General features: G+C 47.5%; 1 protein-coding gene and 2 pseudogenes across 1 annotated transcript; all 3 read right to left on the bottom strand.

Annotated features, from left to right (window-relative positions):
- Positions 1-26,870: 26,870 nt before the first annotated feature.
- Positions 26,871-28,647, bottom strand: LOC136481502 (protein FAF-like, chloroplastic). The gene is made up of 2 exons (XM_066478840.1): positions 28,010-28,647; positions 26,871-27,904 (listed from the first exon to the last, which is right to left on the bottom strand). The coding sequence occupies exon 2, from the start codon at positions 27,887-27,889 to the stop codon at positions 26,993-26,995; it is 897 nt and encodes a 298-aa protein (XP_066334937.1). The 5' UTR covers positions 27,890-27,904; positions 28,010-28,647; the 3' UTR covers positions 26,871-26,992.
- Positions 28,648-31,603: 2,956 nt separating this feature from the next.
- On the bottom strand, positions 31,604-42,887 carry LOC136483520 (rho GTPase-activating protein 4-like; annotated as a pseudogene).
- A 1,380-nt stretch (positions 42,888-44,267) lies between these two features.
- On the bottom strand, positions 44,268-45,092 carry LOC136479387 (zinc-finger homeodomain protein 8-like; annotated as a pseudogene).
- Positions 45,093-60,948: the final 15,856 nt, after the last annotated feature.

Below are 60,948 nucleotides of genomic sequence, written 5' to 3' on the forward strand. Positions count from 1 at the left end.
CTGCTCTCCGGGTTGGGAGGGGCCGGGGCCGGTGCGGCACCCCTCGTAGCGAGCGCGGCAGTGGCGCGGCCTCGGCGGGGGACGGGGTGACGGTCGGCAGCGCGGCCTGTGCGGCGGCTGGGACGGGAGCGGTGCTCGGCGGGGTGGCAGTGGCGGCCGTGGCGGAGGCGCGGCCAGGCCCGGGCCTGCTGGAAGAGGATGTCGGGGCGTCCCGCCGAGGTGGCGCTCGGCGGCGCGGCCTGGGACGGGGACGGCGCTCGACAGGGACGGGACCGGTGGTGGTGGCAGAAGCAGGAGCGCCAGCGTCGGCCCAGGTTCACGACGATTAGTGGGTGACCAGGTTTGCGGGTTGATGGGCGAGAGGCCCGATCAGACCTGCATCGGACGGTCAGTATTGCGTAACGGGTCGATCGAACGGCTCACAGGTTAACGGGTGACGTGGCCCTAGCGGATGCACGCGGTTTGGGTGCAGGATTCCTATAAGAAGATTCTTCCTTGCTCGGTTTGTTACAATGGCTCAGCTTATAAGCACGCTGGCTAACCCACCGACTCACACACACACGATGCCAGTGCCACATACGCGGCCCACTACTCCTACCGGCCCAAGGCCCAAGAGTCGTAACACTCCCCCTCGCTTGATCAACAGCTTGTCCTCAAGCTGTAGCAATTCTGACAAGATCACACTTGCATTGCTTCCAGATGATCCGATAACAGTGTGACATCTTCCCAGGTTGCCATCTCCGATGGTAAATCACTCCACTGAATGAGATACTGAGGAACCATCGAATCACCTCGCCTGATTGAATGCTTCTCCAGAATGAGTCGCGGCCACAGAATCTGCGTAGGATCAGAACTGACAGTGAATAGATCTGAACTCACCGACGCAGTAGCAGGAATATGTTGTTTGAGTTGAGATACGTGCACCACGGGATGTATCTTAGCATCAGAAGGTAGATCAAGTTTATACACCACCTGACCGATGCGTTGAATGATCTTGAACAGTCCATAGAATCGGAAGGAAAGTTTCTGATTGGACCTGGACGCAACCGTAGACTGAACATACGGCTGTAACTTCAGAAACACAGAATCACCAACAGCAAACTCCCGTTTAGTCCTGTGCTTGTCAGCTTGAGATTTCATGCGTTGCTGCGCCCTCTGAAGTTGCTGTTTTATCAGCTGAGATAAGAACTCGTGGTCAGTAAGCCACTGCTCCAGATCAGGGATGTTGCAAAGCTGAAGATTGGATATACCCAACTGACGAGGAGTATAGCCATAGAGCACTTCAAACGGCGGTTTGCCCAAAGCTGAGTGAATGGATGTATTATACCAGAATTCAGCAACAGATATCCATTTACTCCATTGACGAGGGCAAGAATGAACTGTACAGCGAAGAAAGCCTTCAACACACTAGTTCAGGCGCTCAGTCTGCCCGTCGGTTTGAGGGTGGTAGGATGAATTCATCATCAGCTTGGTATCTGTTAGCCTGAACAACTGTTGCCATACTGCACTGGTGAATACACGATCTCGATCTGAGATGATGGTCTTGGGAAGCTCATGAAGCTTATACACATGATTCATGAAGATCTGGGCAATTTGCAATGCAGTGAAGGGATGCTTAATCAGTATGAAGTGCCCATACTTTGTAAACTTGTCAATTACCACCAACAGTGCATTGTAATTATCAGAAGGAGGTAGCCCTTCAATGAAGTCTAAGCTGATGATGTCCCAAGCCTGATCAGGAATTGGCAGTGGTTGCAATAGCCCTGGAGACTTAATACGCTTAGTTTTAGCTTGTTGACAGACCTGGCATTGTTTCACAAAGGCCTGCACAGACTATTTTAGGTTAGGCCATGCAAAGAGGTGCTTAACCCTGGCATAGGTAGCACCGACACCAGAGTGTCCTCCCAAACCACTATCATGCAGGGCAACTAAGATGTGATTTTGAGCAGTCTCATTGTTACCAACCCACACCCTGCCTTTGAATCTGAGTACTCCATTTTGTAGAGTAAAATATGTGTTGCTACCAGGTGCCACGGTTAACTCTGTCAATAATTGCTTAGCTTGTTCATCATCCTCGTAACCTTCTTGCAACTTCTGAACCCAAGTAGGCACACACTTAGAGATAGCATGTACATCCTGTGTATGTCCACATCTGGACAGGGCATCAACAGCTGCATTGTGGGCTCCTTTCTTGTACTAAATAGTATACTGAAGATCCATAAGTTTGATCAGGGCCTTCTGCTATAATTTAGAAGTCACTCTTTGCTCAGTAAGGTGCTGTAAACTTCTATGATCAGTTCTGATAACAAATGGTTGATGCTGCAAATAAGATCTACATTTTTCTATGGCAAGCAGTATAGCCATGCATTCCTTCTCATACACAGATAGGCCTGATTCCTTGGTCCCAATGCTTTGCTCAAATAGGCTACTAGATGTTGATGTTGCATAAGAACAGCCCCAATGCCAAGGTCACTAGCATCTGTCTCAATCACAAACTACTGTGAGAAATCTGGAATAGCAAGGACTGGAGCTTGCATAAGCTGAGCTTTCAATGTTTCAAAGGCAGCATGGGCAGCAGGAGTCCACTGAAATGGCACATTCTTCTTCAATAAGTCAGTTAGTGGTTTACTGATCAACCCATAGTGTCTAATGAACTTTCTATAGTATCCTGTCAGGCCCAAAAAGCCTCTGAGTTGCTTAATTGATTTCGGTGTTAGCCACATACTAACAGCTTGAATCTTGGAACTATCAGTTGCAACTCCTGCTTCTGAGATTACATGGCCCAAATATTCTACTGAATTCTTAGCAAAGGAACACTTAGACTTCTTAATCAGGAATTTGTGCTTTTCCAGAATTTCAAACGCTTGCTGAAGTAAGGCAATATGCTCTTCTAAAGACTTGGAGTATATTAGAATATCATCCATGAACACTAATACTCCTCTTATCAATAAGTCAGCAAAGATGCATTCATAATGCTCTGGAAGGTAGCTGGAGCATTGGTCAGGCCAAAGGGCATCACAAGGAATTCAAACAACCCATTGTGAGTCCTGAATGTTGTTTTGTACTCTTCACCAGCAGCCATACATATTTGACGGTAACCAGATCTGATATCCAACTTTGTAAACCATTTTGAACTAGCTAACTCATCTAAAGCTCATCAACAACAGGCACTGAGTGTTTATGCTTGACAGTAATGGCATTCAGATGGCTATAATCAATGCAAAACGCCAAGTACCATCCTTCTTCCTCACCAGTAATACAGGTGAAGCAAATGAGCTTGTGCTAGGTCTGATGACTCCCTGAGCTAGCATCTGTTTCAATTATTTCTCAATTTCAGTTTTCTGAATTGGGGAGTATTTGTATGGACTCACCTTAACTGGTTGAGCCCCAGGCACTAAAGGAATTATGTGGTCAGCCACTCTAGTTGGAGGTAATCCAGTAGGTTCAGCAAAGAGATGATTGAACTGGAGCAACAACTCAGATACACCAACTGGCATAGCTTCAATAGTGTCAGACTAATCAACAGTATATTAGCCACAACAGACACCTCATCAACTGATGGCACCTTCATTTGGATACAATGAGAGATTGCTCAATGCTTGAGCAACCCTTTCAGCTTTTGAGCACTAACTGGAGTACACACATTAGGATTGTCCACCACTCCTTGCAACTTAATGACTTTGCCTTGATGTGTGAACCACATAGTCTTGAGCTTGTAGTCAATTGTCATTGGACTGAATTCTTCCAACTAATCTTCTCCAATAATCAGGTCATAACATTTCAGGGGTAAGACCTTGGCATCAGATACAAAGTGATGTCCCTGAATGAACCACTGTAACTAAGATACCTGATCACAAAGCATTATCCCTCCATCAGCAGCTCGAAATGTACTTGGCTCACAAGATGTGGTACTGAGCTTCAGATGTTGAACTAACTGCTGACTCACAAACGTGCCCACACTGCCAGAAAGACTTGATGCTTACCAATCTGGGCCAGCAACTTAAGTGTCTGCTTATGTGCTTTCTGGTGAACAGTGTTAGATTGATCTCTAATCCTAACTGGACCCAACGGCCCAGTTGGGCCTTTGATTCGCGCCCTGATCGGGGGCGCCCAGCCCACCATGGCTGGAGGGCCCCTGTCACCCTGCGCTATAAAAAGAGGTGGGGGCCGGCGGCTCTTATGACGAGGTTGACCTGAGCCGAGCTCCCCACCGACATCTAAACCCTAATCCGATCAGAGAGGGGCGCAGCCAGTGATGGGAAGCCACCAGCCGCGCCGCCCGCTCCATCAACATCGACGTCTTCACCGCCCTCTTCACCGACCGTCGCTGCCCGTGCGCAGACATCACCAATGAACCTGATGGCATCCGCTGAACCTTCCCCCTCTGCAGTGTCAGGTTCAGCACCCTCTCCCTTCCATCTCTGTCTCTCTAGTTCTACATGCATTAGGATGTACTACGTTCTTTATCCCGAATAGAACCACCGTACCCGGCTAGATTTATGGTCCTAGTGATTAAACAGTTTTGACATTGGTATCAAAGCAAGGTTTTTTCTAGGGTTTTTAGATCTAGAACGGGTAAACGGATTAGAAAAAAAAGAAGGTTAGATCTAGTGCGGGTCTAACAAGAACAGAGGGTTCGGTTGAACCCTAACCCTAACTGGGTTAAGGAAAGGATTAAAAGAAGAGGGTTTTGGCCTTAAGAACGTAAGAACCGAACCCTAAACCCGTAAAAGTCTTCAACGGGGAAGAGAAACAGTAAAACCCTAACCCTAACGTTGATCCCCATCCCAAATCGGTTCAATCCGAGCACCAAAAGAGAACCAAATCTGAAGGGGAAAGGGAGGCCTACCTCGCCGCTGCGCAGCGCTGCTGTCACGTCGACGCGCGGGGAAAAGAAGACCGAGCCGGGGGCGCTGCTCACCGGGCTCTGGCCAAAGGGGTGCCGCAGCCAGGCCGCTCGACGACGGGGCACTCACCCGCGTGGGGAGCGCGTGCTCCGGCGAGGGGGCCAGCAACGGCACCGAGTCATCTGCTCGCTTACGCACGCTCTCACTCGGTGGCTGTTGTTGCTGCGCTGAGGAAAGAAAGAAGAGAGCGGCGAAGAGAGAGAGCATTGAAGCGAATGACCGCTAGGGTTTCAAGGCGCCGCTGCGGTCGGCGTTTTGATCATGCGACGCGCGCGGACGGCCGAGATTGATCGGGCCGTTTCGCGGCCCAGGCGGGCACGCGCGGCCGCACGGCTTTGCCGGCCCAGGCCCAGGTTGCGGCCTAGGTGCGGGCAGCGCGCGGGCAAGGGAGGCAGGCCGGGCCGAATTCTTGCTCGGGCTGAATGAATAGTAAAGATTTGAATCATTTTTCTTTTTTCCAGTAAATGTTTATTTCCAGGAAATTGATTAATGGCTTAAAGAAAATAGAAAAGAGAATTTTCCTGTGGGTAAAATTCACTAAATTGAGATTATTTTCCGCTGCGTATTTAAAGATGTTATTTTCATTATTAAATTCGAACCAACGGGAGAATTTAATTTTGAAAATGGATATGTTTTAATTGATCATAATATTGTTATTATTCTGATCAACGTTGATTAATAGCAATATTATGATGTTTTGTCTTGCATTAATTCTATTTCTGCTCAACGGTGATGTAGAATTAGTGTAGAGAACAATTGTATGTTTTAATTTTGACCAATGTTGAAACTAAGGCATGCAATTGTTATTGTTATTATTTATGTTCTCACACTATTTGAATTGTGTTTTCAGGCGGATATAACTTGATGGGTTGTATCAAAGAGATCCCCACTCTCAAAGGTGATAACTACACTGAGTGGAAGAAAAAGATCAACCTAGCCTTCAACTTGGCTGAAGTGGACTGGGTAGTCACCACACCGTGTCCCACAGAGCCTGTGGCACCGGTGAGGGAGACAAACGAGGCTGATGCCGCTTGGGCAACAAGAGAGAAGGATTTTGCATCCCAAAGAATGTCCTATAACCTTGAGCATAGGAAGTGGATCACTACCAACAAGAAGTATTTGGCTGTGATAAAGAACACGATTGAGCCTGCAATTGTGGGCTCAATCATAGAGTGTGACACCATCACCAAGTACCTTGAAAGAATAAAGAGTCAGTTCACTGGCTCTTCAAAGACATATGCTACCCAGCTAATTAAGCAGCTGGTGACAGAGATGTACTCTGGTAATGGTGGCATAAGAGAGCACATACTAAGGATGAGCAATTTGGCCTCCAAGCTAAAACCAATGGATCTGGCTCTTAAGGATGAGTTCCTTATCCATCTGATTTTTGCTTCCTTGCTAAAAGAGTTTGATATTTTTGTTGTCAACTATAACATACAACCCGAGAAATGGGACATGGAGAGGCTCATGGCTATGTGTGTGTAAGATGAGAGAATGAAAGCTGCCAATGGCGGCACTATCAATTATCTAAAAGATAACAAGAAAAAGAATACTAATGCTAACTTTTCCTCAAAGTCAAAGGGAAAGGGTTTCATGATGCATCAGCCTCAGCAAAACAAGTTTACAGTAGAGAAAGACCAGTGTCTCTATTGTAAGAAAACGAAATATTATAAGAAAGATTGTCTCGATTACTTAAAGATGATCATGGCAAAAAAAGGTGACAACATTATTACGTTTATAAATGAATCCCTATATATACAGTATTCGAAATCTACTTGGTGGATTGACTTAGGTGCAACTGTTCATGTTCCTAATTCTTTACAGGGATTCTGTTCGATGAGGACTACGGAAAGAAGCGAAAGACACGTTAAAGTAGCAAATGGAGTCCGAGCAGAAGTTGAAGCCGTTGGCGATCTTTCTCTAGAGCTTGCTGATGATTTCAAACTTATACTTAGAGATGTTCTTTATGTTCCCTCGTTACAGAGAAACTTGATTAGTGTTTCATGTTTGGACAATGATGGATATGATTGTCATTTTGGAAATGGCAAATGTAAGATAATATTTAATAATGCATGTGTTGATCTTGCTATTTTACAAAATAAGCTTTATTTATTATCACTACGTGATGATGTGAATGTTGTATGCGATGATGAGAACGTTGCATGCGACTATGTGAATGTATCCTCGTCTGCGGAAGTAAATAGGAAACGAAAGAGAGCTCATGAAGCATTGTCGAAATTATGGCACTGTCATTTAGGCCATATTTCGAGGGGGAGAATAGAAAGACTAGTTAAGAATGATATTCTTCCTCCATTAGAGCTCTCAGATTTAGAACAATGCAGAGAATGCATTAAAGGAAAGTATGTAAAGAAAATTAAGAAAGATGCCAAACGAAGTGCAGGAATTCTACAGATTATTCACACAGACATCTGTGGTCCGTTTTCTGTAAAGAGTGTGGATGGTTATGATTCATTCATAACATTCAAAGATGATTACTCCCGTTATGGCTACATTTATCCAATCAAAGAAAGAACAGAAGCATTAGATAAATTTAAGATATTTAAGGCAGAAGTTGAAAACCAACACAATTTAAAGATTAAGATAGTCAGGTCCGACCGTGGAGGGGAGTACTACGGTCGGCATACCCCATATGGCTAAGTTCCTAGACCTTTTGCAAGGTTCTTACAAGAGAATGACATAGTAGCCTAGTATTCTACACTAGGCGAACCTCAGTAGAATGGAGTGGCTAAAAAGCGCAGTCGTACCCTGATGGATATAGTGCGCAGTACGATAAGTTACTCCACCTTACCAATGAGCCTATGGATGGAGGCATTAAAACCCGCCATTCATATTCTCAATAGAGTACCAAGTAAGTTGGTGCCCAAAACACCGTATGAGTTGTGGACAGGGAGAGTACCCTCACTAAACCACTTACGTGTGTGGGGGAGTCCTGCTGAGGCTAAAGTATTTAACCCAAACATTGGGAAGCTAGATCCCAAAACAGTGAGTTGCAATTTCATTGGTTACCCAAAAAAGTCAAAAGGTTTTTGTTTCTACTGTCCAGACAGACATACAAAGTGGAAACGAGACACGCAGTCTTCTTAGAGGATGAAATGATGAGGGGGAGCATGGTAGCTCAAGAAATTGACCTTGAAGAGAAGCGGGTGTATGCACCCACTCCGATGATTCATGAGCCATTTTTCTCGCTACCTGCTGTCGCTGCACCGACAATACAAGATATTGTGGTGCCAACACCTGTTGTTATTTCGCCTGTGGCAACAATAAATGATGATGAGGAACCTGTTCTTCAGGATCCTATAGAACCAATTGTCACACATGAGGGGGAGCAACAACATCCTTAAACAGTAGATGTGCCAAATGTGGAGGCCCCTAAAAGGTCTCAAAGAGTTAGAAAATCAGTTATTCCTGCTGATTATGAAGTATACAACACTAAGGAATTTCAAATGGAGGATGATCCCACCTCATTTGAAGAAGCCATGAGAAGTGATCATTCATCAAAGTGGCTTGAGGCCATGGAAGATGAAATGAAATCTATGAATGCCAATAAAGTTTGAGATTTGGAGATAATTCCTAAAGGGGTCAAAACAGTAGGCTGTAAATGGGTCTACAAAACAAAGCTTGACTCTCAAGGGAATATAGAGAGATATAAAGCACGACTTGTGGCAAAAGGCTTTACGCAAAGAGAAGAGATTGATTACAATGAGACTTTTTCTCCAGTCTCATGTAAGGATTCTTTCAGAATCATAATGGCATTAGTGCCACATTACGATTTAGAATTACATCAGATGGATGTAAAGACGGCATTTCTCAACGGGGACTTGGAGGAAAATATTTACATGGCACAACCAAAAGGTTTTGTCATGGAAGGAAAAGAACGAATAGGATGCCGCCTAAAGAAATCCATTTATGGATTAAAACAAGCTTCAAGACAGTGGTACTTGAAGTTTGATCAGACAATAAGGAATTTTGGGTTTAAAGAGAATGTAGAGGACAATTGTGTCTATACAAAGTTTAAGAATGAGAAGTTTATCTTCCTTATCCTGTATGTGGATGATATCTTACTTGCTAGTAGTGATGTCAGTCTACTACTGGAGACAAAGAAGTTTTTGTCCTCAAAATTTAATATGAAAGATCTTGGTGAAGCTTTGTTCGTTCTAGGGATCGAGATTTACCGAGATAGAAGTAAATGGGTATTAGGACTATCACAAAAGGCATACATAGAAAAGATCTTAAAGAAATTCAGTATGCACAAATGTAGTCCCTCACCTGCTCCTATAGTCAAGGGCGACAGATATGGGGATTTTCAATGCCCCAGGAACCAATATGAGATCGATCAAATGAAAGTGGTTCCATATGCTTCAGCTGTCGGAAGCTTACAATATGCTCAAGTATGCACGTACCCTGACTTGGCATTTGTTACTGGGTTACTTGGCAGATTCCAGAGCAATCCTGGAACAGAACACTGGAAATTGGTAAAGAAAGTCTTGTATTATTTGCAAGAAACAAAAGGCCTCATGATGACGTATAGAAGATCTGATTCACTCCATATAATGGGATATTCAGATTCTGATTATGCGGGAGATGATAGAAAATCCATGTCTGGATATGTATTCACTCTCGCAGGGGGAGCTATTTCATAGAAAAGCTCAAAGCAAACCGTCACTACATCGTCCACAATGTATGCCGAGTTTGTAGCGTGTTATGAGGCAACGGGGCAGGTGAACTGGCTAAAGAAGTTCATACCCGGTTTGAAGGTGGTTGACGACATCTATAGACCACTTAAGTTATACTACGATAATAATCCGGCGGTACAGTATGCTCACAACAATAAGTCAAGTGGTGCTGCCAAACACATTGACATAAAGTATTATGTTGTGAAAGATAAAGTCTGGGATCAAGTCATAAGTCTTGAGCATATAAGTACAGTAAAGATGCTCGCGGATCTGCTTACAAAAGGCTTACCACCCAACGTGTTCAGAGAACATGTGGCCGGTATGGGTTTAAGGGAAAGCCTATAATTCCTAAACAAAAGAAGGCCTAAACATAAGTATCTATTTCAGAACAGAGTAGTGTGTTGTAGCTGTTAAATCTATCGGCAATGGACCATGACAATGAGACATGCTCTATGCGCTAATCTGTAATGGAATGAACAAAAGTAAATGATATGAAAGTAAAAGATGGAAAGAGATCAAAGGGGAGATTGTTAGATTGATCTCTAATCCTAACTAGACCCAACGGTCCAGTTGGGCCTTTGATTCGCGCCCTGATCGGGGGCGTCCAGCCCACCATGGCTGCAGGGCCCCTGTCACCCTACGCTATAAAAAGAGGTGGGGGCCGGCGGCTCTTATGACGAGATTGACCTGAGCCGAGCTCCCTACCGACATCTAAACCCTAATCCGATCAGAGATGGGCACAGCCAGTGACAGGAAGCCACCAGCCGCGCCGCCCGCTCCATCAACGTCGACGTCTTCACCACCCTCTTCACCGACCGTCGCTGTCTGTGTGCAGACATCACCAATGAACCTGATGGCGTCCGCTGAACCTTCCCCCTCTGCGGTGTCAGCTTCAACACCCTCTCCCTTCCATCTCTGTCTCTCTAGTTCTACATGCATTAGGATGTACTACGTTCTTTGTCCCGAATAGAACCACTATACCCAGCTAGATCTATGGTCCTAGTGATTAAACAGTTTTGACAAACAGGAGTGGACTGAACTGCCAAAACCTCTTGTTCATCAGAGACTGCCTCCTCTTCACTGTCCAAATCTTCAGTACATTCCACAATATCCAAGGCATCTAATATCTCCTCGAGCACATGCAAAGAAACATGAGGGGGGCACTTGTGAGCTGGACTCCACTTTTTGCCGCACTTGAAACAGAGACCATTACGGTGCCTGAATGACTTTAAACTAGCAAGTTTGTCGTCGGCTTCAGCTTTCTACTCCTTGTACGCTGGCTTTGTCTGATCAGGAACTTTTGGTGCCTCTGGTGAATTCCCGTCCAGAGGACTTAGCATGAACTGACCCAATATCCTGTTCTTAAATCAAAGCCAGTGCACTGGCCGTATCAACATCAGGAGGATGGTGGAGTAATATCACAGACCTGATATCCTCCCGCAGACCACCAACAAATCTGGTAACGAAGAAGGTGTCGTCGATTGCAGGGTTGTACAGCAGCACGCCATGCGCCAGCTTCTCGAACTCAGCTTGATACTCCAGCACCGAGGCCGACTGCTTCAGCGAATCCAATTGGCGGAGCAAAATCTGGTACTGATCCTTGTCTGCAACCATGTCGCCGCGGCCCCCTTGAAACTGAGTGCGGCGAATCATGTCTTCATCGAAGCTTGGACCTCATACACCTCGAAATAGAGTTTGCATTGATCCCACCACCGACGGGGTTAGATCCATCGAATTTGGGAAACTCCATTTTAGGAAATGGTGGGTTATGATGCGAGGATTCATTTCGGACTGATGAACTGGAGGAATATGGGGGACGGGTTGGGGAACGGGGACATGCATCGTACCATTGCCCAGGCGAGGCAGAGGAGCTCCGAGGAGCCCGCCGCCAGCGTCCCGGTTCTGATGTTCATCGATGTGCCCCATGGGAGAATTAGCTCGAGGAGGAGTCGCACTTGACGAAGCTCCTGGAGCAGCGTTGAGGTCGAGACCCGCCGCAGCCGCGGGCGCTGGTTGGAGCATGCTCCAGTGGGACGGCGGAGGGGGCGGTTGGAGCTCGAGTTGGGTGACCCGGGAAGCCATTTCCTCGATCCGCGTCACCGCTGCAGACGACTGCTCAAGAAGTGTGCCTAGCGAGTAGCGACGCGTCAGCCGACGTCTGCCAAGTCTCCAGCGTGCTGATCTTGTCCAACGTCGTCGGCAACATGTCCTGGAAGCCGGAGAACTACGCGGCCATGGACTGCATCATCGTCTTCAACTCTTCCACGGACGCGGCCATCTCGATCTGATACTTGGGTGGATTCCACTTCTTCGGCGCCAAGATTTGGGGATTTTTTTTTTTTTTTGCCCAAATCATCCGGGCTCCGATACTAAATGTTATGATCACAGGTAGCTGAAGGGAGTATGAGGGGGAAACGTAGCTGGAAGTTAGGAAGAACAAGAAGGAACACGGCAGGATCCGTGGGAAAGGTAGTTGAGGACGGTTTAGAATTTTGTTCTTCCTTGCTCGTTTCGTTATAATGGCTCAGCTTATAAGCACGCTGGCCAACCCACCGACTCACACACACGATGCCGGTGCCACATACGCGGCCCACTACTCCTACCGGCCCAAGGCCCAAGAGTTGTAACAGTGTGCAACAGGTTTGGGCGTTGGCCCATTCCCTCCAAAACTGGAGATCATTTTCCAACACCAAGCACTCCCATGCACGCATGGCTGGCGCGTCGTTGTTTCGTTTCTGACATCTGAGTACTGACTGACATGCTCGCATGCATGCACGCATGAGATGTACACAATGTGCCATTAGCACACGAATCCCAAAGGGCACACGGTGCAAAGTAAAGCACACAACACACACGTCCTTGGAGATAAGCTACATCATCTAGGTCAGGTTGTTAAAGACCCTAGAGCATAGATCGATGTCCTCTTTAGTCAAACTTGTGCTAACTTGAGCGGTGCGCAGCCCATAATTGCATCCGGATGGAGGAAGTAGAATTGTGCCGAAAGAATTTTAGTCTCGGTGTGACAAAAGTAGTTCAGCAATAAGGTCTCGTTCGCTTCACTGGAAAATAAGTCGAAACACTATTTCGACTAATTTATTGTGGGAGAAAAATACTGTTCCGACTGAAAAACAAGCTGAAAAAGACATATTATAAAATAAACGAAGGGCTCATCCCGTGCAACCCATGATGAAAGAATCTTTTGGTCTCTCTCTCTCTCTCTCTCTCTCTCTCTCTATCTCTCTATATATATATATATATATATATATATATATATATATATATATATATATATATATATATATATATATATATATACACGACTAAAATATACGGATTGTCAACATCTACCCCGCAGGACCAAAACACTCATACGATCCATATCCGGTAGGCAAATAATCACCGCATAGAGACACTAGAAGGCTGAAAGCTCTAGTTTGGTTTTTATGAATTGATGAAACCCTAAGTGCTAACCTAGTTTATCAAAAGTGATTATGAGATATGTAGCACTAGTCCAAGTGGTGAAGGAAAATGATGATGGTGATGGCATGATAATGATCAAGTGCTTGGACTTGAAAAGAAGAAAGAGAAAAACAAAAGACTCAAGGCAAAGGTATAAATGGTAGGAGTCATTTTGTTTCGGTGATCAAGACACTTAGTGAGTGTGATCACATTTAGGTTCGATAGCCGTACTATTAAGAGGGGTGAAACTCGTATCGAAATGCCGTTATCAAAGTGCCATAGATACTCTAATTCATTGCATATGCATTTAGGATCTAGTGGAGTGCTAACACCCTTGAAAATGTTTGTGAAAATATGCTAACACACATGTGCACAAGGTGATACACTTGGTGGTTGGCACTTTTGAGCAATGGTTAGAAACTTCACCGGTGGAGTGTCCGCTCGTAGAGTGCGGACAGTCCGATGGTGCCACCAGCGCCCTATATAGAAAAGACGGAGGTCACTGTAAGTGACCAGGCGCTGGTCTCGGTTGGACCGACGCGTCCGGTCAGTGGCAGTCGAGGGCACGCTGTTTCGGTCTCATGACCGAACGCTGGCGTGAAAACTGACCGGTTGCTCAGGGCCTACGTCCGATCAGTCTGACGTATGATGACGTTGAGTGACCGGACGCGTCCAGTCGTGATTTCTCGCTTCTGGATGCTTACTAGAAACGACCGGACGCTGAGGTCCAATGTCCGGTCACTTCACAACAGCACATCCGGTCATTACTTAACTGTTGGGATCGGGCGCTCAGTATTTAAAGAGAAGGGACACATGGCGTGCATCGCACGACCGGACGCTGAGGTCCTATGTCCGGTCGCCCCGTGTTCAGTGGAGTGAGTAGCCCAACGGCTCTATTTCGTGGGGGCTTCTATTTAAGCCCTATGGCCGGCTCAATCTCACTGACTTGGGCATTTGCATTGATATAACAACCTTGTGAGTTTAGCAAAGCCCTCCCACTCATCTCCATCATTGATTCATCATCATTGTGAGATTGAGAGAGAATCTAAGTGCATTGTTTGAGTGATTGCATCTAGAGACACTTGGTATTCGTGTTTCGCTGCGGGATTCACTTGTTTCTCTTGGTGGTTGCTGCCACCTAGATGGCTTGGAGCAGCGAGGATCGTTGAGCGGAGGTTGGTGATTGTCTCTGGCTCTGATCATGGTGATTGTGAGGGGTCTTGTGCCTTCTCCGACGGAGCGCCGAAAGATAACTCTAATGGATTGCTCGTGTCATTGAGTTACCTCACTTGTGGGTAGGTTCTTGCGGTGTCTAATTTTGTGGACGAGGTTCGTGCAACACCTCTTAGCCGCCGAACCACCAAGTGTTGGTCGACACAACGGGGACTAGCGTGTCAGTAAGCATGTGAACCTCGAGAGAAAAATTGGTTGTCTCTTGCCCTTTGGTATTCTCCCGGTGATTGATTTAGTATTCATCTTGTGATTGGTTCACTCCTCTACACGGCGGTATAATCACCCTACTCACTCATTTATATTCTTGCAAACTAGTTATAGCAAGCGCTTTAGTGTAATTAGAATTGAGAACTTGCTTTATTGTTTTAAGTTCATCTAATGGAGCTCTTTAGTGTAGCAAGTGTGAGAGCTCTTAGTGAGTAGTGACATAGCAAATTGTGTGTCTAGAGATCATAACAACTAGAATTGTTGGATAGGTGGCTTGCAACTCTTAAAGAGCTAGAGCAAGTTTGCATTTCGCTATTTGTTATACTAATCAAATTGCTCTAGTTGATTTGTAGATTTTTTTAATAGGCTATTCATCCCCCCTCTAACCATATTAGGACCTTTCAAAGGCAAGTGAATAAAATGGAATAAAACTCACGGAATCACCAGTAGGCAAATAATCACCGCATGGAGATACTAGAAGACAAGTAAATAAAATGGAATAAAAACGGAAAGAGAATTATGGAAAGAGAAAGGAATTTATTGGAATATCACCACGCAATGATCATGATCGTGATCCAAATCTCGTTCGTCATCCTTCGCATTGCGTGTTGACAACAAATATTTTTTTTTTCCAAAAAATGAATTATTGCCATGCCTCATGTGGCCTAGGATATTGTAAGTCCGAGTATACATGTTTTGGCAAGGCAGAGCATGGATAAATTCAATTCGATGCCAAGCAATAAATTTTTAGTTTTTGAGGCAACTATGACAACAAGCTAGCCTAGCTTTTATTTCAGATTCATTACGATAATAAATGTATTTCTAGCATGGTATAATACGCGTGAAAAATTGAATTGATATATTCTTGATTTTGACTTGGCTAACAAACATATCATTCAATTTATGTTGCACCCGTTGCAACGCACGGGCACTCATCTAATATATATATATATATATATATATATATATATATATATATATATATATATATATATATATATATATATATATATATATATATATATATATATATATATAACTACTACCTATAGGTGGCTACAAAATAACTTATTTTGTAGCCACTTTGAGTTATGATAATTACTATGTTAATTTACGAGATTATAGTAACTCCTTACTAAGTGGTTTATAATAACGTTATGATAAATATCCCCATGTGTTATGGTAACCTAACTATAGGGAGAGTATATTCAGTAGCCAGCTACGATAATTTTATATACTAATTTACGATAATGTCAATACATATTTACGATAGTTGGGTTACTATAACACATAGATATATTTATCGTAATGTTATAGTAAACCACTTAGTAAGGAGTTACTATAATCTCGTAAATAAGTATATAAATATATATATATATATATATATATATATATATATATATATATATTTATGTGTGTGTGTGTGTTTGTGTGTGTGTGTGTTTGTGTGTGTGTGTGGGCCCTCTATCTGTCTTCATATACATCACCGTTCATTGCATTCATGTATATTCTTATTAAGAATAGCCAGGACACATTGAGGAACACCACTATTTTCACATAATAGTTGCGAAATCGGCCCAGACGCAGATGCAGGTAACGAAGACGCCACGGTTGGTCGGCAGCGCCGGGCGACACCTTTGACGCTGCTAGAGCATGGCCGGGCACGGTGAGCAATCTAGTGAGACGGGCCTTGTCGAGCTCAGCCCGCTGACATTGATGCCGTACTCGGGCGCCTCACTAGATCGTGACATCGCGGAGGACCCGATGCTGGTGGAGCTCGCGGCCTCACTCGCTAGCAGTTAGCTCGTCACGTGCTCTCCTCCTGGGCACCCAACTCAGGTGGTCACCCAGCTAGAGGACGAGGCCCCGACGGTGATCACCTGTGGGGCACAGCAAACGCCATCCCAGCAGGCACCACCACCAGTGACTACACCCCCGGTGACACAGGTCACCCCAAGGCGGCCGGTGTTCGACACCACCTTGGCCGTTGATGCGCCCACGGTGGGCGGAGCGGGCTGCCCACCAGGCTTCTATCCCATTGACCTCCCGGCGGATGCTGATCTTGACAGTACACCACCAGTGGATGGTCATCAGATCGTGGACAATGACGACTCCTTCAAGCGACGCCTCGACAACTTCACCAAGAAAGTGGTGCGCAAGAGGGAATCCCCGCTGATTCAGGAGCCGCCCAAGCAGCCGCCTACGAAGGCGGTGATGCCGTGGCGAAGCAGGCGGTTGGCGGCCTAAAGCCTCTCTCGCGTACCTGCTTTCAAGCGAGGCGATGTCCTAATCATGCAGCGTATGGGCTACACCAAAGGTCCATCATATCAGTGCCATCTGCGTCGGAACTGCAGGCCTTCGACAGGATCTTCAATGAGAACTTGACTGCATCCAACGCCGAAGCACTGGACGCGCTCTTCGCGGACGGCCGAAAGGGTTCGTCCAGGCAGCCGCAAAGACGCAAGGCCACCTCTTAGATTACACCGCTGAGTCGGTATTGGTTGTTTTTCATTTATGTAATATCGAAACGTGAGTCCTCTTGCTATGATGGTCCAGCTACAGCTGTTTGGTTGACCTCTTTCGGCGCTCGACAGATGCGCGTTGTTTGTAAGTTCAAACTCTTCTTCTTAATATAATGATACACAAATCTTTTGCGTATTCGAGAGAAAAAAAATCCGTGGCATGGACAGAAGCATAGCCATTAATTGCCCTGAATCACAAGCGACGAATAAGTATGGGCTGTATGGCATCCAAGGCCGGGACTCAATAGACATGACGGCATGATGACACATAAACTTCAAATGCTAGGAAGACATATAAGGTAGGAGGTGCTTCCCAATTCCCATTGATCGTCTCCTCGGTAGAGAGGGAGGAACTCGATCACCAGGCAGATCTGGAGATGTGTCGGCCTCGTTCCTATGCTGCTCTAGAGTATCGGTAGAGCATCGGTGGCCTCTCTACTCGACGAAATGAGGAGCATGGTTGACTAATAACAGTGACGGAACAATTACATAGACGAGCATGCATTTTTAGGGACAATTGCAATGGTTGTTAATAAAATATTTGAGACAAACAAACAAAATTTTAAATGTTCAATTTTTGTCAACCACTCGCAAACTCAAATTAACTTTCAAAATTTACATCTGAATTATGCACCTCTGCCATTTAGAGCTATAATTCAAAATAACCCATAAATTTGTGTCTAAATTACCCACATATGTCACTAACAGAGATAATATAAAGTAAAACTTTTGATTATCTAAATTATCCACCTGACTATTATAAAAAAGAAATAAAAATACCTCTAAATCTACGTGTATATACTAAAATTATTATTGCAAATAAATTAGTAATCATATTCATTTTAAATAAGTTTAGTACATGTTGACTAAAATATTATGCCATATAGTAATCTATTTTAAAAATAAATAAAAATAACTGTAAATCTACGTATAAATAATAATATAGTTATTACGATAAATAAATTAATAACCATTGTTATTTAAATAAGTGTATTATATATTGATGAAAAGATTGTGTCCTAAGAATAGTACAAAATATTTAATCGTTTTATACAATAAATTTAACATCTTGATTGTTGTTGTCCAAGCTGTAACGACTTTTTATGCCATTGTAGTAGCTAGAGTGTAGCCTAAAATCTATACTACTTTTTCAGAAAAACAGATATTATTCTAACACATTGAATCCTCGAGCCAATTGGATCTTAAAGAATCAACGTATTCATAGGGAGGACATGCAATTAATAAACATGAACCACCATCTCAAAAAAATCTTAAAAAACACTACCACGGCTAAGAAAAATACTCTCTATCCATTAATACAGTGTATTCTAGAGATTTTAAGATAACTTAAGATAGAATACAAAAGACGTATGTACTCTTACTTTTCTAATGACTTTGATCCGCATGATTTGAGGCACCTACTGATTTTATATTATTATTTTATAAATCCTTTATAGTATAATGCACTATATATATCACACGATGGAGGGAGTATGTCCAACCTATACCTACAACTAACTAATCCATGCTCTAAATTTGGTCAAAAAAATCGAGAAACAAATCTATCCAACGGTGGTTGAATTGAATCGCACTAATTAATAAATATGGATTACAAGCAACCACTGGCAATGCTTCTGTGGCACATTGGTGCACAACGCAGTCACATGGGAGACCTACAAAAGTTGAAACTACAACGTTTTTACCGAGATGAACAGGATAATCTACCAATGCTCCTCCTTTCTTCTACATGTAACTTTTTCATTAAATACTACTTTGACTAATATGAGGATCCAATTATTGTCATGATATCTATTGATCATATATATAGCAAAAGCTATATTGGAGAACATCATGCCAATCAAAGAAGTCATTTACATCACAAGATGGTTCTGAAAGAAGCTGCACAACATTTGACCGAGATGGAAATATAATAATGTTATCACATCCTTTTCTAGGACGCAAGAGATACATATCAAATAATTTCAAAGATGCAAGGAAAGTGCACCAAGGAGTTGAGAGCAATGGCTTAACTACATTGACAACGGCGATTCACAGAGCAAAAGATTAGAAGCCAACAAATGACAAGCCAAACATCAATGGTATGGACTTTTAGATTAACCTCAAAAATTTCATCAGACAAATTAAAGAAAGACTAGAATTTATGAAAACAATTTAAGGTACAAACCTAAATATCCAATACCCAATCATGGTATTAATTTTTAATTTGTAGGTGAACCAACATTTTAATATTGTTATCTACATAGTTCCATAACTAAAGAGGGACGTCCAATGCACCCATATACTACACAAAGTCAACAATAATAGGACACAAAACATTTTTCTTTCAAAGAAAAATCTCAATCTTATACAGATAGTATGTATAATTTTTCTAACGTGTCCTATAATCAAGATTATACCATTCGACCTTACCCCTGCGCAATTGTATATAACAAATACTCCCTAAATCCAAAAAAATGCAATTCTATTTCTCAATAGTCAAACAATATGAAGTTCGACCAAAATTATTTAAAAACTACTCATATTTATGATAAAAAGTAAGTATCATTAAATTAATTATAAAATATATTTTTGTAGTAAATCTAGTTGAAGACATAAATATTGATACTATTTACTATGAATTTAATCGAAGTTTAGCTAGTTTAACTTGTGCAAATTTTGAGTTAAATGCACTAGCGTACCTCAAACTTATAAGTGTGTGTCACTTTGTAGCATTCGGTTTTAAGAACAAAACCAGATACACACCATATGTGAACCCAGGAAGTCAAATCTCACATATAGCTACAAATAAGGGTAATATCAAAAGACAATGCTTAAATACATGGCGTATTAGTATAAAGAATATAACCTCAGAGTATAGACAGCGTAAAGACAACTCCGATCTTCAGGCGAAGACTCTAAATCCACAGGGACAACTGACTGGTTGATCACAAGCCTAATTCCTCCAAACTCTAGCAACCTGGTACTCATCCGGGATTTTTATCCAAATATGTATAAAATAAAGCAAGCGTAAGTACATGTCGTACTCAACAAATATAACATGGGGTTCATGAGGCTCAAAAGGCTGACACTGGTTTACTGCGATTAGCTTTTAATGAGTCATTATTTTAGCAATTGAGTAGCAACAAGTTTATCCACAAGCCCATGTAACCACATGATCAGGTAAACATGAATAATAAATAGCATAAACAATAGTCATTAGTGAGCATCTTCATCATCCGTATCATTAGTGTTCATCATCTATTTCGTAAATGTTCCAAGGCCGCTCATGACCGTAAGCACGGCTGATATACCAGTTTTATACTCTATAGAGGTTGTACACTTTCACTATGAGTCGTGATTTACCCTTTCACCCGAGGTGATCAGCCTCTTGACCCACTACCAAGGAAAGTCGGTAGGGTTCACTATGAAGCCTTTCAAAGGTTCGTCTAACAAGTTAGAGCCATTAGATTCACTCGGCAAACAGATGTAAAGTCCCCCTTTCCGATGGCACATTGACATGCAGCCTATACGCATGAGGATAGAGCCCACTCTATATCTGATTCGGCAAGCCATTCTTACGCCAATGAAGGTAACCACTAACAAGCTAGAAAAGGTCCTCATACCGAGCTAAAGCCAGAGCCATGTAGCCCTCACAGTTGTCTTGTAAGTCCCGGATGATCAGTTACAGATAAGTCCTTAGGGAGAGGAATCTAGAGCACCATAAATAGTCCAATGCTCTAGCCCCCTTGTTCTATGTTGCTAAAAAGCATCTTTTAGTGTTTATTGCATATACCATTAGTCAAGTTACAAGATCATGGTCTTTAATTGAGCACTAGCATCATACTACTCAATGCAATAACCCAAAGGTATCAAGATACAGGGTAACAAAGTACTAGGAAAATTACTATGGTTGCCAAGATAGACACATGCAGTATGAATTAAATGATTAAAGGTGAATAGGTAATAAGGAAGATCACATACTATACTTGCCTTAACTTGCTTTTCCCCCAAAGCAATATGCTCAAAAGCCTTTAGTATTCAACTTTCAATCTTCTGCTTCCAATTCTTAGCTTCTAGTCTTCAGAGAATAGCTTCTTAATCACCACGTAAACCTCACCGATTGACTGAACCATATATCACCACACAAGCATCCATACAATCATACATGAAGCAAATAATAGATCTAAATTAGAACAGTACACCAAACATAAAATCAAGATAAAAAGTTTGTGAAACGAATCTACGTCTTACTACGAACACAAAGACGCGAGAAGCACGCTAATCGGAGCTACGGTTGAAAAGATACATCTACCAAAAGATCTACTCATGAAATAAAAATATAAAACCATTAGCTTCATGTGTTTAATGGTATAAAAACATATATAAGATATTTTATAGATAATATAAATTAAGTCAAACTTAGATTTGAATTATAAAACTAAAGTAAAACAAATCATATTCCATTTATAAAATCCAGTTGCGTAATTGTTAATCAAGATATGATTTAGACCATGAAATTTTAGAAATAATGACATGGTAACCACTGTTACTAACACGTAGATCTCAGTGCTATGAATCTAACGCAACTTGAATGGGCTAAAACGGAGTTAAAACGTAGAAGATATGAAATAAACAAGATTTCCTTTATTAAAATAAAAGATTAAATCTAACCTCGAATTTTAAAAGTTGAAAACATAGCTAACAATAGTATGAACATGTAGATTATGAAATTATGAACCTAACGCAATTTGAATGGGTCAAATCAGAGTTAAAACGGAGAAGTTATGGCTAAAACAAAATCAGTGGCAATTCTGTAAATAGGTGAAAATGTATTTTTGAAGTGAACCGCTTAAAATACGCTTTTAAAAGAAGAAGACATATTATATCTAATACGTAATGGACTGTGGGTTCAATAACAGAAAAACTCAGGGGCTCTTATGCAAAAATAGCAGCTGAAGGGGTATCAACAACTGGAGGCCGTCGGATCAGCTGTGGACGGTTGGGATTAGATCGGGAGAGGGAGTCGTGGCCGGCGATGAGCCTAGGTGGCGGCGCCATGACTGGAAAAAAAACAGAGAACCACCGGAGTTCACGAATTCGGTGATTAAGACCACGGTTAGACTCGAGAGAAGTACGGGGAGCTATAGGAGTTGATTTCGAACGCATTAGATGGATCATAGAGGGTTTCGACATCATGATGGCGACGCTGTACCGGAATTGGCGGCTCGAGGTCGCCGGCAAGACTTCGGTGAGTCGGAGAAAGAGATAGAAACCGAGGGGGTAGGCGTACAAGGATCCTACGGTTTGCTTACCTCCAGGCGTAGCTCGGGGACGCGTTTGCGGAAGCAGAGGAGCGACGAACGCAACGGCGGCGGATCTCCTTCGACGGCTGCGGCTCGGTGGCAAGGCGGAATAGAGGCGCGGCTTGCTCCAGGGCTCGGTGGGGGATGGCACGGGCACGGAGGCTTATATGGGGCGGAGCGGCTTAGGGCTCACTCCACCAGGCGAGACGGGGCGGACACGGACTCTCAGGCGATGGCGGCGGCTGAGGAGACCGGTTCGGCGACGACACGAGGAAGAAGAAAGAAACCGGCTGACATGGGGGCCCGGGGTGTCAGCGTTAGGCGAGAGAGAGGAGGGAGGGGACGCGCGGGCACGGGCGCTGGGCCGGCGCACGCTGGGCCAAAGGGAGGGAAACGGTCGAGCTGGGCCGCGGCCAAAGGCGAGGTGGCTGCGGCTCGACACTAGGCTGTGTAAGAGAACAGGCGGCCCACGTGGGATAGAAAAGGGAGAGGAGAGGGCAAGCCAGGGCAGGCCGGCCATTGGGCTGCGCGGGAGCAAGAGAAGCGGGCCTTCGGGCCTAAATAGAGAAAGAGAGAATTTTCCTTTTTCCAAATCTTTTCCATTTTGTTTACAAATTCAAATCCAAATGCAAACCAAATCAAATTCGAATAGGATTTGAAATACACTTTTTTATTCAAATAAAATTAAGAAATTTCGGTAAGTTCTCCAAAAATAAATTCTACACCTTTTTAAATTCTTTTATTTTTTTTCTAATTCTCTTCTTTTCAATTTGAATGAAATCCACACAATTCAAAGAAACAAATGCACCGGCATGTATGCACAACCACGTTTCTAAACCTTATATTAAATTTTAATTTCATGAAATTTGTTATTTCCTATGTTTTAATGAACACAAAATTCCAAATTTAATCACTCTAGCTCTATTTTCAAAAGTGGCAAATTTTGGGTGATACACTTATGTACTTTGAAAATTCATTTCTGGATCTCTAAACTTTTTAAATGGTGCATCGCAGGTCCATACAGCCATCTAGGCGTTCCTTTTGCTGATGTGGCATGGTTTTTATATTTAGGCCCTCCCTTATCTTCTTCTCATGAATGAATCCTTGCTTCCCTTGTCTCTCACGCTCATCCATCCATCCACGTCAGGCCGACGGACATGAAGCCCTTGTTGCTCATGTAGCTCATGACGCCCCTGCGGACGCGCGACACCATGATGCTGGCTACGGAGGGGAGGACGTCGGCTCAGACCCAAACGCACAGCAATATGCCCATCGTCTGCTTACTAGCTAATCGTCAGCTGGTTCCACTCAAAAAAAAAAAAAATAGAGTCGCCAGCTGGTAGTAGCATCCACCGCTGGAGAAGCAAGCATCCACTCATACGAGAACAGAGAATGGGCGGGTTTAAATGTAAAAAAAAAAACAAGCTCTCCTACCGCACTGATGACGAGGTGTTGACCATTGGTGAGGTGGAACGGCGGCATGCAGACGAGCAGCTGCGAGGCGGGGAGGAGCCGCAGTGTCCACTGGGCTGGGTTCAGCGTGAGAGAAGAGAGAAGTAAGGATCTATTTGTGAGATAAGAGGAAAAAGAGAGGGATTAAATATAGAAAAAACATGTCAGGCCGTACCACTTAAGCAAGGAACACCTGCATGGTTAGCATGGACCTGCGATGCACCATATAATATAATAAGCTTAGGGACCTAAAATGCATTTTGTGAAGTTTCTGAACTTAAGTCACACACCCTTATAAGTTTAAAGGCCGCTGGTGTATTTAATTCTTTTTATATAGTTGCATCTTTTTGGATGTATGCCCATAGGCCAGGCCTGCTAGGCCGAATTACGATCGTTGGGCACTGACGACACTTGGATCAACACCGCATTTTGGCCCAACAGTTGAAGGCCGCATTTTAGCAAATTTATATTGGTTGGTGCTGGAATTACAGTTCGATGTATGCGTGAAGATGCAGCGGAAAGAGATGCTCGACTGATTCGTCGTTGAGCACTCCAACAGTTGAAGCAATGGATCAGTTGTGCCATACAGATCACTGAAGAATCAAGAATCATTTTTTAATAAAGAATATAGAGTTAAATGCACCATAGGTCCATTAACTCGTGACGAGGTTTCGATTAGGTCTATCAATTTTTAAAGTGGTTTTTTTAGGTCCATAAACTTTGTATGCCGTATCACTTAGGTCCATATCTCGCCACGCGAGCTTCTCATGCTGACGTGGCCTGCTGACATGTTCTTCTGAAGCAGCTGTTGGCAATGCATTTTGCCGAATTTTTTACTTTTTAGCTCTTTTTCGAAAGTTTCTCACAAATAGACCCCTGGCGGAAAGAATTCAGAAAATGGACCCTAGCTCGGCGCCAGCGTCCCTGGCGCCGAGCCCCTGGGCTGGGGCGAACTTACATGGAACGAAGCTCGGCGCCAGTCATGTAGTTTCAGGATATATAAAATTTATGGATATATAAAATTTTGGCTTGTTTTTTGCTAAGTCTTTAAATTTACCATGAGATGGACTTGCTAAAATTTGTGGGACAGACATATGCAAAAATGGCTAAGTCTGAATTTTTGCTATGACTTGGAGACTAGAATTTTACCATGACTTGGACATTGACAAATTTAAAATTTTACCATGACTTGGATATTGAGAAATGTGGCTAACTCTAGAGTTTTACACTGACTTATATTTGAGCACTTAAAACAACGTAGAAATACTTAGGATAAAAAATGATCTAGGGTTCATGTGGATGAACGAGCCTAAAAATGTTTCTAAGTGTTGGATCAATAGTTAACACCCTTTTTCATGATGCAGTTTTGACCACAGTAAAACTATAGTTTCTTTTCTAGATATAAAGTTTGACCTTTAATAGAAGTTGTAGTTTTAGTTGAGTACAACAAACTTTGTTTTTGGACCTAAACCTAAATCAGTTTGCGATATTTTATCTTCCAAATTTGTATAGCAACTTAATTTAATACCTTACTAGGAGTTTGAGTACTCTCTGAGGATATGACAACAAAACAAGTCTCGTTAAGTTTGGACTTAGCCACGATAAAAAATCAGACCATCTCGCGGTAAAATCACAGATTTAGACAAATTGTAACATATCCAAGTCACAATAAAATTCAATATAGCATTGCCATGGTAAAAATTCAAATTACATATCCATGGTAATTCTAGTCTCTAAGTCATAGCAAAAATTCAGACTTAGCCATTTTTGCATATGTCTGTCCCATGGTAAAAATCAAATTTGACAATGTCAAGTCATGGTAAAAATCCAGGCTTAACAAATTTCAGCATGTCCATCTCATGGTAAATTTAGGGACTTAGCCAAAATTTTATATATCCATCTCACGATAAAACTAGGGTGTTAGGTTAAATTTAGGGTGTTTGATGTGCTTGCTAACCATCGGCCTCACCAAATGTAGGCCTCCAAAGGGCAAGGTCAACCCTTCTCTTCTGCTCGCGCATCAATCGACCCATCGACAGACTGGTCTGGTATTTAGCCCTGGCCGTCTGGGACGGCACACGGACGGCAAGGTATGGCCCTGCCCGCCCGGCTGCATGTCCCTGATCCAGCGGATTCTTCTTTCCTTCCTCCCCCTCTGGCGTAATCTGGCCCTCTAGCCTCTGCTGTAAAATCACGCACGTCGTACTTTGCTATTCACGCATGCGTCTGATGATCTGATCTAGTCTCACTCGTCTGGTGACTGGTGTTGTCCAGAGGCCGGAGCATATATTCCAAATAATGCTGCAGTGTCAGAGGACAGTTACAAGATCTGCACGCGGCCGGTAGAGTATCGGCATCTAAAAATGATACCTTTTAGCAAAGCCGGTATCGGCGCGCGGATTAGTTTATTTAGCCACAAAGTTCTTCTTCACCAGCCCCGGCTCGTCCGTCGTCGTTTGACCAAGATTCTCCCCGGGTCGCCTCGAATTCGAATCGACCTGACGACACACGTCGTTAACGGTGCCTGGAACTGCATGCTCGGCGCCAGCATCTACGGCATCGAGTTCGGCGCCAGAGTGACTGACGCCGAACTTCGTTCCATGTAAGTTCGCCCCAGCCCAGGGGCTCGGCGCCAGGGACGCTGGCGCCGAGCTCGGCGCCAGTATCGATGGCGCCGAGCTAGGGTCCATTTTCTGAATTCTTTCCACCAGGGGTCTATTTGTGAGAAACTTTCGAAAAAATGGGCTAAAAAGTAAAAAATTCGGTGCATTTTGTCAAACAGCTTGTGGACGACGACGACAGCGTCCCCGGTGCACCGAGCAGCGAGCCCGACAGCGCGTTGCCGCTCACGTCGAGGTGGGCCGGGCAGACGGAGGACGAGCGAGCCACCGCGGCGACACCGCACGAGCACGGCGGAGCCGAAACGCTCCAAAACCAACCTACCGAATACCGATACACCCGGGGTACCGTACCGTACCGTGCCAGCAGTGGCACAAAGCCTCCGCCACGGATCGCTCGCCTCGTCCCGTGACTGAATAGGACGAGCACAACGCTTTTCATCACTTTCTGAAAAACACTTTATAGAAACCTTAATTAATTTGGTAGCCGATGCTTCTCATAAGCATGATTACACCATTGCATCATCATCATCATCATCCATAGGATAAATATCGATCTTGTGCAAGTATGCAGGTACATCAACGACCTCCGATCGCTTAGCTCTCGCCGTCGTCTACGCATGAGTTCTTGCCACGGTGGTCGTCGTCGTCACCTCCGTGCACCGCCTCGTCGACGCTCACACCGGCTGCCGCTGCTGCTGCGGCGTCGGCGGCCGCCGCGAACTGCAGCCTGAGCCGGCCGCCCTCGCGCGTGGCCTGAAGGAGCTCCTTGCCGGGGATCACCCTCTCCAGCAGCACGAAGCGGCCGTCCTCCCGGAACGACATGAAGCACACGTACGGCTTGCCGCCGCGCCCGATGGACCGTATCGGCGGCGGGAACGTCTTGGGCTGCCTCTCCTCCTCCTTCGCCACCTCCGCAGCGCCGGCGTCCGCACCAGCGTCGCTGCCGTCCGCCGCACCCTTGAGCGCGGCGGCCTCGGCCTCGGCGTCGCCGTCCTTGAACATGTCGTCAGCGTCCACGGTGCTCTCGGAGCCGAGCCCCTCGGTGCAGAGCAGAAGCGACGCGGACGAGGAGCCCTTCTTGGCGCAGAAGCTCGCGCTCCTCTTCACGGTGGCCGCCGGCTTCGGCCTCAGCAGCGCGTCCAGCGACGAGTCGTCCTTGCTCTTATTCTCGGCCTCGGCCGCGATGTCCAGCCACGACGCCGTGCGCGAAGGAGGGGACCGCGGCGGCGGCGACGTCGGCGGCAGGAGGACAACGGCGCCTCGGTGGTCCGGCTGCTGCGGCTTCTCCTGGAAGTGGAGCTCGCCGAAGATCTCCGTGATGGACGCCGTGTCGATGGCCTTGTTGCTGGGGTGGTGGACGTTGCGGTTCCACGCCGACAGCGCCTCCAGCAGCGTCGGGTTCTCCGGCAGCGGCTTCTCAAACAGCCGCCTCAGCCCGCCGTCCGCCGCCGCCATCGGCGCAGCCATCACCTGCTTATCTCTGGACAACATGCACCTGCTGCACGGCTGCACAAGTGAACAAACGTTTCAGTTCTTCTGCGTCTGCTCTGTTCAGAGTTCACCATGTCAGTCAGTTGGGACTTGAGAGATGTGCCACTCTGTTCTGCTTACCTGCAACTGCAAAGGAGCTGCTCAAGGATGTGCAGAACAGTTCTGAGGTTTGTGACCGACTGTCAGGAGCTAGACTCAAATTTTTTGTGTTTCTCTGAATTGTGACTTTGTGAGCCTGGGAGAAAGATGTATTTATATATGCATATATACTACTAGGAGAGAGAAAAAAAAGGAGCGGTGGAGAAATATGCAGGGCTTTCTGTGGCTGTGGAATTGGAATATACTTGCATATATCACTTCAGTTTTAACAAGTGGAGGGTAGTCTTTCAACTAGAGAATATGGCCGTCAGTACAGCACTAAAGACATTCGTTTAAACACCAGCCATTGCAGTACTAAGAAAGAATCCATTTTCTATAATGTATATTTAGGGATGAAATCTTACGGTGCAATGCAACAATGTATCTTTCGAGTCCATGAAATGTCTATGTACTTTGCACGAGTGATCAGTTGCGTCAATGTTCCGATTCCGTAACAGAAATTGACCTGTCCTCATAGTGCTGATGGCGATCTTGCGGTGGCTTTTTGTCTCGCCTGGGCAAATTATACAGCCCAGGATGGAAATTCCGATAAGGCCAAAACTAGATTCTGATTTCAAGTGGTGCTAAAGCCTAGAACAGAGGGATGATTTTCTCCAGACAGTAGTGTACTTGCCTTTCTCATTGACAATAACACCAATGCTTCCTTTCATGTAACAGGATTACAGGAGGGGCCGGCCCCCTACAGATGAATATTAATATAAAAAGGAGAATTTACAAGAACAAAAGAAAGAAAATTACACAATCAGGTTTAGCCATTCAAAAATTTGTGCAAAATACTTATGTATATAATCATAACTTTTTTTATATAATTATGGGAAAGGAGGATTACGAAGGGCAGGCCTGGTGCAAGCGGTAGAGTCTTACCGTCTGTGAACGGAAGGTCCCGGGTTCGAGTCGTGGTCCCCTCTCATTCCACAGGCGAGGGTAAGGCTTGCCAGTTACACCCTTTCCTAGACTCCGCACAGAGCGGGAGCTTTCTGCATCGAGTACGTCCTTTTTTTATGGGAAAGGAGGATAACACCAGTGTTATCTCTTTTTTCTTTTTAACATAACACCAATGTTATCTAGAAGAGGGAATAAGGGGGCTTCCAAAACCGACAAGGAACAAAGCATGTTTAAGTCACCACACCACAGAAAGAGATGAATTCGTCAGATTTATACCTCAACAATCATAGAGAGTGGCCAAACCTCTCTTTTTTTCCCCATGCTGTTTCATTGTCCGAATGAAAGGGCGGTTGGCGTAGTTTTGCTCGTTTAAAACGTATATTCTTCTTTCTGAAAGCAAAAAATCTTACCACACATCTGATAAACCTAAAGCAAAACGAATGGAGAGTAGATTAGATAAAGCTACCTGTCGGGTTCATAAACCCGGGGTCCCTCGAGGACCGGCTTCCACGTCTGGGCTCAGCCCAGGAAAACAAACATATATTTCATGGGGCGGCCCAAAAAACTAAAACACAGCAGGCCGGAAGGGCAGTCCGGTCGTCGACCGGAAGGTCTACCCGTAAGAACAGGCGCCCGCTCGTCAGCTTCTTCGGCCCACCTCTCCGACTGGAGCACTCGCTTCAGGCACCAGCCGTCTCCAAGCAGTCTCTCCAATCGGAAGGCTTGGCCCAAAACGCTGCTTTCTACTCCGACCCCGCGACTCTGACCCCGCGACCGGGGCTCGCGGGAAGCCTTCTCACCGCTCTTCTCCGACTGGCGCACTAAGGGCCGACTGGAGCCATCTGACCGGAGGGCTTCCCGTTCGGAAGGAACCAGAAGACGTGCGGAGAAAGACAAGGCATGGCTCACAGGTCCAAACCACTGTACTAGGGACCATACCCTGCGCGAAACAGTGCTCTGCAGCCACCCTGACACAAAGTATTGTAGGGCCCGCTAGAAACTCCTATACGGTAAGCCCCAACGTGTCTCTGGACATCGATCGCAGTATGGGCTCCAGGATCTGCCATACCGAGTGAACATAGCGCGGCTCCTCACATGCCACCAGGCATCCAGAAGTATTTGCAGGTATCGGCGTCCATCCTTCCTGAAGAAGATATATCGACCCCCCGTGCACATCTGACATACTACAGCGACATCGATAGTATTGGGAGGCTTCAACAATTATCCAGTTTTCATCACCGTAGGAAATATCTGTACTCTCTCCCTCTCACCTGTAAAGAGTCATCCCCTTCATCTATAAAAGGGGATGCGCTCCCTCCAACCAGGGGAGATTGACTTCTTCAAGCTCAGACTCACTAGATCGACACCAACCCCTTACAACCGCAACACCACCGAGTTCCGACCGTAACCCTTCCGGTCGGAGCCTTCCGAACCTCTTGTATACCCCCTCCTTTCTCCTTCTTGTTTGTAACCCCACTACAGATTTCGAGCACCTGGGCTCAGGAATAAAGTCGCCGACCGACCCTGACTGGACATAGGGCACGTTGCCTGAACCAGTATAAATCCTGTGTCATTTAGTGCTAGGCCACCTCCGATCATAACGTACAACAAAACTATAAATATTTACTAATTGGTCACTTTCTGCACCGACACTGCCTAATGCAGTGAAAAGGGTCATGGATACGGTGCTTGAGAGCTCAGTTCAGACAGTTCATTGAAGCGCAAAAAGGTCATTCGGTTTCTTTAGCACCTTCACTCCAGCAGGCACCAATGAATGGGTGTTTTAGATATCAGAATATCAGCACTAACTTGCGTACATGGATGAACTATACCTTTGTAATGCACACCACCAAGTCCTTGCTTGAGTATTCTGTGACAAAAATTGACCAGTCCTCATAGCTGTGATCTTGCAGTGCCATTTGTCTGCTGTGCGCAAATTATACAGCTGAAGATGGCAATTCCGATAAGGTCTGCATAGCAATCTGTCTGCCCAGATCAGATTCCTATTTCAAGTGGTGCTAGAACTAACCAATCACTGCACAAAGATTTTTGCCTACTGGTACTGTACTTCTCACAGAGAATCACGCTAGTGTGATCTTGAGATCGGAATACGGAGCTTCCAAATACCGACAGGGAATAAAAGATGACAGCCACATCAACAAAGACCAATTCGCTCCACTGCTAGCTGAACAAGCAGAAATCAAGGTAACTCAAAATCATCCTTGATTGTCTGAATTTTCATTGATGAGTAGGCCTAAAGACTGGATGGAATAGCAATTGTGTGGTGACTGTTCCCGCTGTATTTGTCACGAGAGCTGGAAAACCTTTGCACAGATTCTGTAAGCCTGTAATCGAAAAAGAATGAAGGAGAGGAGGTAGAATAAAGTTACATGATGCAATGAAAGAAGGCATGAATATGGTGCTTGAGAGCTCAGTTGTAGACAGTCCAGCATAGGAAAATTATACTGTCGAAAAGGATAAGCAACTCAGAGAGCACTGAGAGAAAGGGACAAAAATAAAGCATTAAACCTTCCAAAAGTATAACACAAAGAGTGATCAACCCAAGCTGCAATCCGACATTTTGAAAGGAGTGCAGAGAGCAGAATAAGGTACTAAGCGATAAGACAAGCACAGCACAGGTCATACCTGAACTTTCAGGCACTTCATAATTTAGGCATTGAAGAGATTTACATACAAAACAAAGCATCAATATCTTTCATTCACTCAAACAAGGAACCATAAGAAAGATACAAAAGTTAGCGATGGCAAGAAGAATGAATCTCGATACAGCAAGAAATGGTACACAGACAAAATGCAAAATGTGCAACCCAGCAGTGTGGGTTCCTATTTTCAGGAAACATCGGGTTAGTCATCTAGTGCACAACAACAATGGAAATGTCATTTGATTTCATCTCCATGCTTCAATCCGTTCAACCTTGGAATTTATCCGGCTCACAATGCTCACACCTCTTGATTTCTCAGCTGGAGGCGTGGCACGCATTGCAGACTGACCCTTACCTTTTCTAGTCCTACAATTCAGGTTTTGGCTCTCCTTCCCTTGAAGAGAATTTGTAGTTGTCATGTGGGGACACACATATGCCAGGAATAGAAGGGCCCGGGATGCCAGGCGTGCAGCAGCGCGCCAGGGCAGCAGCGCCGACGCGGTCACCTTGGCAGGCGCCAGCCAGGGGTTGGTTTAGGTAATAGCTAGAATAAAGGAAAGAGATCCTATAATTTAGGAATGATTTGTTAGAGTCTGTCAAGGCTATAGCCTATAAGAGTCCTTGTAATCCATCATTGGAGGATAAGCAAGTTATTATTCATCTAATCTCTCTCTCGCTCTCCTCCAACCAAGCCTAGCCGGCCGAGGGGAAAAACCTCAGCCCTAGACGACAACGGCAGGAGACTACGAACTCCGTAGTTGAGGGCCAGCTACCCTAGGGCACGACGCCCTTGACAACCTGGTATCACGATCCCGGCGATCCTCGCCTACACACTCCACCCCGCCAGTCCCACCCCCAGCCGCCGCGCCGTCCTTCGTCGACGCCAATTCCTGGGCGATCCAGCGCCTGAGCGAGGAGCGTTCCTCGTGGTCGTCCTCTTCCAAGAACGGGACTGGCGAACATCATCAGGATCGGCCGCCGCGGTTCCAGAAGCTTGACTTTCCGCGCTATGATGGCAAGTCCGATCCGCTGATCTTCATCAACAGGTGCGAGTCCTACTTCCACCAGCAGCGGGTCATGGAGGAAGAGAAGGTGTGGATGGCTTCCTACAACTTGGAAGAGGGCGCCTAGATGTGGTACATCCAGGTCCAGGAAGACGAGGGCATCCCCTCGTGGCGCCGCTTCAAGGACCTTCTCCATCTCCGCTATGGGCCACCGCTGCGCTCCAACCGCCTCCACGAGTTGGCCTCATGCAAGCGCACCGGCACCGTCGCGGACTACCAGGACCGCTTCCAAGCGCTCCTCCCCCGGGCTGGCCGCCTCAACGAGGAACAACGCGTCCAGCTCTTCACCGGGGGCCTTCAGCCGCCGCTCAGCTTCGACGTCGAGGTCCACAATCCGCAAACCCTCGCCGGTGCTATGAGCCTCGCCCGCAAGCTGGAGTTACGGGAGCAGTACGCGGCGCCTGTCCCGCGCGCAGCACCAAGGGGCCTGTTGGCCGCGCCTCCGCAGCGCTTGGCGCTGCCCGCACCACCGGAGGCCAATCCGCCTTCCCCGAACTCTGTCACCGTGGAGGGCCGGCCGATCAAACGTCTGTCCACCGCCGAACAAGAAAGGCGCCGCCGGCTGGGCCTCTGCTACAACTGCGACGAGAAGTACACATGTGGGCATAACCGCGTCTACAGACGGATCTTCTACATCGACGGCGTCGAAATCACTGACACCGACCACGCCGTGGCGGCTGAGGGTTCGGACACCAAGACACCGGTCTTCTCCCTGCATGCGGTCGTCGGTGTGCTGATCTGCGACACGATGCAGATCCGCGTGTCGCTGGGCGCCACCACCCTCATCGCGCTCCTCGACAGTGGCTCTACCCATAACTTCATCGCTGAGGCGGCAGCATTGCGCACTAGGCTGCCTGTCCAGTCCCGACCGCGCCTCACGGCGACAGTGGCCAATGGCGAGAAGGTCGCCTGTCCAGGCGTGATCCGGAACACGCCTGTCACAATCGACAGCACGGACTTCCACGTCGATCTCTTTGTCATGCCCCTTGCAGGGTACGATCTGGTCCTCAGAACTCAGTGGATGGCCACCCTGGGACCGATCGTCTGGGACTTCGCCGAGCGCACCATGTCCTTCACGCGCCATGGCTGCAACTTCTGCTGGAAGGGGGTGTCGACGCCCAGTGCGCCGGGGATCTGTGCCGCGACGGCCAGCGGGTCCCTCCTCGATGAGCTGTCGGCTTCCTTCGGGGATGTCTTCGCCGAGCCCACGGGACTGCCCCCCAAGCGCGCCCGCGACCACGGCATCGTCCTCCAGCCGGGCGCGCCGCCAGTGGCAGTCCGCCCGTATCGGTACCCGGTGGCCCACAAGGATGAACTGGAGCGACAGTGTGCCGCCATGATTGAGAAGGGCATCGTCCGCCGCAGCAACTCGGCGTTCTCATCGCCGGCCATCCTCGTTAAGAAACCGGACGGCTCATGGCGAATCCGCGTCGACTATCGGGCCCTGAACGCACTAACTGCCAATGATGCGTTCCCCATCCCCGTCGTTGACGAACTCCTCGACGAGCTACACGGCGCGCGATTCTTCTCCAAGCTGGACTTGCGGTCGGGGTATCATCAGGTGCGGATACGGCCGAAAGATGTTCACAAGACGACGTTCCGTACCCACGACGGCCTCTACGAGTTCTTGGTGATGCCGTTTGGGCTGTGCAACGCCCCGGTGACATTCCAAGCCCTCATGAACGATGTCCTCTGGCCGTTCCTACGTCGCTTCGTACTTGTTTTTTAACGATATTCTGATCTATAGCAACACATGAGTGGATCATCTTCGGCACCTCCGCGTAGTCTTCTCCGAGCTTCGGCGCCACCAGCTCTTCATCAAGCGCGCCAAGTGCGCCTTCGGCGTCGCCTCTGTCGCGTACCTCGGCCATGTCATCTCGGAGGCAGGCGTCGCCATGGACCCAGCCAAGGTGCAGGCCATTCACGACTGGCCAGTACCTCGCTCGGTGCGGGCGGTGCAGGGCTTCCTCGGCTTGGCGGGGTACTACCGCAAATTCGTCCACAACTATGGCACTATCGCTGCGCCACTCACAGCCCTCCTCAAAAAGGACGGTTTCTCCTGGAATGAGGAGGCGGCCGCGGCGTTCGAAGCGCTCAAGACCGCAGTCACCACGGGTCCGGTCCTTGCCATGCCGGACTTCGCCAAGACGTTCGTCGTCGAGTGCGACGCCTCGTCGCACGGGTTCGGCGCGATGCTCGTTCAGGACGGCCACCTGGTGGCGTTCTTCAGCCGCCCCGTCGCGCCCCGCCATCGCGCCCTCGCCGCTTATGAGCGGGAGCTCATCGGTCTCATCCACGCCGTCCGACACTGGCATTCGTACCTGTGGGGCCGCCGCTTCCTCGTCAAGACGGACCATTACAGCCTCAAGTACTTGCTCGATCAGCGGCTCGCGACCAACCCCCAACACCACTGGGTGGGGAAGCTTTTGGGTTTTGACTTCTCCGTCGTGTACAAGCCCGGGACGGCGAACGCGGTGGCCAATGCTCTCTCGCGCCGCGACACGGAGGACGAAGGGTCCATACTGGCCCTGTCCGCCCCTCGCTTCGACTTCATCACACGTCTCCGCCAGGCACAGCTCACCGACCCAGCCCTTGTCGCTATCCAGGACGAAGTGCGCGCGGGCTCCCGCAGGGCACTGTGGACGGTCGTCGACAACATGGTGCAGTTCACTGGCCGCCTGTACATTGCCCCGACGTCCCCCCTCGTTCAGGAGATCGTGGCCACTGCCCATGAGGATGGACATGAAGGAGTCCAGCGCACGCTGCACAGACTGCGCCGCGACTTTCATTTTCCTAATATGAAGCAGTTCGTGCAGGATTTTGTGCGTGCGTGCGCCACTTGTCAGAGGTACAAGTCGGAGCACTTACATCCAGCTGGGCTCCTCCTATCGCTGCCCATGCCGCAGGGGGTCTAGACGGACATCGCCCTTGACTTCGTCGAAGCTCTGCCTCGCGTTCGGGGCAAGTCGGTCATCCTGACGGTGGTGGACAGATTCAGCAAGTACTGCCACTTCATTCCCTTGGCGCATCCGTACTCCGTCGAGTCCGTCGCACAAGCATTCTTCGCCGACATCGTCCGTCTACACGGCGTTCCCCAGTCCATGGTGTCTGACCGTGATCCGGTCTTCACCTCAACTTTCTGGCGCGAGCTCATGCGTCTGATGGGCACCAAGCTGCACATGACAATCGCCTTCCACCCCCAGTCGGATGGGCAGTCGGAGGCCGCCAACCGTGTCATCATCATGTACCTGCGCTGCCTTACTGGGGATCGACCACGCCAGTGGCTGCGATGGCTTCCGTGGGCGGAGTTCGTCTTCAACGCCGCTTACCAGACGTCGCTGCAAGACACCGTTCCGCGTTGTCTACGGTCGTGACCCACCATCCATCCGGTCTTATGAACCGGGAGACACGCGCGTGGCCGCCGTCGCCAAGGGCATGGAGGAGCGCGAGGAGTTCCTGGCGGATATTCGTTATCGCCTTGAACAGGCTCAGGCGCTACAAAAGAAGCACTACGACAAGACGCACCGCGACGTGTCGTATCAAGTCGGCGACTGGGTTTTGCTCCGCCTACGCCAGCGCGCGGCTGCGTCACTACCCCAGGCGGTCACCGGCAAGCTCAAGCCTCGGTACTACGGTCCCTACCGCGTCACGGCGCTCATCAATGAGGTTGTCGTCCGCCTGGCTCTTCCTCCGGGAGCCCGTCTCCATGATGTCTTCCACATTGGCCTCCTCAGGAAGTTCAACGGACAACCGCCTTTGCCACCCATTCACCATGGTGCTGCCGCTCCAGAGCCGAAACGCGCCGTCCGGTCGCGCCTGGCACGAGGTGTGCGCCAGGTCCTCGTGCAGTGGAAGGGGGAGTCGCCTGCCTCGGCTACATGGGAAGACGTGGAGCCGTTCGTCGCCAAATATCCGGCCTTCCAACTCGAGGACGAGCTGCTTCTCGAGGGGGGGAGAGATGTCATATGGGGACGCACATATGCCAGGAATAGAAGGGCCCGGGATGCCAGGCGTGAAGCAGCGCGCCAGGGCAGCAGCACCGATGCGGTCACCTTGGCAGGCGCCAGCCAGGGGTCGGTTTAGGTAATAGCTAGAATAAAGGAAAGAGATCCTATAATTTAGGAATAATTTGTTAGTCTATCAAGGCTATAGCCTATAAGAGTCCTTGTAATCCATCATTGAAGGATAAGCAAGTTATTATTCATCTAATCTCTCTCTCGCTCTCCTCCAACCAAGCCTAGCCGGTCGAGGGCAAAAACCTCAGCCCTAGATGACAACGGCAGGAGACTACGAACTCCGTAGTCGAGGACCAGCTACCCTAGGGCACGACGCCCTTGACAGTAGTAGTGCTGGAAGCATCAGCAGCAACAACGTGAGCAGCAAGTTCAGGTTGTGAGCAACTAGCGGAGCTCTCTGGACTTGTCTGGACAGTGAAAGCAGGAGTGGCTCCTTCGGCGGCATTAATTCCATTAGGTTTGTCCTCATTACTGTGTGCAGGACTGTTCAGGAGGGGCTCATCCTTGGCGAAAGAGGGACGCCTGGATCCTTCCTCAAGGAGAGAATCAAGTGTCACGCTGGGTTTCTGATGCCCATTTTCATCAGATGGATCCTTCTGGGGCAGCAAAACATCCTCTGGACTGGACTCTTCTCTATCCTTGAGGGTCCTTTGTATTAACATCTTCAGAAAATTCATCACTTGCACAGCATACATCAGTGCAGTCAATGGATCTGCCATCTGCCAGCATACATCAGTGCAGTCAATGGATCTGCCATCTGCAAGGCAGATGGCCTATAGTTAGCATGCCTAACCATTTTAGTTGTATTTGGAGCGACGAGTGAGATATATTGTTAATTTGCAAGGTTATTAGCACAGTATATTACCTGAGTCATATTTGGTGCAAAAACCATAGCAATATTGCGAGCGTTCATCTTGTTTATCTGTTCTTTTTGGACTACATCAGCCATCAGGTTAACAGACCAATCAAGCAAAGCAGCTTCAGCTGGTGGAAGGCATTTAGCAACACAAGCACAATCCTCTTCAGATTGGCATTGCATCACCCGTTCAGGCGGGATCGAGTCCAGCACCCCATTTGGTATCTCCCTAAACCAGGCCTGGAAAGTGATGAAGAAAGTAAATTTGATGAGAATATACTTGTCTTGTCAAGTAAAGCCGAGTGACTAAAATATTAGCATCAAATAAGTTGACCACACTACATGACTGCTTCCAAAAGCAAGATAATATTCTGCAACAGCATGATCCAAAATCCACAATTTTGTGTGTATCTCTACTACTTAAAACAATGGAATTGATGGTGATGATGTCATTGGTGTGTCCGCAATCACCACCACTCTATGTGTCTACCCATATTTTTCGCTTTATTTACCCACCCTGCCCCTGGACACAAATTAGTTTCACCCTCACCCCAATCTTTCTCTAACATCATGGAACCAAGGTTAGCCATATATACAAATGTATTCCTTTGATATGTAGTGTCATTGCAATGCATGGGCAGTTTTGCTAGTAGGGAAGAAAGTTGAGGCAATATTTTTGTGCAAGAAAAAAAAGATAAATTGAGTTATAGTACAAAGTGAAGTGTGAATTCTCTGACAGTAGTTGACATGAAATTCCAACAGTAAAGATAAGCACAATCATTAATAACCTCACACGATTAAAAACTTATGCTGCCAACAGATGAACAGAATAATTAGAAAGAAGCTTACTTTAATTAGGCCTGCCAAACAATGGTCCTCAATGCCATCCGGAACAATTCCACTATTTAACTGGTCTCTCACAAATTCCTCCTGGCTATTCGCCGCATTAATACGCAAAATACCTTCTGCCAGAAAGTACAAAGGAAGACATTGTATTTGATCAGACAAAGTTACTAAGCGCTAATGAGAACAGGAGTCGTGGAGATCCTAACAGAACACACCTGAAGACCACCCTGTTCATAAAGGCGCCTTTGCATCATCAACAGGATCGTTGGGACACTATTTCTTCTCGTATCGTAGGAACACTGCATTGATTCTGTTGAAACTCCAAAGACGCTTGCACTGAATTTCAAGTTTCAATTAGCCGACTGCAACAGTCAAAGCACACATGCAGTGGACGTGTTGTTAAAAAATGCACATTCGTATCGCACAATAAATCTGCCCTTTGCAATATTAAGAATATGACCACAATGTCATTGATGTGATGTTAATGAATCTTTTAAAGATCCATAATTAACAATTTCAGTGGTGCCCAAGAACATCATCTGAATCCTTAAAAATTATATGCAAGGGAACCAGTCTTCACACGTATAAGAAGTTAAAAACTAAGGATCAATGTAAAGTTATGGGGAAAAATCATTTTTTTTATTCAGGGCTGAATGTACTGATTTGGTGATAGTTGACTCCAGCACACATGCCAAAACTATGACCTTTCTGTTTCATCTTAGGAACTCAGCTCATTTAAGAAGATATATCCAATTATCTGAGTTTTATTGATCCTATACCAGCAATCCTTGAGTTTAAAAATTGGGTGTAGGTGTTTGTGCCACTTTATCTTCTTTTGGAGGCACTAGGTTCCCATCCTTGTATAAAGTTGGAACCAGATACAGAATGCTTTAGTTTATTCCTTTTGGATTACAAATAATACTGAAAACGTAAATCTTGAAACTCCCAATAAAAACAAGATACCTATGCACTTTTCTTATACTTTGTGTTCTGTCTGTTTTGAGCATGAGTCAGAAATTACGGGGAAGCAGAGAAACAATATTTCAACTCCTAGGGCATGATAAAAGAATAAGTAGCTCGCAAATCTAGTGCAAATAGAAGAGCATAAACCATCTAATCAGGACCACCTATACCAGCTTGTTTCAATGTTCTTTATAATAGATGATTTAACAATCTACTTTATATCCCTAGTTCAATGTACAAAATTTCTGGATGATGTAAGCAGCTACAGAAAAATCATGTGAACCAATTATATGAAGCAACAGAAAATATTTCTGTACTAAGTGGTGGTCGAAAGCATAATAAATTATCAACTAGCCATCAAGATATTTGCAGTCTATCATATCTCAAATCAAGCCAAGCTAAGCCAAGCCAAAGGTTACCAATACAAACACACACCAGAACATAATGGGGTTTGCAATGACGGGACCATCTTTACAAACCAATTAGAATCAAAATGACTATCAGGCAAACAATTGTGCCATGAAAATGCTAAAAAATCACTGAACTTTTAACTAAGCACGTTTGTAGCAACCACATTTTAGGAATTTGGGAGCACAAAAAGTAATCCACCAAAATAAATTTAACGAGGAACTAAGAATCTCCTTAAAAGCTAAATGCTATTAGACCACTGATCTGAGAATAAAAAGCGAATCTTTCAAAGCATGCGCTTGGTACCGACTAATGAACAAGGGAGATGGGACCGACTTGGCCTAATTTTTTACAATTTGACCCTTTTTTCGAAGAAAAATTACGTTTGGCCCCCTGGGAGACTTAAACTCATCTTTGGATCCTGGGGTCGGTGCCAGGACTCATGGCGCCGAGGTAACACGTCTCGGCGCCGAAGTGCCTGGCCGAAATCCTGGGTGGCGTTGACGTGGCCGGTACCTCGGCGCCATAATACATGGCACCGAGGTCGGCGCCACAGATCTTGGCGCCGACCTCGGCGCCACGAACTCTGGCGCTGAGCTGGCCCATGCTGCTTTTGCGCAGGCGGCCACTGTGGCTTGTCCCTCCGCCTCCACGCTGCCGCTGTGATCGGCTACAGAGAAAAGACTGCTGCTGCAGCCTTTTTCTCATCTCTCAAATCACTGGAGTGCATCAGTGCATGGCTATAGAAAAAAGACTGCTTCTGCTTGTGATGGCTGGTTTGGTGTCAACAAACGCAAGTCTACTGCAGCGCATTATCCTGCACTTATTGCGTGATGTTTGAGTTTCCCAAATCTTAAATTCTAATTTTCAAGCAAATACTCTGCGTACTATTAGGAGCGATTCCAAAAGGTCTTATAGTTGTAACATGCAAATAGGCTATATCAATGTATCATACTCGGACATGGAATATATTTGCGTGATTGTAAAGCATCTAAGAATGGTAATGAATGTCAGCAACGAAGCATTTCTCAAAAGCAAGTACAATAAAACTTAAGAAACAAGATATGGAGTGTAAATTAACATGCTATGGATGGACTGCTAGCTGCAGTTCACAGCATCCACAAGATTAGAACACAGAGCTGCAGTGGAGAAGATATTGTTTACCTTCAAAGGACCACTGACCAACTCCATCTGCTACATCCATACACCAAACCGGCCATCACAAGCAGCAGCAGTTTTTTTTTTCTGTAGCCATGCCATCACTAGAGAGGAGAGATTGGCTTCCACCTACTACTAGTTTGCACACGTACTGCCGCTCAAATAATTATTATTTTAATCAAATTTCTACAAAAAATAGACCTCTATAGTTGCAGCCAACTGGCCGACCTCGGAACCAACACACAGCAGCAGCGCAGTGGAGTGCAATGCAGCCAATCTCTCTCCCCTCATGTCACTTGAGAGTGGATTTTCTCATACTTTCAAAATACAATATCACACAAATCGCAAGTCCGTTTGACGAGCTGTTTGAAGATTATTATTGGAAATAATGTGCCCAACAGAACGAGACCTAACAAGGCTACGTTTTAACAAAGTTTTCAAATGTGGGGCCCATGTGCCACTTATTTTTTAGTATGAAAATATAGTCAATATGGGTCTTGTTTTATAGATTTAATTACAAGGAATATTCTAGTGCAAATAAATTACAGAAACAATACACTGTTTAGAAGCTATGGCCATTCAAAATTTCATAAATCAGACGACATAGGGATGGGAGAAGCGGAGCGCGGCGGTGCCAGAGCCAGAGCCTCTCGCGTGTCTTTGGGCGCCGCGGTTACCAAGGACCAGCCATCACAAGCAGCAGCAGTCTTTTTTCTGTAGCCATACACTGATGCACTCCAGTGATTTGAGAGATGAGAAAAAGGCTGCAGCAGCAGTCTTTTCTCTCTAGCCGATCACAGCGGCAAAGCGGAGGCGGAGGCGACAAGCCACAGTGGCCGCCTACGCAAAAGCGGCATGGGCCAGCTCGGCGCCAGAGTTCGTGGCACCGAGGTCGGCGCCAAGATCTGTGGCGCCGACCTCGGCGCCATGTATTATGGCGCCGAGGTACCGGCCACGTCAGCACCACCTAGGATTTCGGCCAGGCACTTCGACGCCAAGATTTGTGGCGCCGAGACGTGTTAACTTGGCGCCATGAGTCCTGGCGCCGACCCTAGGGTCCAAAGATAAGTTTAAACGAAGATTTTCTTCGAAAAAAGGGTTAAATTGTAAAAAATTAGGCCGACCTGGCACAGGGAGCGCGGCGGGGCACCTCGGGCTCGAACTCGACGGGGAGCCCCAGGAATCCATGGAACCTATCGAAGGTGACGTGCGCGACGTGCTGCACGTCCGTCGGCAACCCAATCTCCATCCCACAGCCGCGGCCTTCGCTTTCGCCGCCGCCGCCGTCCACCACTACACTGCAGCCGAGCAGGGGCTTCCGCAGCAGCTCAAACAGCAGCGCCAAGAACGACCACCGCTCCTCTTCCTCCTCCTCCGACCCTCCTGCCTGCCGGATTCCTCGGCTCCCTGTAGATCCAGCTGGGCGCTCCGGGCTGCCGCTTCCGGGGAGCACGTCGCTGTCGGCACTGGCTAAATAGCGCAGCGAGGAGCGCGAGGAGGAGGCGCGGCTTGCGGGGGAAGCGAGGTTGGCCGGGCCCCGGGGCAGCGCCACCTCCGTCATTGCTTCCTCCTTTTTCGATTTCTCGCTGGAACTATGAGCTGTATGTGGGGGCGATTCGGGACGATTTCTTGGGATTTCTCGGATGGTGGAGCGGGGCCAAATGCACCAACAAATGATTGGGGACTCCCGTGGTGGAGTTCTTGGTGCGCTCTATTTAGGATTTCTTCGATGCTCGCTTTGGACTGGAGATTGGGACTGTTGAGGCAGGATTTTAAGGGAGGATTTGGTTGCGGTGGTGCGCGTGGTCCAAATCCACGATGCAAACCACAACACAAAAAATTATTGCAGCGGCCACAAATGAACAGCAAAAGGGGGATTTTTTTAAACTTCAGTAAAGACCCAGTTTTAGCCGGAGATGATGAAATCTCGTGGGCTGTTTGGTGGAGAATGGATGGGATTTTTGCGGAAGTGGAGTTGGATTGAAGGGAGGGCTTCAGCTGGAGGTGATGGCACCATCATTCATCTCCTGCTCTGCTCTTATGCACACATGGATGCTCATGCCACTCATGGTTCTCGCTAGAACTTATCAGCCGATTTATCGGTCAGTATTTTTCTTAAATAAAAAATAGCTTCAACTAATTTATCAGTTGATTTTAATAACATGTTTCGAATTGGCTACGCCGCTGAAAGTTTCCCGAACCTATTAACTGCAGGACAGCGTAATGTCAATTCCCATGATACCGAAAGTCTCGATTTGGTTCAGCTGAAAAAAAAAGGCCCAATCTGGCTCTGCAAGTGCAAAGGGTCAAAAGGTTAAAAGGGCTGATAATACTCGTCAAATACCATGTTTCGAATTGGCTACGCCGCTGAAAGTTTCCCGAACCTATTAACTGCAGGACAGCGTAATGTCAATTCCCATGATACCGAAAGTCTCGATTTGGTTCAGCTGAAAAAAAGGCCCAATCTGGCTCTGCAAGTGCAAAGGGTCAAAAGGTTAAAAGGGCTGATAATACTCGTCAAATACCTTCTCTAATCATCTCAATTTGTGCCGCTAGGGCGTGTTACTGTCGCGTTTAATTGACATGTACTGAACAATCCATCAAAAGAAATGAAGTGCCTTGGTCAAAAAGAATACTAACTCTAGCTGTTAAGTCAAACTTACAACGCGTTGCTAACCGCATCCCTCTTCCAGTCCTAACTCAGAATCATGTAAAAAGTAATGGGTCGTTGATCTCACAATAACATGTAAGAACCCGAATGATATGAAAAAGGAATAATCTTATTTATTGTCAGGTCATGGTGTAAATAGATTACCATCTTACTATTAATAATCAGAGACATTCAACAATACCTCCACATTAACCCTCATGATATGGGCTAAGAAAATAAGCTTCCGAAAATCCTCAAAATCATAGACATCTAACCTTATTAGTTTAGTACATAATAGGCATAATTATTATAATAGCATGAATCTATTCTAATTCTTAAAAACCCTATGCAACTCAGCCATTATTAAAAGGGATAATTGTCTGTTGGACATCTAAAGTGATAGTCCTTCGCTGGCGGACACCCACTTTAGAGCATTTTGCCAGAAGACACTCTGGTCCGGTGAAATTATACCACAGGACACCGTAGACCGGTTGCAGCCGGTTGAGGAGAGAGAACAGCAGTGAAATGACATTCTTACCCCTACCACTTTTCTTCTTCCTCTCCCTTTCTCTTTTTCTGTTTCTTGTCCCCGCAGTTCAAGCAAACAGTAGTGCGGAGGAACGACTGGTCTCCTACCAAGCAAACCAAAGGGCGTCGTCGCGTCGAAGCTGTGAGTGACATGCCAATGCCCGTGGCGGCAGCACGAGCGCCTAGCCACCGGTAAAGCAACGAACTAGAGGTGCAGGTGTGGGTGTGCCGATGCCGATGCCCGCGGCTGCGGCAGCGGCGGAGGTGGAGGCAAGTTGGTTCTTGTGGTTGTGCATCCACACCTTGAGCACCTGGCGCTTAACCCCGGTCTCGTCACAGAAGCGGTCCAGGGTGCCGTCGTCGTTTCGCTGGATGTGCCAGCCCTGTTCTCCGCAAACTCGTGCATCTGCTCCTTTTGTCGGGCGTGAACTTGGTCCAAAACCGCTTCCGCCCGAAGCTGTCGCTGCCGCTGCCCCCGCTACCCCGGACGCTCCCGAACACGAAACTGATGTCGACGCCGATGCTGAAGTCGTATGTGCGCGGCGGCGTCTCAAAGCCGGCGCGCGTGTCGAGCCACGGGGGCGGGGCGGCGATGGCGGCGTTAGGCACGGCGTGGTACGACAGCGCGAGCTGCGGCGGCGCTGGCACCGACACCGATGATGGGAACAAGGCCTGCAGCGCGGCGAGCGCGGTCTGGTGGAGGTGGTGGTGGTGGAAGTGCTGCTGCTGTGGCGGCAGCACGAGCGGCGAAGTCAGGCGGAAGAAGACGGGCGGGGCGCACGACGAGCCCGATGGCGCCAACGCGGCGGCGCCCGAGGCGACGCGTGGTGGAAGCTGTGGTGGCACCCGCAGGCTGCGCACTTGAGCGAGTCCGACGAGGAGGCCATGTACTTGCCGCAGCCGTCGAAGGCCTGCCCACCCATGGCCGCCGTGTGGTTGCGCATGCACTCCTTGTACTTGCCGCCCCCCGTGTCGCCCCCGCTGCTGGCACCATCGTAGGGCAGGAAACAGAAAAAAAGAGAAAAGGAGAGGGAAGAAGAAAGTGGGAAGGCAAGAATATCATTTCACCACTGTTCTCTCTCCTCGACCGGCTGCAACCGGTCCGCAGTGTCCTGTGGCCTAATTTTACCGAACCAGAGTGTCTTTTGACAAAATGCTCCAAAGTGGATGTCCGCCAACGAAGGACCATCACTTTGGATATCCAACAGACAATTGTCCCTTATTAAAAATATATAAAGTAGCCTTAAATTACCTAGCTTTACCATTATGATAGATAATATAAACAACCCATAAATTTTCATCTAAATAACTACATTTACCATTATGGAAGATAATGCAAAGAAACCGCATACATTTTCTTTAAAATTACCCACATATCTATTATGAAAGAAAATATAAAATAACCCCTTTAATTGTATCTAAATGAATAACCTATGTCGTTATCAAAATGGCAAACCAAAATGTGCCTCAAATATACGCCTAAATATCAATACATACCACTATTAAATTAATAGTAACATAAATGATATGTGTTGCAGTCATGGAAAAATGTAGCCTTAACAAACAACATGCCAACTGACATATAGTTTAAATTGCATTAATACTCTATGATAATAAATTTTATAAGTTATATATATTAAATAAATTTATACATTTGGAATGAACAATCATGACATCAATGTTGGTTTAATTTTTAAGAACTCTACATTTTTTATGAAAAAATACTATTACAGATAGCTCTTTGATATAGCAAACAAATTCAACTCTTGAGTACTGTAACGTAGCTAGGTGAAACAATTGTTTATGCCGTTGTTAAGCTAAGATTGTGGGCTAGGACCTATCTATTTTTTTTTAGAATGTAAAAGGAAAAATTTTAATATTGAAGTTATAGTAACTAAAGTTTTAGATTAAGAAGTGGATAAAAAAACTGCAACTAATAAAAATATTAAAAGTCGAAAGCCAAAATCTAGATCCCTGATGTCACAGAAACTAATGCAAAAGAGCTGATATAACCATCTTATCAAACTAAAAATATAGTAAATAGTACAATTCGTATCGATTCTTTCCACCCCTAATGTCTAAGCTAGTGTCCAAATACTTGTTCTTTGGAATTCTACAAGAGCATCAATCAGCTTAGTGCCCAAATTTGGAATTTAACTGGTGTTCTTAACTGGGCCTCTTTCTACCATTATTTTGGGCCGGTGGATTGTCTTTTATTTTTTTGAATTTTTGGGCTAAAATGAATGGGAAATACTAATTCGGTTGTTCTTTCAATTGAACCATGCTGACTAGATAGGATTCCGTCGGACGGCCGTTTCCTGCGCGCGTGCACAGTGTGCGTCTGCTAACTCACCCTACCCGCATATGGATTGCGCCGTCGTCGCATCCGTACGACTCGCTGGTAATCTGCCTTGCCCTGCTCAATTCGACCCACTCCATCTGTGCACCTCACCCCTATCTGTTCGCCCCACTCCGTAGATAAAATATTTAGAACATACTGTTCCAAACATATGAGTGAAACATATGCAACATCCAGATCAAAACGCTTGCAACATACGTCTAGAACAGATGAAACATTTTGAACAAACTCTTGCATCATGTCTCTGAAACACTTACAACATATACAACATCCCCAATCTACTTTTGCAACATTCATATGAAACAACTGCAACATACCTCTGAAACATCTGAAACACTTGAAACATATGTTTGCAACATAGGCGAGGGGGAGCGCATGTGCTGGTCAATTCCGGCCGTCGGGGTGGGAGCTAGTGGCGAGTGGCAGCACGCGAGCACCACTAGCATCCGGACAAGCGGCGTGCGTGAGCACCACCACCACTGGGCTTGGGTCGGCCGCGCGGGTGGCGTGCGACGGGCGGAGCGAGTAACACCAGCACCAGCATGCGCGGTGGGAGGGGGCAAGAGGTGCGTGCGACGGGGCATGAGCGAGCGGCGATGGATGGGGCACGCCACAGCAGCGAGGGGAGTGCGTGCCCGTGTCTAGGATGGGGCAGCCGCAAGGCGCTGCAACAGGGGAGGAGGAAGCGTAAGTGATAAGGATGGGTTATTTTTTTAATAAACTCACAGGGAGAGCGAGCGGTGGGGTAAAAGCTCAAGCAGCTTGGCGGTAGGCCTATGGGAGCGTCCGACGATTTACTCTTGTAGGACATAAGACGTGTAGGATTACCGTCTTTCAATAATCTTAGTTCATAGAGTCACATTTACTCCATATATACTACTCCCTCTATTTTTAAATTGTAGATTGTTTTAGCTTTATTCTAAGTTAATTTCTCAAACTTTGACTAAATTTCTAAAAAATATATTTACATCTACAATACTAAATAAATAAACTAACAAGACATGTTTGGTAGATATAAATAAACTGAATTAATTTTATAGATGCTGTTTTATTCTTTCAACAAAATTAGTCAAAGTTATAAACGTTTAACTTAGAAAAAGTGAAAGCAACCTATAATTTGAAACAACAGAGTAACAACGTTGTCTTAGAAAACAATTGCTGGTAAGCAAAGTTCATTTTAGATTTGATTTAAAGCATCGGAGGATTATCTATCTATCTAGCCAGCAGTTTTGGATTATTGACCTAAGCATCCTGGGAAGGGAGAGATCAAGCAAAATAGAAGTCTGTCGGGTTCATAAACCTGGGTCCCTCATGGACCTACTTCCCAGCAAAAGCTTAGCCCAGTAGACGACGTTGCGAACGACGCGCAACTCCTGGGCCAGCCCAAATACCTAAACGACAGGCCAGAAGGATGATCCAGTCTCCGACCAGAAGGCCTGGCCAAGGAGGAACGACGCTCGCTTCCGACTCCGGCCCGCCTCTCCGACCGGAAGGCCTGGCCAAAGAGGAACGGCGCTCACTTCCGACTCTGGCCCACCTCTCCGACCGGAAGACCTGGCCAAAGAGGAACGGCGCTCACTTCTGACTCCGGCCCACCTCTCCGACCGGAAGGCCTGGCCAAGGAGGAACGGCGCTCGCTTCCGACTCCGACCCACCTGTCCGACCGGAAGGTCTGGTCAAGGAGGAACGACGCTCGCTTCCAACTTCGACCTGCCTCTCCAACTGGAAGTACACCGAACCTCTGCTTACAGCTCTTCTCCGACCGGGAGGCCGGAGCCGACTGGGGAACAACCGACCGGGGACGCCCGCTCGGTAAGGACCCAGGAAACAGACAGAGCAAGTATGGTGGGGCGCTCAAGTCAACCGCAATACCGAGGACTGTACCCTGTACACCTGTGGGACAATATTGTCAGGCCATGTCAGAGGGATGCACCGCAACCTTCTAGACATGTCAGAACATGAACAGTGTTGTGGGCGCCAGCCATCCCAGGAGAAGACGATGGAGCCTACCACATGCATCTGGGCGTCAATAATGTTGTGGGCACCGACAAACCGTCTTATACCCGACGGCGTGGGCAACAAGACTAGGTAGCACATACACTCTCTTCCTCTCATACTCTCTTGTAAAGTCGTCCCCTTCATCTATAGAAGGGGATGCGCTCTCTCCAAAAGGAGGAGGATTCAGACAACTGATTATGATTCTCTCTACTTGACTCTAGAACTCTAAAGCCAAACAAAGCATACGTTCGAACACTTAGTGCACGTCGGAGCTCTCGACATTCTTGGCCCTTTGTCCGGAGTCCGATCGGACCTCTGATACCCCCTATCTTACTCCTTCTCGTTTGTAACCCCACAACAAACTTCAAGCACCTAGGCTCAGGAATAAAGTCATCGACCGACTCAAACTAGACGTAGGGCATGTTGCTTGAACTAGTATAAACCCTGTGTCATTGAGGGCTAGGCCATATCCGATCACAACATATGGCAAAACTACAAATATTTACATGTTGGTCACTTTTTGCACCGACTGTTGGTGCCATCTGTGGGGATGGACGTCGTACGTTCACGCTTTTGGTCATCGGATGGCCCACCTTTCCGTCGTCTTTGGCATGGTGGGCTCAAGCGATACGACTTGCTTCGGCTCGCTGGAGTTTCCCGCGCTCCCACCTGTTGGGATGTGGGTTCCTCCCATCTTCGAGCCATCCCAGGCCTTCCTCTTTGGAAGCCTGGACTTCATCGCTGACCGGCTCGACGTGCTTCGCCTCCACGAGGAGGCACTTATCCCAGCGCCTGTCAGAGGAGGAGCGCCCTCTATTGGCCCTGAGACGCCCGGCGACCTCAACGACGAGACGCCTACGCTTCACTCTGAACCTACGCTGGGCTCAAACCCCACTGTGAGTAACATACATACTGTTCTCTACTTGCTTTTTTATATTTTCCACTGACTCTCTGAAGGGACCCTGTTGTCCCTGCCATGACCGCCATACGACCGGTTCCCCTATGGCGTCACGTCCCCCGTGGACGCATACGCATGGGGGCTCCGAAGGATGCTAGCGCCACCCCCTCTCACATCTGAATTCATGGGGATGGTAAGCTATGCTCCTGCCTCTTTCCACGACCTCATGGATGACGATGTCGAGAGCGATGGTTCCAGCATTGGCGACATCGTGGCACCTAGCCACCCTCTGTCCTGGGAGTTCGCTATGGAGGATGCCCTAGGACAGCCGCCAGTGGTAGCGAAGTCTCTACAGACCCACACCGCTCCGGACCCTCACGTAGAGGCCCTCACATGTGTGTAGGAGCACGAAGAGGAGCTATGATAAAGGTGGTAGAACTAGCCGCCACCTACGTCAGCACGCTCGGCGCAGCACGCTGCGCCCCGTGTGCGTAACCTAGTGAGCGGTGCCTGGGGTCACGTCTGCTAGGTCCAGCGCAACATCATGGATGGGGGGAACGATCCCCCATAGTTCGCTCAGGCTGGCCAGAACATCACCGCTGTGGCGATGCTTCTGCATGGCCTTCTAGAACCTATCAACCCCCAGGAGCAGGTGGTCCAACGGAACCTCCGAGCACTGGTGGAAACCGCCGCCGTTCAATAGGCGGAGAGCTCTACGTCGCGACACCGACTCGTGGCCTCTCTCCCTACTAGGGGAGTGGAGACGCACTAGATGAATTGCTCCATCCACTCACTGCTACAGCTGCCAGGCATGGAACAGGAGGCCACAACTGCACCACGGCCTAACTTGGTGCCCACTCCACACCGACCGCCTTTGCACGAATGCTTCGGGCCAAACCGAGACACTCGCAACGTCATAAACAATCGGCATTAGGCCCGGCATGATGATGACATCCATCAGACGGCGGTGAGAGCAGGTAGCACGGGCTCTGGCTAGACCATCGAGGGGACCGATGAGATGCACCCTAGGCATGGTCACCGACCCGACGACTAGAGTCCTAGCCCGGATGGCCCGGGACCACTGGCCTTTGGCTGGTGCATCCAGAGAGTGCCGTTCCCACAGTGCTTCCGACCGCCTACCAACATCGCCAAATATACCGAGGAGACAAATCCCGGTATATGGCTCGAAGACTTCCGGCTCGCCTACTAAGCCGGAGGGGTGGATGATTACCACTTCATCATTCAATACCTCCCCATCTGCGTGGGAGAACATGTTCGAGCATGGCTCGAATTCCTCCTACATGACAGCATCCATGACTGGGCAGACCTCAAGAGGATCTTTGTCGAGAATTTCAAGGGGATGTATGTCCACCCTAGGAATTCCTAGGACCTCAAGAGCTACCAATAGGATCCCAACAAGTCCCTATGGGATTACATCCATAGGTTCTCGAAATGATGCAACTCCCTTCCTGATGTCGTCGACACAGACGTCATCAACGCATTCCTCTCTGGGACAACCTATGAGTCCCTGATCCACAAGCTTGGCTGCCTGAAGCCTCGTACCCCCCGTGACCTGCTCGACGTCGCCACAAACCACACCTCTGGTGAGAAAGTGGTCGAAGTGGTCTTCAACGAAGGTCAAGACAAGGGCAAGGCCAAGCGTAAGGACCAAGATGAGGTCTCCTCCACGCAGAGGGGCAAAAAGAACAAGAAGGATCGGTGACGACCAGCTAACTCTGCGTTAGTCGCCGTAGCTAATCACGTGGGCAAGCAGCCTCAGTAGGGCCTGCCTGACCACTTCGACAAGCTCATGGATAGCCCATGCACCAACCACGCTTACCCTGTCAAGCACCTCTACAAGGACTACGAGCTCCTCAAGCGCTTCCTACGATAGGCCAGTGGGCCAAAAGAAGTAAAGGGCAAGGAGGCTGCAGCCAAGAAAGGAGGCACGACAGGCAAGGATGGGGATAGTTTTCCTGACCCCGAGGAATGCATCATGATCTTCGAGGGATCCGATGCCATCTACTCCAAGCGCCAGCACAAAGTGCGCTATAGAGAGGCATGGGTCGCTGAAACGGCCATCCCTACCTTCCTTCGTTGGTCAGAATCTCCGATCACTTTTGATTAGAGGGACCATCCTTCCCATGTCGCTAGATCAGGTTGCTACCCGCTCATCATTGACCCCATCATCCACAAGAAGCGCCTCACCAAGGTGCTGATGGATGGAGGCAGTGGCCTCAACATTCTCTACGTGGATACCCTCGATGCCATACGCATTCCTCGGTCGAAGCTCTGCTCGATGAGCTCTCCCTTCCACGGCGTGATCCTAGGGATGCAGGCATACCCGCTTGGGCAGATCGACCTGCCCATCATGTTTGGTGACCGAGCCAACTTCCGTAAGGAGGTCCTCACCTTTGAAGTGGTGGACTTCCTAGGGTCCTACCATGTCATCTTGGGGTGGCCATGCTACGCCAAGTTCATGGCGATCCCCAACTACACCTACCTAAAGCTGAAGATGCTAGGACCGAACAGCGTCATCATTGTGGGTAGCACCTTTTCACACACCTACATGTGCGACCGTGAGCATTATGAGCTCTCCACTATCGTCATGAAATCATCTAAGCTCTCGCGGCTCGAAGAGTTGTCGACCCCAGTAGTCCTAGACTACAACAAGCCAACCTCCTCGACTGCGTTTCACCTACTTGAGGAAACTAAGGTGGTGGTGATCGACCCCACTGACCCTACCAAGATGGTGCGGATAAGGACCCAGCTCCCGGCCAAATTGGAACACGAGCTCGCCGACTTTCTACACGCCAATCACGATGTCTTCGTATGGAAACCTTCTGACATGCCAGGCATACCGCGGGAGGTCGCCGAGCACGCACTATGCCTCATCTTAGGCTCGAAGCCCACAAAGTAACACCTATGTCACTTTGACGATGAGAGGCACAGAGCCATAGGCGAGGTCACCAAACTCCAGGCAGCCGGATTCATCAAAGAGGTATACCACTCCGATCGGCTCACCAATCCTATTCTTGTTATAAAGAAGATCGAGAAATGGAGAATATGCGTTGATTATACTAGCCTCAACAAGGCATGTGCAAAGGACCATTTTCCTTTACCACGCATAGACTAGATAGTCGACTCCACCTCAGGATGTGAAATCCTCTCCTTTCTGGATGCCTACTCAGGCTATCACCAAATCACGATGAAAGAGCCTGACCAGCTCGTGACTTCGTTCATCACTCTATATGGTTCATACTATTACGTGACCATGCCTTTCGGTCTGAAGAATGCTGGTGCCACCTATCAACGGTGCATGCAATAATGCTTCACCAATCAAATCAACCCGCTCGATCAGCCTGACCAAGTCAAGTGGCCAAAACCAACAATTGCCGTATATGTTGATGACATAGTGGTCAAAACATCTCAAGCTTGCGACCTAATCGCAAACTTGGCTGCAACGTTTGTGAACCTCTGAAGGTTCAACATCAAATTGAATCCCAAAAAATGCGTTTTTGGGGTTCCGAAGGGGAAGCTGCTTGGATACATCATGTCCGAACACGACATCGAGGCCAACCCCGAAAAAATCATGGCCATCTCCAACATGGGCCCTATACGCAACGTCAAGGGCGTATAGAGGCTCACTGGCTGTTTGGCCACCCTGAGTCGATTCATCTCCCAGCTCAGTGAATGGGGGATGCCTCTCTACAAGCTTCTCAAAAAGACAGATGCCTTCATCTGGACTGAGAAAGCACAATAGGCTTTGGAGAGCCTCAAAGCGTCACTAACGTCGGCCCCAATCCTCGTTGCTCCTGAACGAGGAGAACCCCTCCTCCTCTATGTTGCGGCAAGCAACCACATGGTGGGCACCACCCTAGTCATTGAAAGGGAGGAGCCGGGACACCACCTTAAGGTCCAACGACCTGTATGCTTTGTCGGGTTGGTACTCACCAACCCCAAGGTCTGGTACCCCTTGGTGCAAAAACTCCTATACGCCATGCTGATGGTGACCCAGAAGCTCCTGCACTACTTCACTGACCACGAAGTCTTAGTCGTCACTTCATACCCACTCGGAGACATCATCCGCAACCACAATGCCACAGGACAAATCTCCAAGTGGGCACTCGAGCTAATGGGGCCGCGACATCAGGTATATCCCCTATTTCGTATTAAGTCTCAGACTCTCATGGACTTTGTTGCCGAATGGATGGAGGTCCAGCTCCTGACCCTAGACGTCACCCACGAGTACTGGATGATGTACTTCAACGGGTCCATAATGGCGCCCGGCTCAGGGCTAGAGTGGTTCTAATCTCCCTAGATGGGAGTAGGCTCCACTACGCAATCCGCCTCCATTTTTTGGCCTCAAACAACACCACGGAATACGAGGCCCTCATCAATGATGACTCGGCGCATCGCCATCGAGCTTGGCGCTACGTGACTCTACGTTCATGACGACTCGGAGTTGGTCGTTGACTAAGTCATAAAGGAGTCCTCTTGCAAAAGCCCCCTCATGGCAGCATACTACCAAGAGATGCACAAGCTCAAGGACAAATTCCAGGGGATCAAGCTACACCATGTCCCCCAAAAGGACAACGATGCCACTAATTTCCTTGCAAAATTGGCTGCCAGGCGGGTTCCATCTCTGGATGGGGTCTTCATCAATGACCTTCACGAACTGTCTGCCTGCATCCTGGAAGGTCTTATCTAGACACACCCTGATGCTGACCCGACGCTTAGGGGCTCTGACCTCAGTACCTCTACGACGATGTCGCCATGGTGGCACTTGATCAAGCCGATTGGCAAGTGCCGCTACTCGCCTACCTCCTCAAGGAGGTTCTCCCACCAGAGAGGACTAAAGTGCGATGAATCGCTCGACGCGCCAAGACATTCATCACAATCGGTAACGAACTCTACAAACAAAGTCCGTTAGGAGTACTCATGAAGTGCGTCCCTACTGACCAAGGCAAGCAGCTCCTCCTCAAGGTCCATGCCAGAATCTGTGGACACCACGTGGCCTAGAGGTCACCGATCAGAAAAGCTTTCTGTCAAGGTTTTTACTAGTCCACCACACTACGAGATATAGAGGAGGTCATCTATAGGTGTGAGGGATGCCAGTTCTATGCTCGGCAAACTCATTTACCAACACAGGAGCTTCAAACCATCCCCATCACCTGGCCATTCATGGTCTGGGGCCTCGACATGATAGGACACCTCAAAAAGGGCCTAGGCAGCTTCACTCACCTGCTCGTAGCAGTAGACAAATTCATGAAGTGGATAGAGCCAAGCCCATCACCAACATCTGCTCGGAAGAGGCAGTCAAGTTCTTCCTCGACATCATCTACCGGTTCGGTGTTCCTAACTGTATCATCACTGACAACAGAACTAACTTCACTGGGAAGAAGTTTCTGGACTTTAGTGATGGATACGGCATCAGGATTGACTGGGCCTCAGTTGGACATCCACATACTAACGGTCAGGTCGAGCATGCCAATGGCAAGGTCCTCCAAGGACTTAATCGATGCATCTTCGATCGACTCAACAAGTACGTCGGGCGATGGGTTGCAGAGGTCCCAGTGATCCTCTAGAGCCTGAGAATGACCCCAAATCGATCCACTGGGTTCACACCCTTCTTCCTAGCCTACGGAGCTGAAGCAGTGCTGCCCTTCGACCTTGACCACGGCGCCCCAAGAGTGAAGGCCTTCGACCACAACCAAGCCATGGAGGCTCAGCAAGATGCAGTCAACCTGCTCGAGGAGGCCCACGAGATGATCATCATCTGCTCCGCTTGCTACTAGCAGACTCTCTGTAGGTACCATGAGAGGAAAATCAGAGGAAGGATCCTCGAGGTCGGAGACCTCGTGCTTTGAAGGACCCAATCAACCAAGGAGAAACACAAACTCTCTCTGCCTTGGGAAGGACCCTATATGGTGACTAAGGTGATTCGACTGGGCACCTATGGACTAAAGGATGACAATGGCAATGTTCTCACCAACACTTAGAACATCGAACAGTTAAGTCATTTCTCCCCCTAAAATTCGGTCTTACCACTTTCTTTCATTCAAGTTCGCTCCTACAAAGCACCCTGGCTCGAACACTTTCGTCCTGGGTCGCTCGGGGGCTCCATGGAGGTACGATACCACCTCTCTTTTTTACTATCATATGGTAAATACCTTTTTACCCAAATGAAAGGGTAGTTCGTTTCTTTAATTACCCTACGTGACTTTGCTTTAAACATTCTAACGGATCGCACCCCACCACTACCTATGGTTACGAGCAGCTGAGCCTCACAGGCCATGCCTGGGCTCTTAAGGTTGTAGCCTATGGGATGAATAGGCAGGTGCGAAAAAGAAAGGATAAAAACAGAGCTATGCTAGGGTAAAAACAATTAACGGATGGGACAAGCTTTCCCTTACAAAGTGATTCCATCACAAAAACAAAGTTATTGTATTCATGGATACACAAAAACATTTACATAGGGGGCTCCCCCGCGAACTTATCCCTTACATATATTGACTATTTTTCTACTCTAAATACTACTGTGGCTGCCCGGTGGCATCGGCTACCGGCTCGACCAGCGAAGACGAGGGCTACTCGGTCTCTGATAGGATGACATTTGGCTCGGTCGGAGGTGGGGCGACATTCGCTTCAGACCCGGGCTCCACTCCATCCATAGGCTGGGCAACGTCCTCCTGGCATGTGCTTTCAGCCACGTTCGCACGGGGAGCCTCCATCACCCATTGTGCAGAGACTTGCTCTGCCACCATCTGTGTGCATGGTAGCAAGCTCTCCCCAAGCACATGGATAGCGCCCGGGCTCCAGCCGTCGGCATACCCACTACAGATGGCGGCAAAGTCTAGGTTTGGGTGGTGCGTCACCACCGAAGTCCGCACCCCCGATGTCCCATAGAATATCCTATCAGAGATAAGTGCCCGAACTTCATCTGGGACCTCCACTAGTTGGATGGTGGGTGCTCCAACCGATCGTCGCCTTGGCCATCTCTAGGTCCTGCTCTAGAAAACCAACCCTTTCGCCCAGCACTGGAAGAAGGATGACAAGCTCAGAAGCAAGCTAAAGGAAAAAACCAAGACATCAAAGGTAGAATAGGTACATACCAAGGCAGGTGTTCTTGAGGATGGAGAGTCCCTCCTCCTGCCGAGTCACCTACTCGTGTAGCCAAGCATTCGACTCCTCCATCCCCAGCACCTGCCCCTGGAGCGCGAGCACTTCCTGGTCAACTTTCAACCAGGCCTTCCGCTCTGACTCCAGGGCCTCTAGGGAACTCTAGAGCACCGCCTCGATATCCGCCAGGGACTTCTAGAGCACCGCCTCAGTCTTCACCTAGTGGACCTTTGCTGCGTCAAGTCCACGCTCAGTGGCAGTCGCCTGCTCCACCGTGAGCAGTTCCACCGCCAGTGCCTTCGTCGCCTTGGCCACCCGGTCTTAAGACTCACAATAGGTGGACTCCAGCTGGCGCTCGAGCTCGGTGACCCACCACGATGCTATGGCCTCCCGCTCCATCCGAGCGTGCTCCTCCCAGAGAAAACGGGACTTGTGGCTCGACATCTCCTCCAAGCCCTGCAAAGCAAGAAGCAGGCGTGCTGAGGCAACCGGTGAAAGACCAAGGAGCCAAGGATGAACATAGAAAACTTACCTCTATGACATGGGGTAGGTCGACCATCACTGCCTGATGGACGGACTTAACCCGCTCCAAGGCCTCCTCGAGCCTCGCCCTGGTTTGGGCGAGATCGGACTCCATCGTGAGTCCTCTCCCCCCGAGTATGTCCTAGAGAAGCACCTCCTCCTCATCCTGAGGAATGAACCACACCTTCCTCGGGTTGCCGGGGTAGGGCCACAATAGGTCGGTGGTCGCCCCCAACCCGCTGGAAGTCCTAGCTACCAACTGGACCACCACCAGCCCTTGCGACGGTGGGATGGCTAGCGGCTCCACCCTAGTGCCTATCTTGCTAGGGCAGGAGACCTCCACCTCCTCAACCATGCGACGTACCACTGGATGCTCTGCCTTTAGCCTAGCCGCATTGCCTCCCAATGCCTCCAGCTCTAACCAAGAGGGCGAGCCGTGCGTCCCTCCGTGGGGTGAGGCAAGGAGACTGTTCTCCCTCCCCTCTTCTGCTATAGCCGATGTAGGAGGGATCGCGAGGGTCACCTCTGACTCAGCCTCTACCATCGCCACCGGGATCGCCGCCAACACCATTGCCACCGCTGCCGCCGTACTTATGACCAACCAGGAGGGCGCAACACCTGGAGGGGAAGGTCACACCACCGCCACCCTACTCTCCCCGTCGCTCGTCGTGATGCACTACAAGGTGGGCCTCCACTCCTTCCACACGAGAGGCGGGGCGATGCTCAACCCTATTAGTATCTTGCCACTATCAAAAAAATACAGGTCAGTCGCATTCAAAAAACTCAACTGTGAGATAAAAGAAATAAAGAAAACCTATCAGGACACAAGCGACAGGGCTCTAAAGCCCTGACCTATTGGCAATAGGCCCGCTAGACGAGGCCCACTCATAGGTCACGAGCCACGCCCCCTCACCTCGACCAGGGGGGAGTCGACCCGGCTGGCTCCCGATCGGCCCTCGAGTCACCGCGACCGCTGGCTCGAGGTGCATCGACCATAGTAGTTGGTAGGGTGTCCCCCAATTTGGGTTGCATGCCAGCACCAGCCCTGATGATGTGGGGGTGCGAGCCCACTCCTTCGACCACATGGCCTACCCTACCGTGCTCGGAGTAGGTAGGGACAAGGCTGGTGATGCCTCCGAAGGGTGCGGTTGTAACAGAACCGACCAATTATACGAAATTAAGTAAGAAAATCATCCGCCAGAGCAGACGATTTAGCAAACTTAAGCCCATATAATCCGGTAGTCTGTGAAATCACGAAGGATTTCAAACCAACTTCCATTCCAGCCAAGATCGTAATAAGTTTAGCGGTCACCATCACATATTACATAAAAGTTTGCAATCTCAGATACATCAGAGTTTCAACATAGTTATTACAAAACAAGTTCGAATAAAAGTAGCGGAAGCCATTTGTTCAAACCACACACACACTCATGCGGAGTTCAAATATAGTGCCAGCGAATGATCATCTCCAACAAAAGCATCAGACGAGACGTAAGGAATGACCATGCCCATGGTCCTAAGCATCACCCATCGCAGGATAAAGGCAGTTGATACAATAGCCGTAATACATCTGCCCATCTGCAAGTGGGAATAAAACCCTAAGTACGAGAAGGTACTCAGCTAGACTTACCCGACATAACCGAAAATAAGTGACACCAAGGATTATGAAGGGCTTTATAGTAGGGTAGCTGACTCATTTGCAAAAGAAGCATTTTTAGCATTTCAAGACCCTTTTTAAAGCATTATTGTCAAGTTCATTGTTATTAACCTGTCGACTAGATTTGCACCTATACTAGAGCAAACATGTGATTAAGCAGATAATGATAACCAATGATCATTAAACAACTTCCATACTGTCATATTCATTATAACTGTCCAAGTGTTCCATAAACATTTACTACGATGAAGTAACTCAAGTCAAGTGCTCACTATCTAGGAGCGATGACGATTCGAATCGATTCCTAACCAGCTGGTGATTTATTCCTTACACAAACCTCACTCACCCGCTAAAGTGAGATATTGATCACCGAGTCAACTATCCAGGAATCTTGAGTTTGCCAGGAACCACATGTACCCGAGGGCCGACCGACTGCACTTTGGTCTTATCATCTCGCCCTTGTGTCCTACCACACCTGCTCCAGCATAGTGCGTTGCGGGCAATCTACTTGGCTCGAATAATCTCCCAGCTTCACGGTTGGAAGGTACTTTATCCGGCCAGCTAAATGTAAGGCATGCGTTCAACATGACTCGAGGCCCAACAACGGTCGGTCCTTAATCGACACAGACGAAAACACTACAATCCAAAACTCTGCAAGTCTCCGTCCAGTCTTAATTTCATTTAACACTTAGTTATACCATGACTTCATAGTCATTCAAGCAGATCCAGGTAACCACCTATAGCTCGCAGGTGACAGGGAATCACCCGACTTCTACTGGTCTAAGCCAGCTAAGCATTGACTCGACTGCGGATACCCGGGTAACAAGAATATAGTATAACAAAGGTAGACAAGGTATAATGCAGCAACGGTTGCAAATAACTCCTGAACGTAATGTATCAATTAAAGTAAAGCATTTAATTAAATAATTGCAAACCGGGAGAAAAATGCTCTGGGGCTTGCCTCTCTCGAAGGAGCTCGGACGGTGATCGGGGCACTCCGGAAGTTCCTCAACGTCCTCCTCGTCGGCTTCGGGCACTTCCTGCGGCTACACCTCGAACTTGTATGATGCAATGTGCGTAAGTGCTTATGCAATCGGTGCATCGGATGAGATAAATACAATGGATATTTTTGAATGCAAGGTAGTCAACATCATCCAAGAAAATATACTACAAGCACATGTCATCTACTGCATTCTCTTCTACTACTAATATGTTAAGTCAACATATCTTATTAAATGCTTCAAAGATACACCAAAGCTTCACTAATTTCTTAATCACACATAAAGCAACACTTAATTAAACCCTACTTAATAATAGGTTTGAATAGCAACCTCTATTTTTCTTGCTTAGAAAAATTTTAGAAAATTACCATAGCACATTACTACCCTAAGTAGTCCATTATCAGATTTCATGGTATTTGAATGAGTGGATTAGCCTACACAAAAATAACAAGCTATGGCAGGATTATGAACATAAAAATACTTTGAACTGTGAAAAGTGTCAAACAACAGAGTTAGTATTTTTCCTAGGTTCTTCATAGCATACAATGACTATACAAAAATTATCACATGCATGTTTTATACAAAGTTTGCTCTCTAGCTAAAATAACAAAAATCAGCCATTAAAGGTACTTGAACTACACCTCAAAATTTTCCCACAACACATGCATGAAACATATTTTTCCTAGGAAGTACATGACATAAGAAGATTAACAAACTTGGAATCATATTTTTCTGAAGCCTATAGATTTTTCTAGATATTTTTCAAGTTATCAGCAATATACATGATTAAATAAAATTCTACAGCAAAGTATCTCAAAAATGACATGCAATAATTTTCCCAAGTAGATCTAATTATAAGTAACCTAGACAAATTTATTTCAACTGTTTTGGAGCAAATTTGAGTACCCAAACATTTTCCAAACCATTTCTATTTTCAAATAATAAAGAAAAATGAAAAACAAATCATTCAATCGCTACTGGGCCAGCCTGCTGGAAGCACTCGGCCCACGGCCACATTTGGCCTACATGGCCCGAGCGGAGGGGAAAGGGAAGGCGGCCCGGCAGGGCGTCGGCCCATGGCCTTTCGGCCTGGCTCGGCTGAGGCAAAGGCCACGCCGGCGCTGCGACGTCGCGGCGGTGCGGCTCGGCCACGAGGCCGGCGGCCATTGCCGGCCGTGGCAGGGCGAGCTAGCGGGAGCATGAGGTTTGCGAGAGGCTGGTGAATGTGGGAAGGTAGCTAGGCAGTGTTGGAGAAGAGGAGGAAGGTGACTTCCATGGCGGCCGAGCACGGCGGCGCCATGGCCGA

The sequence above is a fragment of the Miscanthus floridulus genome, chromosome 9 (assembly GCF_019320115.1).
Source record: "Miscanthus floridulus cultivar M001 chromosome 9, ASM1932011v1, whole genome shotgun sequence".
Taxonomy (NCBI): domain Eukaryota; kingdom Viridiplantae; phylum Streptophyta; class Magnoliopsida; order Poales; family Poaceae; genus Miscanthus; species Miscanthus floridulus.

Coding starts and splice junctions, on each gene's coding strand:
- LOC136481502 (XM_066478840.1), bottom strand. CDS start 27,889: ATGTTGTCCAGAGATAAGCAGGTGATGGCTGCGCCGATGGCGGCGGCG.